The following is a 72089-nucleotide window of genomic DNA, read 5'->3' as shown; positions in this document are numbered from 1 at the left end:
GACATAATTGTTAATTTTTTTTTTTTACCTTATAGTTTGCGTAGTTTGGCATTTTGAACTCTGGTGTACTGGAAGCTTATATTTAATATGGTTTGATATTCATAATTATACAAAAAGATTGTTTGTTAACTCAAATGAATTCTTAATGAAGCCCTTGCAGTTTAGTTCTCTGTGGACATTACAAAAGGCGGAAACGAGAAGAACACAAGACCTTAAAGAGCAAGTTTCCAAGACTTTGATGCATTATTCAGTTTGTTTCAGGCAACACTGTATTCATATGCTCTGATGAACTATGCACATAGGTCTTTGATTATTAAATGTGATTAAAATAACTTAAAAATATTAAGTGTCACCGTTAGTGCTGCTTATTTGTGTGCATTTATATTAAAATCAAGCTTTCTCACCACAAGTTAATTAATAATATTAATAAAACCTTTTGAATATTAATACAAAATAAGTTAATAACGACCACATTTAGTATTAAGAACACCCAAATATTGGTAATAACTTCACAGCAACTTAATATATATGCACTGCAAAATACATTGAAGATGGAGCAGGACAACAGAGGTGGTTTGAAATATGTTTGACGTTCTTAAAAACAGCTGAAAGCCTCTTGGGAAGAGCTCTGGCTTGTGATCCCATCTCATCCCACAAACTCTATAAAAATCTATAAGCTTAAAGCCCAAAAAAGGCTCATGGCGTAAGAGTCTGAAAAACAATGTGACAGAACAGAGACGTCCTGATTGAAGTGGATTGAAAAGCAAAATTGTGTCTTATAAACTTACGCATATGTAACCTTGGTTCCCCAAATAAGGAACGTATTCTATTTGTTTTCTCGAATAGAAGAAAGTCTAGAGTCTCTACACGTGTGAATACATACATGACACGTGATAAAACATACAAGATCAAACAACAAAAAAAACAAACAGTGCCACCAAAGGCATTAAATGTTTTAAACACACATGCAAGCTGCCACAGATTAAATGGGAATATCTTGAAGTTTAGATGCACTAGGAAATATATGTGCGTGCCTTACTTTGAAGCTGATAATAAAGACATGATGGGATGTATTTATATTTTTTGGCTGAACTCTCCACGGTAGTTATTCAAAAATGATGCACACTTCTCACATGCTGTCCATTTTCAATTAATGAACCGTTTTTAACATGCAGAAAGAAACTCGAGATAAAAATGCCACTGGGTTAACAACTTCAATTGAGAAGCCTGTGGAATTACAAGCAAGCAAGAAGTAAATAAAAATGCATTTTGTCTTGCTATCTTTTATAGATATGGAATTACAAGCAAGCAAGAAGTAAATAAAAATGCATTTTGTCTTGCTATCTTTTATAGATATGGATTTGATAGACAATGGCTGTATCATAGAGTGTTATGTTTTTGAACAATCTCTCATAAACACTGTTATAAGTGGTGCTCATGCAGAATATAACACACAAATCCAGTGTCCTTTGGCAAGACACGCTTGTTTAGTTTGACTGTGCTGCTACAACAAATATTTTTCACAGTTAATACAAATCCGTTCAGGAATGTCATAAAAACAGGAAGCCCTTCGTTGAGCTGCAGCGACAAAACCCTTTATGCTTGTGTGACCTCAGAGGTTACAAAACTTAGAAAATAAAATAAGCAGCACTGGCTATATGAGACTTTTTATCTCATTCTGAGAGGGAAGAAAAGTTGCCATTGAAAGACTTAGAATGGGACACTTACGTTAACATTTTTATTGCAATCAGTTGTCAAATCACATGAAGCCTGACAGATCTCACGCTTGTGAAACAACATCTCATGTTGAAAGGCATCAGCTTTGGCTGCTGACATTTATTGTGGCACTGATTCACTGTAAGCCTTGTTTTCACAAACAATGTGCACAGACATTTGATTTATATTGTTAGGCTATTTTAACATGTATTTTACTACCACAGATCTTTTGATTTATATTGTTAGGCTATTTTAACATGTATTTTACTACCACAGATCTGACAGACTTTTGTTAGTGTTAAATATAGAAAGAGAATACACTGACTTTGGTCATCCCTTACGAAAAATAAGTTTATTCAAGTGTGCTATTAGTATACTTATTTTAAACTAAAAAATAGGAAAGTATGCTTTTAGTTTACTTTTTATATACTTCTCAGAAATGGGTTTTATGTAGTCCTCAGAAATATACTTAAAATGACATTTAAGTATACTTGACTTAAAAGTCTAAATATATTTGAGCTATACTTGTGCTCCTAGAATCCGTGTTTTCATTATTGTACGGTAGAGGGCGCTAGTACACATCTTCTGTACAGAATTTCCAAAAAAAAACACAAGTGAAGAAGAAAAAAAAAGAAACAACAGATACTAACACATGAGCTAACATGATCATCTGACATGAAACAGCATCAAAACTGTAACGTTATGGAATAAAATGTCGACGAACGATGAAGAGGTAATAATTACAGTCAAGCTTTGGGGTGTTGATCGACTCCATCTACGTTTTGATTATCATTCTGAATCCAATTCATAGTCTTTTTTCTGCTTTTTTCAAAATGTTATTTCTTTATTCTTTTTATTAAACTTACCCACATTAAAATTTAAGAAAAGTTTAAAAAAAGAATGCATGAAGCTAGAATAAAATGATTTTGTTTACAAGCAGATACCCTGTTCTTTCTTGGGGTGTTTTGTATGTTCAGATATTCATATCACAAAATATGAAAATTAAAACCTAAATAAGGACATAGTAGTATACTTAAAGTATGATGTAAAGTTCACTTAAAGAAAACTTATGAGTAGACTTGCAGTATAAAACTACTAAACTAGTAGTTTACTGAGACTATACTCAAAGTGTACAAAGTATTTAATTAGTAAACTGTCAGTATACCTGTAAGTTCACTTTCATAAGTGCAGTACACAACTACAAACATCAGAGGTTAAACTAGTTGTGTACTCAAAGTTTGCTACTGTTTTACTTAAAGTATACTTAAAAGTATACTTTTATACACTAGAAAAGTGGGCCAATTTAGTCCCAAGGAGTGTTGAAACAGTACACTTACAAGTATACTACTAGAACACTGATATTTGTATACTTGCTACATAAAGTATACTTAAAAATATACTTCAACTTTACTTAAGTATACTTAATAAAATAAACTTGAAGTATATTACTTTTTGGGAAGGGATGGAATACATTTTCACTGTGCATTTTACAAAACACACACACACACACACACACACACACAACATAGATATAGATAGATAGATAGATAGATATATAGATATAGATAGATAGGACAGAGTGATAGATCTTACCTCCTGAAAGATTTAAAACCCCTGTGGAAATATTCCAAACCTCGGTTACATGTGTACGATGTTATGAAAAATGCTGCGTATGTAGCCTACTTCAGTGTTATTATTGGCTGAATAAAGTCTTTGTTGTGGGTTTTGTCAGCTGATTTCTGCTCATTTATGTTTCTTATGTTGTACAATCACCTTTTGTGCACCTGACTGCATCACAGCTTTCAGCTGCGTGAAAGTCTCAAATCCTGTTTGAAGGAATGGCTTTTGTAGCTGGCATCTCAGGCTCTTGTACAATGGGCTTGTTGTTTAGTAAATGCTGCCACTGGCTGTAACAACAGTCAGAGTTAGTCAGAGTAAACCTGTGTAAGAGGATAGAGTATAAAAGCCCATAAACTCAGGGCTCTGCTGACAAACCGAGAAGAAGAAGCCGAGTCACAGACGTGAGAGTCCCAGCAGAGATCATGGTCAGCCGGCAAGTGACTTTCTTTTTATTCTCAAGCTTTGACATATCTGAATGAACTGTATATTTTGGATTTATGCTGACCTGTTCATGTCTATTAGTATTAAATTGTCTTGTTCCAGTGAACCAAGTATCTGTATTTTATCTCCTCTCATGAGCTGTGTATTATCACACCCCTAGAGTGTATGAGCGTATTTTACAGGCGTATGATAAAGCTTTCATTCTTCAGGTTGTATCATATGTTCATGGGAAAAAAATAAAAATTGAATAAAGCGATAACTTTGCCATAGCATCCTTTCAAAAGTTGCCACAGTCACTGCATGCTTTGCATGTGCTGCACTTTATTTGTACCATTTTGTTTATTAGTTTATTTATTAGAATTTGAAAGATAATAACGATATTGTTAGATAAGTGAGATCACTGATTTTAGTCCTTGAAAACCAAAAAAATAGTGCTTGAAAAGTCCTGGAATTGCATTTTTCTTTATCTGTACGAACCCTGTATGTAGTGTTGTTGTAAAATGGCTAAAAATCTGTGCATTGATTCTCTCAGATTTTCCATCCTTTGGATCTGAATTATTTTTTTTTTCCTCACTTTTCAGTTTTGAACACCCTGCTGGAGGCTATAAGAAAATCTTTGAGACTGTGGAGGAGCTGAACGAACCTCTTCCAGCAACCGTCACTGGTAGTTTCTTCTGTTTTCATGACACTGTTTTGCCGTTTTTATCGGTTGAAAGTATTCTATAAAAAATAAAATAAAAATAAATGGTGTGCTTGTTTAATCTGACAAAAACCCTTTCTGAGTTGAAATGTTGCAGATAATAAATAAATTTTGTTAATATGACAAAAAAACCCTTCCCAAGTGATTTTGCTGATGAATAAAAAAAAAAAAAAAAATATATAATATGATATTAAGATGTGCATTTGTTTTCTAGATTTTCAATAGTATTAGTACATTTCTGGAATTTAAACTGGAGCTGCTTATGTGATCAGTATATCTACTAATCATCATTCTCCAGTGGATGGATAATAATAGTTCTGAAGAAAGCAAAAACACTTCTGCATAATGTTTGTTTTTTTTAGGCCGCATCCCCTCGTTCATTAAAGGCAGTCTGCTCCGTCTGGGTCCCGGTTTGTTTGAGGTCGGATCAGAGCCCTTCTATCATCTCTTCGATGGCCAGGCCCTCATGCACAAGTTTGACTTCAGCAGTGGACAGGTCACGTATTTCCGCAAGTACGTGAAATAATCTTCACGTTATTGTGTTGTTTCCTGCTCCAGTTAAATCTTTAAAAGAAAATAATGCAAAACCTATCAGTCTTATTTTAGTATCATTGAGATGATTATAGTTTTTATTTATATTTTGAATCAATTTTTTTTTCTAAGAATCAAATAATCTTTTTGTTATTGTGCTGCTCCTATCAGTGTTATTATTTTTTTTTATAATAGTGAGATACTATTATATTTTTATTTTAAGATTTTGAATCAGGTTTTTAATTTTTTTAAATTTTTGTTAAAGTTTTAGTAATTTTGTTTAATAATCAAATATTCTTTAAGTTATTGTGTTGTTCTAATTAACTCTTAAAAAGAAAAGAATGCAAAACGTATCAATGCTATTTTAGTATCACTGAGATACTATTATAATTTTGTTAATACTTTGTATCATTTAAGATTTTTTTATTATAATTGTATAAGTTTTAGTAATGTTGTTTAATAATCTGTGTGTATTGTGTTGTTTCCTGCTCTGTTCAACTCTTTAAAAGTAAATAATACAAAACCTATCAGTGCTATTTTAGGATCATAATAGTATACAATTATAGTTTTTATTAAAATTATTATTTTTTTTAATTTATTTTCATTTTAGTTAGTTTCAGTTTTGTTGTGTGTTTTTGCTATTTTTATAATTTAGTATTTAGTAGTATACTTATAGTTTTTTTATATATATATTTTAATTAATTTTTTTTTTTTTTTTCATTTCTTTTCACTCAATTTTCATTCAGTTTTAGTTTTAGTTAACTATAATAACTTTTTCCCCGCAGATTTGTCAAAACAGATGCTTACGTTCGTGCTATGACAGAGAAACGTGTGGTAATTACTGAGTTTGGAACCTGTGCTTATCCTGATCCCTGCAAGAACATCTTCTCCAGGTCTGATTATTAATTAACTCAAACTTTAGCATGCGTGACATAATGCTCATGGGTTTGGTGCATTAGCATTTTTACATTTTGTCATTTTTGACAGGTTCTTCACATATTTCAAAGGAGTTGAGGTGACTGATAACTGCCTGGTGAACGTTTACCCTGTTGGAGAGGATTTTTATGCCGTCACTGAGACTAATTACATCACCAAAGTCAACGTGGAAACCTTGGAAACCTTGAAAAAGGTAAGACAAAGATTTATTGCACAGTGATTTAAATATCATGTGGTCCTTGCCAGCATTTAAGAGATATTACTTACTCATTTCAAAGTTGACCTGTGTGACTATGTGAATATAAATGGAGTAACGGCTCATCCGCACATCGAGAAAGACGGCACGGTCTACAACATCGGAAACTGCATGGGGAAGGGAGCCTCGCTGGCCTACAATATCGTCAGAATCCCTCCACAACAAAAAGGTAAGTTCTTAACCAATGCTGGTTAAATTAAAACTAATGCTCACTATACTCGTCTGGTTAAATGGCAACAAAATCTTTCAGACAAATCGGACCCCATTGAGAAATCCAAGGTGGTTGTGCAATTCCCGAGTGCTGAAAGGTTCAAGCCATCCTACGTGCACAGGTAAGGATTATTAGAGTAGTTTTTACAAGAAAAGAGTCTTTCTGCTTCAACGTTTCATGTTTAATTCAATGCATTACTTGCTGTTTCTTTGCAACTATTTGTGAAATTAACTAGCAATGCCTACACTAATGATCATTGATTCACTGAATGAGTAAAAATGTTTAGAATCATTTATTCACTAAATAATTAAAAACATTTAAAAATAACAATTTTCAAACTAATTTATTACAGTTAATAATAACAATGTTTAAATAAAATGTAGATATAGTACTACTATTATTGTGTAGCGCGTATGGTTTAATGGTCATTATCACACTAATATGTGTTGCTCTGATATGCACAACATTTTATTTTGCTTCATTTGCGAAAAATAGCATCTGAAACTGAAACCTTCTTGTTGGCGGAAGATCTGTTTTATTGCAGGATAGGTTATATTTGGAGCCCATTTGTACTGGAAGAGTTGATAAATCATATGTCTTATATGTCTTTCCCTATAGTTTTGGCATGACTGAAAACTACTTTGTCTTCGTGGAGACGCCTGTTAAAATCCACCTGCTGAAGTTCCTGAGCGCCTGGAGTATTCGAGGATCCAACTATATGGACTGCTTTGAATCTGACGAGGAGAAAGGCGTACGTTGCTGTTTCTCTATCACCTGATCAAACATGAGTTACAGAGCCTAAGCTATGTTGTGTTGGTTCGAACAGACGTGGATACACATTGCGAGGAAGCATCCAGGAGAGTACATTGACTATAAATTCAGAACCGCGGCGATGGGTCTGTTCCATCACATCAACTGCTACGAGGACTCGGGCTTCATCGTTGTGGACCTGTGTGCCTGGAAAGGGTAAACAAACACAAATTTATTTTTACTTTATTTATTTATTTATTTTTTTGACTTTGGAGCCCCCTACAGTTAAATTAAACAAAATATAAACAAAAAACAATTTCTATTACACCTATATGCAAACATAAAAAACTAATACAATATAATTCCCAAATTCAAATTTAAAAAACTAACACAATATACATATACTAAATTTATCAACTTCAAACATATAAATAATACTTTTATATTCTCATGGGTTCCATATACTAATATTATAATTAATAATTATCTTGATGTTTGTGGTGAAACTGTTGTATACAGTAATTTCAACTTTATACATATTATTTATGCTTTTGGAAACAGACTTTTGCTATTCCTAGTCATTATTTGGATTATTTAGTCACATTTTGAGTATGTATTTTCTGCAAATGTAATTGTTTCATTTATTATTTTTTTATATTATTCATTCATATCAAAGTTGTGGTGGAAAAGAAACCGAAGCCATTCTCCTTACTACATAACAAAATCTTACAAATAGTTTCAAAGCCAGTTTGCAACTGTAATAACTTTGATCAGGAACATTTATGAAGCATGAGTAATGTATCACCATTATTATCATTCACATTCAACAACTGGTTTCAGGTGAGACATTTTCATGATAAGATATTATTTTTCTCTTCAGCTTTGAATTTGTCTACAACTATCTGTGGTTAGCAAACCTGCGTGCAAACTGGGAAGAGGTGAAAAGAAATGCCATGATTGCCCCTCAGCCAGAAGTCAGGCGATACGTGCTTCCTCTGGATCCCTGCAGGGTACACAGAAACACCTGGGAGTGATATTTTACCCACCTGGCCAAAAAAAATTAAATATATATATATATATATATATATACACACACATATATATATAATATTTTTTGGCCAAAGTATATGCTAAATATATGTTAAAAGCAGTCAGGCTCAAAGAAATCTATTTTTGAAATTGATAATATATGAAGTATATCAAAATATATTTCAGGGGCAAGAAAATGAATTTCCAGTCTGACAGTAGCCTACATTTAGGATGGCATAGCTTTCTAGATATAATGTTTTATTATTTATTTTATTTATTTTTTGGAACATTGTTCCTTGCTGATTTTTATTAAAATGTGCTACATGTTCACAGCATTATAGACAACAAATATGAGAATGCATTTTCTTGGACTGAAATATATGGAGGTTATTAATATTTTTAAAATATACAAAAAATCACCAAAAAATATATTGGTAACAAATATATTGATGTAAATGGTCACACTTTATTTTAAGGTCCAGTTCTCACTATTAACAAAACATTAACTATGACTTTTGCCTCAATAAACTCATAATTTGCTGTTTATTAATAGTTAATAAGGTAGTTGTTAAATTTAAGCATTTGCCAGGATTAGGGATGTAGAATATGATCATACAGAATAAGTGCTTTATAAGTATAACAGTCAGTAAGTTATTGATAGACATGCTATAAGCAACTAGTTAATAGTGAGAATTGGTCCCAGTACTAAAGTGTTACCGTGGAAATATGTTTTTAAACAAATATTAGCTAAAATATTTTGGGCCATTTTTTATTTATTTATTTATTTAAATGTATTTATTAAAAAAGAAATATATGTATATATATATATATATTTTTTTTTTTTTTTTTTTTGCTGTATGGGTATGTGGGGAAAATCCGGATGCTTCAAGATCGATCTTTAACACTGAATTCTCACAGGAGGAGCAGGGCAAGAATCTGGTCTGTCTCCCGTACACCACTGCCACGGCCACAATGAGGGCTGATGGGACCATTTGGCTCGAGCCTGAGGTGCTTTTCTCTGGTCCACGACAAGGTACGACAAACTTTCTATTTATTCATTGTTAAGACACCTTTTTTGTCATTGATACCTTTTGGTTTAAGATGCAGCTCAAATAAAGCTGAACGGAAAAACTCAAGGTGACGTTTTATGACTCGTTTCTATCACATGTTTTAAATCTCAAAGCATTCGAGTTTCCTCAGATCAACTACAAAATGAACAACGGAAAGAATTACACTTACGCCTACGCACTGGGCCTCAACCACTTTATCCCTGACAGGGTATGAATAATAATCACGTCATCTGGTCTGTATTTTAAAACAAGCGTTAAAGAATGCGTTTTTTAGGCTGTCTTTGATGATTTGTAGATTTGCAAGCTGAATGTGAAGACTAAGGAGACCTGGGTCTGGCAGGAGCCGGACTCGTACCCTTCAGAACCGCTGTTTGTGCAGAACCCTGATGGAGTGGACGAGGATGATGGTGGGTGACACTAGACATATATCAGCCAAATATTGTCTAGCTTGTATTTTGAGTAGCACTTTATTTCGATGTTCCCCAACACACATTCTACTGAACATAAGGCAACTTTGCAATTACATGTCAACTAACACTAACAGTCTACTGTTACTCTAATGAGAGTTTGTTGACACGCAGTTGGAAAGTTGCTTTAGTAGACCTCTGTAATGCTTCACTGCTTAACAGGTGTCCTAATGACGATTGTGGTGTCGCCTGGAGCCCAGAGACCTACATGTTGCCTGATCTTGAATGCTAAGGACCTGTCTGAGGTTGCAAGAGCGGAAGTTGACATCATGTCTCCAGTCACCTTCCATGGAATGTATAAGCCATAGAGCGGCTGATCCTATACACCATGACACTGTAAACTAATAATAATAAAACCATGGTATTGCACAGTTCTGATGTTCTTTATGCATTTGCAAAAACCAGTTTAAATTTGGTCACAATTTTACGGTCCAATTCTCACTATTAACAAACTATTTACTATGACATTTGTCTCAATAAACTCCTAATTTGCTGTTTATTAATAGTTAGGTAGTTGTTTATTTCAGGGATCTAAAATATGGTCATGCAGAATAAGGCATTAATATGTGTTTTATAAGTACTAATAAACAGCCAGTATGCTAGTAATATGCATGATAATAAGCAACGAGTTAATAGTGAGAATTGGTCTCTAAACTAAAGTGTTACCCACTTATGTTGGTGCTGCATAAGTGGGTTAGAGTATGATCTTTATTCACTTAGAAAAAAAAAAATACACTTCTAATTTAACTCATTAAATGTCCTGATGAATGCATTTGTCTTTCCTGGGTTGAGATCCAGCACAAAATTCTATTGAAACATGATTGATCATGAAATGTCATTGAAGTAAACAGAAATGTTTCAAGCATTCAAGAGTGCATTTCCATGCAACTTGCTGTTTAATCACTGTGATATTAGTAGTTGTTATGTTTAGGTATTTGGTAGGATTAGGGATGCAGAATATGGTCATGCAGAATATATGCTTTATAAGTACTAATAAACAGCGAATATGTTATAGATAGGCATTCTAATAAGCAACTAGTTAATAGTGAGAATTTGTCCTTATACTAAAGTGTTACCTTAAATTCTTTTGCCACCATAATAGACTTGAAGGAATAGTTCACTCCAAAATGAAAAATTGCTGTTAAAATACACACACCCACACCACACAAAATATATATGATATTTTTTCTTCATCAGAACAAAAAAAACAATATTTTTAGCTGAAATTGTGCTCCTAAATGGCAAAATCCCCAGGGGAATAGATCAAGAGAGAAAAGGGCAGGTACTAAAACAGAACCCTGAGGCACACCGCAGGTTTAATTGCCTAAAGATGAGATAAAGCTTCATATTTTGATAGAACATCATCTTTAGCTTCCACTCTCTGCACAAACAATTGGATATGCACCTAATATTGCACCTTTTTAGGTTAAACATTTAAACTAACATTGTGATATGCTTGAAGTGTTTAATATCTATAGATTTTATTTTTGACAAGTCGTGATGATTTGAGAAATATAACCACTATGTCATTAAAAACAAAACTTGCACATATTCCCCTTTATATTAAAAGCAATTGTGATAAATGTGTTTTTCTTTCATTGCTCTTTTTGTATATTTTCCCCTTTATAGTTAAAGCAATTGTGATAAATGTGTTTCCCGTGTTGTGTGTGTTATTACTGTAAGTGAGCAGTTATTAGTTTGAGGCCAACTGAAAATACACCATGTGCATTTGATGATATGACAAAGTACAATGTTTTGTTTGTTGTGTTTGGACAAATGGTAATTAAGAAACTTTAATTAGCACTGGAGCCCATCTTAGCATATGTTGGGTGTGGATAGGTGCATGTACAGCTATGGCATTAGAAAAAATACAAATCCTGTACGAAATGTTACGTTACACATTTTATTTACACATTAGAAACTTTTATGTAATTTTGCTCGCTAGGCTGTTTCCTTGATCTTAATTATATGATATATGATTATATTGCTGTCTAGCCAATCACAGCATTGCTGATCATGGTTTTGAGGATCAGTAACCTCATTCAACCTTACCAATAAACATGTCAAAACAAAAAAATCACACACAAATCAATCAACATAATTAAAACAAAACTCATAACTTGTTTGAAGAACCAGATTATCCAGAGATCAATTATCATGATTAAAAGATCAGGCATCTGTCAACTCATCTCAGATGTATTAAGCGAGGTAAGAAAAACAGATCCCGGGTTCAACTCATCAGTTTTAGTAGAAACTTCAAGACCTCAGTTGAGAGCGACATCTGTATTGTGTAGGCCCACTGTTAGGGTTTCTCATATGTTGGGTGTGGAAAGCACTGGAGCCCATCTTAGCATATGTTGGGTGTGGATAGGTGCATGTACAGCTATGGCATTAGAAAATCCACTTGCATAACCGTGCTACTGTAGCAGGCTGAACCAAAGAGTGTTTAGCCAGTGTGGAAAAAGAAATTCAGATTCCGTTACAGAAGTGCAATCCAAAATACAAAGACTTGCCAAAACAGAGACAGACAGCGGGGTAAAACAAAAGTAAACATTGGCAGTGTTTTTACAAGATGGAGGAATTTGATGGAATGTTTGAGTTTCTTCTTGACAGGTTGGGTAATCTTCAAGTTAAAAGTATTCATAATATGTTGGAGCTTTTAATGAATGTAGCCTTCTTTTACCTGTTGAGACATGGCTTCGCTTTATAGACCTGTGAAAGTTGTGTTTGTGATGTTTGAGTTGGGAGAGACGTGATGTGCACATTTGCAAAGTTTCTCTGAAAACATGCCCTATATTACAATCTCTGCTAAAAAACACCCTACCCTATCATAAATCCACATACACTAACTTCAATTCACACAACAATATCACATGTGAAATTTTGAATTCATACTACAGAACATTCAAAAAAACTTTGTTTTATACAAAACAAAGGTAAAGTCTCTGTTTATCACACTGTAAATGGCAAAATTAGACCTTGGACTTCATTTGACAGAACAGTTCCCTGACCTCTGTCTTATGCAAAACATCTGATGAAACTGCATGTTTGATGAACTGTTTGGAGGTTAGTAATACTGAAAGCATTTTGAAGTCGTAAGTGACTTTTAATATCAATCATGCAGTGATGTTTCTTCACTTGTTTTGGGGAAAATCATCTTTTGGAGCAGTTGCTTGAGAAAAACATACCACTATCTCAGTAAAATATTCACATACTGTAACTTAAAATATTAGATCTAAGGTAAAATCTAAGCCACATAATGAACAAATTTGTTTTGTTCCACATCTGTTCATTTACTTAAAATTATTTTGTTGATAAATATTTCTTAGATGTACACACATATAAGATATACATGAACTGCATTGTAATAATATTTCTTCCAAATGCATTTAGTGAAAATAATCTCAATATTCATGTTGAATGGGCATAACTCCTTAATCCAGCAGAGGAAAATTAAAATGTTACATTTTTATTATGCTACATATCAGCAGTTAGTATTTGGTTATAATTGGCATTTGAAAATAAATTAATTAATTAATGGAAACACTACATAACTAAACAACAATTAGAAATGCAACTACAAAAGTGAGTCACATGAAGTTTAAACACTTTGACACTTACAATCGTTTACTCTTAGACACATTTTTTAGCCATATAACAATGGAAAATGCAACTGTGATTTAATGAGACCATTTAAAGCACAATGGGTGTGAACACTAACAACTGTGTTGAGGCTTTTCAAAATCCCAGGGGTAAAAGCTTGAGGTGTTTGGATCAGCGCCGAATAACATCTCAGCAACACTCTGTTGAACAAAATCAGATGAACTTGAGGATACCATTTTACTGAGCTCAGAACAGAAATAGTCAATTTCAGTCAGGTCGGAGTTTTTCAGTACTTTTCCAGCACCATGTGTATTCTCTTCAGCTTGTTGGCTTACATCGGACACAAACAAGCCAACATCCGTTGCATTAAAATCAAAAATGTTGTTTTTCATTGGGTCGAGCACTTCGGGGTTGGGGAAGCTCGTTTCAGAGGTTCCCCACACAGAACCACAGTGAAATGCTTGAGAAGAACCACTAGCATTTGACACTATAGAGCTAGGTTTGGATTCTCGTGAAGCATCAGATCCTTCTCGGATTGGTTCAATGAGTTTTTCTTCACTACTGTAAGCATAGCTCTCTTCATTAGATGGGCAAGAACCAAAGGGGTAACCATCACTGAGATGATCACTTAACACGTCACAGGACATGGATATCTGCTTCTCCTCCAGATTATTTAAATCTGTGTAAAGTGGTTGAGGACTTAAGAGTTGACACGTCGTAAACATAAAACCAGACTCACAGTTTTCTGTTTCCGAGTCAAATATCCCTGTATCGACGGATTCGGGGCTAAATGGATCAGGGACGTGGATTTCAGAATCGCTCTGCTTTCTGGCTTCCAAACCTGGGCCTTGAAGATCAATGCTAAATTTGGTTTTGTCAACAGGTTCTGGACTAAAAGGAGTAGGAGTACCAACTTCATGATAACCGGAATCTAGTCTTGGAGCTTCATGACAAAAAGAGTTAACAGGGTTAATTTCTTCTAAATCAGATATGCCTTCGACCGGCTCAGCAGGTATGGGACTAAACGGGTCAAAATACTGGAGTTCAAGTTTACTCATGACCAAGCCTTCAGAGGATGATGGTTTGTGTTGTGAACGAATGAATTCAGGGCTGAGTTGCTCATGGGCATAAAACGGATCAGTAGCTGATGTTTCTGTGTTACTGAACAGACAAGAGAGGTCTTGAGATGTAGAATTAGGCAGATTGCTTTCTGTGTCCAGGATGGATGAATCAGGAACAGGTTCAGCTACATCTGGATTTGGCGTCCATTGGTCATTCCACTCTGAATCAAGCACACTTTGGCAAGCATTCGAATCCTCAAATGTAAGACTTGGAATATCTAAAACCACCTTTTCACAATCAGGCACTAATATTTCATCATGTTTAGGAGGATCACTGCTTGTCACGATCTCCAGCTCCACTGTGTTCTGGTCATTGGTGATCTGGTTGTGTTCTTCTGCGTCTTCAAGCTTTGGACTGGAACATTCAAATTCATCTATATCATTGAATTCAGGGCTCAAAGAGGCGTCCTTCCAATGCATTTGGCCGTGGGACTCGTCTTTGGGCTCAGGACAAGCCGGACTTTGATTATGTAGTTCAGGGCTACCAGGATCTAATCTCACAGTGAAGAAGAACATATCTCCATATTTGTAGTCGTATTCGTCTAAAGCAGAAGGTTGAGAAGGAGAAATGGAAGGAGAGCTAGTGGGACTACTATTTATATCATGCAGCTGTTCACACAGAGGACCTGGACTGTTATCTGGAGATAAACTCTCAGCATTTCCGAGTTCTTTGGCATTCGCATCATTTTGTTCAGAAGTGGTAAAATGATGTTCAAAGGTCTTCTGGAAATGGCCTGGGAGCAGATCAGGGTCACAAGGACTTAGAGGAAACCCAGTATAAGACCCTGCAATGATGCTCTGTAGACCACACAGTGAGTCAGCTCTTTTAATTAAAGCGGATTCAGTCTGAACATCAACCCTGTCCTCCTCCTCTTTAGCGAATACATTGGAATCGGCATCGATGGAATTAAACACTGTAGAACTGTGACTCGAGTCTGATTCATGGACCCATTCTTCATCGAACTGAGGACTAGCAGCTTCAACTGATAGATCTGGTTTCACAGCATCACAATTTTGGTCTGGTGTGGCGTTTGTCCCACACTCAGAATCTACATCGCTGCCAGATTTGAGACTCCTGCTTTCAGTGGACATGGACACACCACTATCATGCTGTCCAGAGGACTGCTGCCTGTTGATGGGAGCGTTAAAGGTACCGTAGTCTTTAACAACAGATTGGAGAGGGTAGTGTACAGTTTCTGGAAGACTGTTCTCTGCAGGGATGAAGTCCTCCTGACAATGCTTCTCTTCTGACATGTTAACCAAGAGAGCGTCAGAAGCAAAAGGGTCTGTGCCTTTAAACGGGTCCCTGGGTAATTGCTCTGAGAGAAAACAGCACCATATTAGTAACTGTCTTACAATGGATTGACTCCCTCTTGTCCTCTGCATCTAGAGCATTTCTGTGTTGGGAATGGCTAGCTCAAAGTAGCAGCGCTATAAACTTACAGTATACACATTCATCAGCGACTAAGTTCTTGTAAATCAGTGTAACTTTTTCATTAACAAGCTGTCTAGTTTGATTTTTTTAATGTTGTATTGTGTTACCAAGCAGTTCTACAGCCGAGCAAACTGAGGTAATGATCAAACATGCTCTCATGCAGATATCCCTGTGTAGACTTTGGGATAGTTGACCCCTCACCCTCAGGCCATGCAAGATGTAGATTTAATTCTTCAGTAGAACAGTAAAGAAGATTTGTAGCCAAAACCGTGGTCCTTGGTGATTCATTAAATGCAAGTCGATGGCCTGATGTGCTTTTTCTGACTCTAAAAGTTACTGTATTCATTTTTAGAGTAAAAAAAAGCATATCAGGCAACACAAAATTAATACTCGTGGCGCCTCATGATATATTGAGGTCTTATGAAGCAAAACGATCAGAAACTGAACATTATTTACAACATTATTATCTCTAAGCCAGAGGCTCAAACAAATGGTCCACGAATGAATCATTCTTTTGAACCAGTTCACCAAATTGGACTAAAGCATCTGAAACACTTTGTGGCTCGTGCAGCACAGATCTATAAGTTATTCAATCAAAACTCACTTTCAGATGCCTGACAGTCACTCCAACTGGAAATGAGCCAAAATACCAGCACATAAACAGTTCAAGAAACAGTTTAGACTCGAACTGAAGAACTGATGAGCCGCTGATATGCACATACGTGCAATCGTTTTGCTTCATAAAACCTCAATATATCGTCAAGCGTCACAGGTATTTATTTTGTGTTGCCTGATATGCTTTTTTTTTGACACTCAAAATGCTTGTAGCCACTGACTTGCATTTTATGAATCGCCAATCACCACAGTATCAGATAAAAATCTTCTTTACTGTTCTACTGAAGAAAAAATCACCTACATCTTGGATGGCCTGAGGATAAGTAAATTAACAGCAACTTTTCATTATTAGGTGAACTCTCCCTTTAATCTGGGGTCATTATAAACCACAGGTTAACATAATCCTGGGTTATTTTTGTTTAACAATGTTCAAACTTTTCCCTTGGTTAGAAACTAATCCACACGGTAAACCCCCGGTTTTTATTTGCATATTTGCAATATTGGACAAACAAAGCATGCAACCTGTTTATACATCATTACAGGCTAAATAAGGTTTTAAACAGAAAGTTACCAACCTGTCACATCAACCTTTGGAAAATGGTCATCTCCAAATACATCACCTGGAAATTAGTGAAATAAATAAGGTGTGAGTTACATGTAAATGTACAATCCAAACACAATCATGCCATAAGTCACTCACCATCAGTGAAGGGGTTCGGATGGAAGAAGTCAAACTGTCTGTTTGTCGCCTGACTGGGTTGAATGATCTCAAAGTCTTCCTTCTCCATGTCAGAAGAGTCAGACTGTTTGAAGAAAAAGAAAAAAGCAATTGAGTGCACAGTATTTGTAGGAAACTCAACAATGGGATCACATCAGAGCTCAGGAGGTCTGAAGCCCGGTGTGTGAATGCAGACTGCAGTTTGATCAAATTAAAGGTGCAGTATGTAATACTGGCAGCTAGAGGCTGTAATTGGTACTGCAGTCCAAATGAACCATATTGGAGAGATATGTTTCTCCTGCCCCTCCTCCTTAGACTTAGACTCCTCCTTTCCATGGTCTTCTGCTAACTGGCAACCCAGGGTGTCGAAATCCCATTGAGTAGAGTGGCAGTGGGCGGAGTCACATGAACCCAAACAAAAACAGACATTCCGACAAGGAACGCACATTTTAAAGTAGAATAACAATAACTTTCTTTTAATAAAAAAAAACAAGAACTTAAAATTATCACTAAACAAAAACAACACAAGTAAAAGCATATTATGGTAATTTACAGTCATGAAATATATGGTATTTTACGCTTTAGTTCAGTCAAAAAAGTACATACAGCACCTTTAAACAAGCACTGCATTTTTTAGGCAATCGAGAGAGCTGAACATGAATAAGCACTACAGAGTCATTTAAACAGCTGTGTAAAAATTACTGAAGACATCCCACAACAATGAAAAACAGCATGTAACATGCATGTCCTACTTGTGGAGTGGTTGATCTGAACATAACATCCTCCTCTTTGACCTCTGTCAGTGTGATCTCAGTGAAAGATGACGAGCCACTGCTCTTCTGTAATCAGTGATGCATCGTCAGTTCAACAAACTAGTAACAAATTACATATTCATGTGAATGCTAACGGACATACCAAGTTCTCCATTGAACACTGCATTTTATCAAGCTGCTCTACAGTGTTCTCCCGCTCAACGTCATTCACTTCCTCTCCTTCCGGTTTGGACGTGATCTTCTCACTGAGGACATGATCACACTCGCTTTCTACAACATCCACATGTCTTTCCAACTCCTGGCTCAAAACGACACCAGGAGCTTCTTCTGTCATCTCAACCACTGAACTTTCAGCAGTTATAAGGCCAGCGACCAGCTCAGCAAGCTTCTTTTTAACCTGGTCAAAAAGGAAATAAAAAATAACAAATAAAATAAAAAAACATCACATTATATTTACACAGCGTAAGCAAGTTTGCAGATTGCACATGGAGAATCATGAGCAATATCAATGATGGGTTAATCAATCACAAGTGGCCCAATAGATTGCTTGATCATTTCTAGTTTTCCATTAAATACCTCAAAGTATTAATATTGCAAATCCACTATTTTTGTACTGTATATTACTTTGTTTCACCAAGGCGGTCTCTCGTGTCACAGAATACATATTTTGGAACAAAAGCTGACCTGGGTAAATATAGTGTCCTTTTTTAATTAGACTTGTCAGTTTTTAAGGTTTGGGACATCTCTTATTTTTTAGGATGAGAATGCATGTAATTTTTTCAAATCCCCATCATTCCCGTCAATTCAAACAAGAGAACCGATCAAAAGCATCAGAATAGCATCGCTTTACTAAACAGCCTTAAAATGGCAGGAGGCTTCGCGCACAAAAAATTGCAAAGCAGCAAATTAATATTAAACATATCCTCATTAACATTTTCATAAGTAACTTATTTATTTTAAACAATAAAAATTTCAAAAATAAAATTAATTGATTAGAAATCAATTTTTTTTCAGTAACTGTAACGGATTACAGTTACATTTATTATGTAATTAAATTATGTAACGTGCAACAAGTTACTCCACCGAACTGATTAGAAATCAATGGAATGTTTACACTTTTTCATTTAAAGCTTTCACCTCCTCACAGGATCAGAAATATTACAAAACATTTTGGGTGAACTGGTAGAGAGACAGTCAAAGGTGACTGAACTGTGACCTGTATAATCTCCTCGAATAAGTCCTGCAGCGGAGTGATGCGTAGATGCAGGTTTTCTGCGTGTGCTTTGGTGTAAGCCACTTCCCGCCGGAGGTGCAGGAGATCTTCAGCCGCGGCACACAGCTCCACATCGTACTGCTGCACGGTCTGCTCCAGCTCCTGCTGCTCCTCCTGCAGCGACTGCAGCTGCACACAAACACACACACAGATGGCATCACCCAAAAATTATACTATATGCTGTCTGCACCCTGGTGCACATAATGACGTATATAATTTATACCTCAAATATGATGCAATTAGTGGCAGACTGTATTTGTATCCCAATTTAAATACAAACATACAGTACAAGGCCATAAAATATGTTTATTTTGTTTGATTTTTTCTCAATTAAAAAGCACTTTTATAACATAATGCATTGTTTATTTTACTCTAATTTACTCTAATTTAATGTTTTACTCGATCTGCATTTCATTTTTTTTTTTTTTTGAACATTTTCTATATAATGAATTTCTATAATAAAAATCAACAACAAACTCATCCAGCCATATTACCTTTGCAAGCACATATTGTTTTAAATTAAGTCAGTCTTTCTACTTTTTATTTATATATGGCATCATACAACCAATTTATGGTAATTCTTGTTTACAGTAACAAACTACTTAAAAGATTACATATTAAAAGATTCAAAATTGTTGCACAACTGCCCAGTTATGCACTAATAAAGCAAATTAAACAGTTCAACCATTAAACAAAAGAAGAAGAAGGAAGCATGGCACACATGGTGACTGAATCCAAAATTATGCTTTATTAGTATTTTTGTGTAAAAATTATATTTTTGTGTAATGTCTTAGACAGGTCCTCTACAATCCAATATGGTTCACTCTCAGAAAAAAGGTACAAAAGTTGTCACTAGGGCAATACCTTTTAAGTACTAATATGTACATCTTAGGTACTAATATGGACTCTTTAGGTACAAAGGTGTGCCTTTTGAAAAGGTACTGCACCAGTGACAGCTTTTGTACCTTTTTTCTCTGAGAGTGTTGGTTGTTCCTCCAGGGAAGCTTTAAACATGTTGAGTCCGTTCAAAAGCCGGTGAGTCTCCTTTCTTCTACAACTCCATCAATAATGTCTTAAGCCTTAAGTACTAAGCAACTGCTTCTCTCATCTGCATTTATTTAGCCTACATTTCACCATGTGAGTTCAGTGTTTAGGCTAAATCATTTCTGTGACATTCTGTACTTTAGCATAATATGAACAATGCATTAAATAAAGGTAATCTCCTGTGAACACACTGCTGTTTCTTGTTGAGCGCACAGTGCTATAATGCTGTTTGTAAGCTACTTGAGACCCATCACATTTAGAAAAGTGTATCAGTTGTACAATCAATTATCGGCCAATCTCTAATCGCACAGCATCCGCAAACTTGGAATCTCTGTATAAGAGGAAACATTAAATATGAGGAAACATAAAAGGCACAGACTGAGCGGCTCTTTCAGCTAATTTCTTGGCATTTAATTCTAACTGCTGCAGTGCTCTTTTGGCTGGCCGTCCCGCCAGCATGACTTTGCCAATGATTCAGAACACAGCCTTGTATTCAATCAGACAGAGAGAGCTGGCAACCTGTAGCTGCCCGCATCAAGTTCAAGGCTTTGACACTGGCAATGGAAATACATCACCCTTTAATTAATCAGGAATAACAGCAGAATTGCTGCTGCAGAAATCTTTGGTATCTTCTTTAGCATTTGCTTACCACTTCCCTCTCCTGTTTCTGGAGGTCATAGATCATCTCCAGTTCTTCCTTCAGCTCTGTCTTCCTCTCTTCCAGCATCTCCACGGTCTCCTGCGTGTTACGGCGCAAAGCCTTGACCGTCTGAAGAGTCTCCCGTTCCATGTGCACCTCATCCTGCAGACCCTGAGGATATATTCAGAAGTATATGCTCACCTGACGCCCTTGTAAACTTAAATCAAATTTTCCTAAAACTTGGATGCACTCAGAGTCTTGTGCAAAACAAGCGGATATTTTCCCTCATCAGATCTGGCTAAATGGTGCTGTGCAACCCATATGAATTTGACATGACTTTATTTAATAGTTGACTAACCTTTAGACAGTTTTCAAGACAACACGACGTTCTTGTGCGACTTTAGTTTTTCAGTCTCTGTGCATATAAACAACATCAAGCGTAGAAAATAACACAGTACCTTGATTTCATTATCTTCTGAAGTGTTGACCTGAGCCTCAAGCTCCGTGTCCCTGAAACAGTATACAATGTAAAGAAAACATATCACGTAGGCTATATATCAATAGGCTATCGCATAAAGAAGCAAACCGAAATGCCCATACTTCTGAAAGATTTCAGCACGAATCTCAGTTAAGTGCATGCAAACACGAGATTACTGCAAGACGTGTACAGTAAAATTATGCAACCCATGTGTCAGATGATGTCAGGATGATGCATCACACCTCTACAGTGCATGCGAATATTATGGCATTACTTCAGTGCAATAACCCCGACGTGAAAGGTGATGATGATTTTTGAAGGATGTCTGTTAAATGGCATTTCGACGGCATGCAGCTACTTTGATGCGTAAAGATAACGCCGCGCGCATTCGTGTACCTTGTCGCGGCTGCAGCGCGCGCTCGTGCCGGCCGCAGACAGTCCAGAATAAAGCGCAGCATATTCATGCGTGACGCGTCATCTGCAGCACACGAGCGCGTTAACACACAGCTTTTGAAATTCTTTCCTCACTCTCTATGAAATGCATGCTGTCAAATAAAGATGCGCGAATGAGACGCTCTCCTCGAGTCGCTCTCCTTCGGCTGCGGCGCGAATCACGTGATCACGGACACCGCACGACACGCGACCGAATCGGAACCGGCTCAACACACCGCCAGTGGACTGCCTCTGTAATATGCACGGTCAATAACATCATACTGTAGGCTTATTAGTTGGAAAGATGCAAACTTTATTCCCATTTGCCCAAGAATACATTCAGAGTCAGTTTAATACACCGAGTTAGACACAGCATTGTGAACTGAAATATACGAGTGCCTGGACTGAGTAACGTTTCTTCTTGACAGTCACAGTGTAGCCTATTTGCTGACCACTGGGAGTCGCTCTCGGACAGCAGGGCATCTTATTGTTTTAAGCACAGGAGTGTGAGTGAGAGAGAGCATCGAGCTGCTTCTGAACCTGAAAGCATTATTATTCTCTTCGTTCTTGGTGTCATGTCATTTGCTGATGTGTTACTTCACTCTAAAAAATGCTGGGAGACTTTTTCAACCCAATCCTTGGGTTCAGGGCCGGTCCTAGCATTTCAGGGGCCCGTTTCACCCTAAGCACTCCCCCATAAAAAACTACTGTATAATACTTTTTCAAAAACCCAATCCTACATAAATATGAAGGTTTTTAATATTTGTAGGGCCGGGTTTATGAAAAAATAAAGTCCTATTTTCTAGCATTTTTACAGGGCGGGTTGTTTGAAAACATGTAAATAGTGTTCGACTTCATTTTACGTCCGTGACACAAAAAAAGCCCAATGGTCATAAAAAAACATGTAAATACCATTCAACTAGGGGTTGAAGGCCCATGTACAGAATAGGGAAACTCTGGGTTTTCTGTTTCAGAATGGGAGGTTTGTCAAACCAGCAGGGTAAGTCAAGCCCGTTTCTGAAAGAGAGGCAGTTTGTACAGAATAAAAATGAACCCATAAAACACGGAAACCCAATGTGTGTGTGTGACATGTGGGTGTTTTATCTTTCACTTGGATGTAATAAGTTGAACTGAGTAGATACAGCTGGATAAAACAAAAACTGTCTGTCTTCATTTCAGGCTGAAAAGCAACAAAATGTGATTATTTTAAAGGGGCTGATTCTTTTCTAGCCACTGTAACTGCAGAAAAAGTGCATGATAGTTATAGCATCTGCTGATTGTAGAGATAAGTAAATTTACAGGTGTTGGTGAGGAAACCTGTCTGGATGAAGAGTAACAGCAAGTCCAGGCCTTTTTTAATTTCTTCACTGTTTCACTCCAGATCCTCCAGCTTGCACAGTAAAAAAATTAAAATAAAAAAGTACTTGCACAATTTTACCACTAGATGGTATAATATTTGCAGTGTATGATGTGATAATGATACAGTTAAATAAAACACAAATGAACAGACACACTTAACAAAAATTACAAATACTTGCGGTGTGTACGTGGCCTTTGTCTCTGATAAGCTTATATTTTTATATATGGTGACTTTTAACAATAATTATGAAGGCGATGTGGGTAATATTTCTATGTTAAAATACTTACTGGCAGGTTAATGTGCATAAAGACATTTGTAGATTGATTTCCTCCAAACCAAAGGCTCGATCACTTCAGCGAAAAATACACTTACTGTTGTTTGGATCTGACAGTTTAATTTAACCACTATACTTCAGTGATACAATACAATAAACTGAAAGTCTTCCTTAAAGATTATTTTAAATATAGAAAACACAAGAGCATCCACAGTATGTAGTATACTTTTCTATTCACACATCATTATTATGGCTTTTCTGCTCCTTGTGGAAAAGCAACAGCTGAGCTCAACTGACCTTGCAACAGAAGAATGCAAAAAAGTACTACATCAATGCTTGGGGGAAAACAATGCAATTGATCATTTATACAGTTATACAGTACTCTGTCACTTTACAGTCATATACAGTTAAATATTTAGGCTTCTCATTTTTCTGTTTATTCTCATTCTGGATAAATGAGTTTGATTCCCGTTCATGCATGCCATTGGTAAATGTGTTTAAACAAATAAATGTGAACTGAAGGATATTCACAGTAAACTATTAGTTCACCAACAACGGATCATCAAAAGCAGTAATAAAAAGTCCAATCTGTGTGAATTTGATCCATATAAAAATTCTGAACATTTAGATCAAAATCTTCAGAAACATTCTGATGCCATTTGTGCAGGAGTACATTGAATGATGATCATTACAGCATTTATGTTACAACATATGTTTTTATCCAAAGTAACTTACAAATGAGCAAAAACACCAGCAACTTCAGACTTCATGAGAAATATTTAAAAAGTTATGCAATCCCAAATGTGTAAGCTAGAGAAGCACGCAGCTAAAGAAGTCATGTAAATGCAAAACAGAAAAGTACAATTTAATTACAATATAAGAAGTGTTTATTTGTGGTTATGGAACAAGAGGAGTGTGTGATGAAGGTTTGCTGCAGGCTCAGAAATCATTCCACCACACAGAGTGCAAAGTTTCTACATCTACATTTAGTCATTTAGCAAATGCGTTTATCCAAAGCGACTTACAAATGAGGACAATGGAAGCAATCAAAATCAATAAAAGAGCAATGATATGCAAGTGCTATAACAAGTCTTAGTTAGCTTAATGCAGTACACATAGCAAGGTTTTTCTTATTATTATTATATAATAAATAAAAAGGAAACAGATAGAATAGAAAAAGAATAGAGCAAGTTAGTGATAGAGGCCTTTTTTTGCTTTTATTAATTCTATAATGAATAAAAAGAAAACTAATAGATAGAATACAAAAAGTTTTTTTCTCTCTCTCTCTAGTAAGTGACTTTAAATTCTCGTTGTGCAGTTCACTGACCCCAGAGAGCCTGCTGGATGCTGCTGGCCCAGAATCAGTCCAGAACGCAAGAGTCAGAGTTGTGAATTTGATAAGGGAAGCTATAGCTATAGAACTGCTGAGGCTTATTTGCAAGAAAGGCCAATTTCTTATTATTTGAACAGGCAAGTCAAGAGCAAGTGGAGGTGGATTCACAGACATAGGAGGAAATTATCAATCTTAGATTATGACTTTATAAGACTGCTAACTAGGGATGCACCGATGTCTCTGCCAATAAATCATCCGCACTATCGGAAATCCGATTGTTTAAATCAGCCATAATCAGGTCCAAACGTGTCAGACTGCAAACACCTCTTAAGGTAGACTATAGGGCTGTCGATAATAATGCATTAACGCAATCTTATCAAAATAAAGCAAGTTCAAGCCAGGGTGGCCAGCTCCACGGTTTTTCAACATTATCTGTAGCGTCTCCCATCCAGAGCGCGAGTCTCTTCCACTTTAATACAAGTTAGAGTTAATACAATGCTACTTTTAAAGGCGACATATAAAATAATGTTTACTATTATTATTATTATTACAGCGCAAAATAAACATGAATGAACATCAGGAGGCTTGTGAACAATGTCACTTAACATTGCATTTACCTCAGGAAAGCTATCCAGTGTCCACGATTCGTTAGTTACTGTAGCTATAAAAACACTACAGGGAACTTAATAACTGTTTATTATATACGTATGTTGGATTTTTTTTTATGAACGCTACTTTATGTGTAACTAAGTTGTATGTAACATTTAAGTTTTTATTTGAGTGTGATTGTTATATTTGAAAATAAATAGCAGTTGCGATGTCTCGTTAATTGTACCCTCTGATATTATAGTTATGTATCAAATGAGAGGGTTCCCTGTGTAGTTTACAGGATTAGTTGGGAGAAATTTTGTTTTCCCTTAAAAGTCCCAATGAAATTAAAAAATAATTTTTTTTTTGGTCTTTTTTTGAATATGTTAGCCTTAAGTTTATCTATAAGCTAGTGTGCTCCAAAACAAAAATTTGCATTTAGAAGATATAAGCATTCAAAAACTTCCACTCTGTCATAAACAGAACGCTACTGGCTATTTAAAAAAGGGGGCGGAGCTGCTCAATATGTCCCACCATGTCGTCCTGTTTCAGTGAAGTTACATCAACACAAAGAATAACGCTGCACATTTTAAAGCTCTTCAGTGGACCTTTAAGAAAACCAAAGTATTGGTATCGGCAGATGTCATTCTGAATAATCGGTTATCGGTATCAGCTGAGAAATTTAGCATCGGTGCATCCCAAGTGCTTGATGCTGAGGAACCCTCATATCCAACGAAGCAAAAACTTCCGTCTCTCTGGCCGCTCCTGCCATCATCCCTCTGGCTGGATGGATCGACCGTCTAACCTCATGAGACTCCGAAGACTGCATTATTTCAGTGTTTACAATCTGGACAGATGGATGGAGAGCTGGTTTAACCCCTTGAGACTGCATTATTTCAGTGTTTACAATCTGGGCCACTCCAGAGACACTGCCTTGAGTTTGCATAGACCCTCTTGTTGGCTGCTTCTCAACCATAACTACACTCTGGTAGTGCTGCGTTTCACGTTTGGCAGTTCCATGTTGGAAAGCACCAGAGCCCTTCTGCTCCTCCACTAACATGTTCTCCTGAAGGCCTAGGACTGGGCCGGGCGTCACCAACATAGTACGCTGGGCATCCACCACATAAACGGGGGTGGTGTGGGCGTAGTACATCCCAGGTTGCTGGACTAACAGGGTTTGGTTAGGAACCACCACGTTCTCTTGGACATAGACTCCTGCTGAAGACATGCTGCTGGTCTGCTGCGCTCCTGCGGTGTGAATGATGGAGGATGACTTTGTTTTCTCTTGAGACTGTGAATGACTAACTGTCCCTTGTACGCTGACATCTTTGTGTGTGGTGGTCAGGACCGGTTTAGAGGTCACAGGGACGCTTGCACTGATTTCAGCCTTTATTGTAGAACCACTGCAGATCTCAGCCAGGGTCTTGAAATTCAAGTCAAGGTCATCAAGAAAAGAAAAGTCACCGTCTTCGTGTAAGAGATCGCAGATGTCCTCAAATGAGCCCTTGTATGATTCCTGACCCTCGTAGTTGTAGACCTTCAGACTGTCTCCCTTATCTTGCTTCTTGGCCACATGACTTGCTTTCTGTAGTAACACAGAAATAATGTTGCATTAATTGATTTATAAACCCTTGACCCATTCATATACACCAATGACCCAAAAACACATTTATAAAATGCATAGATCTAACTGAACATACTATATTAAAGAATGTTGTGTTACAATGTTTCTTAAAGTTTAAAAACCCTGTGACGTCACACGCTGTGGTATTGTTAGATGGTGGCTCCCTTGCTTCAAAAGCTATAACAAAACATAATTTTTTCTTTAAAATGGTTACATTAATCGTGTTTGTGTATATTTTTTTTTATTAAAGTGGAAATCAGTTTACTAAATAACGTCAACTTGACTGACTGCTTCACTTCCACTTTAAAGGTCAAGTTTAAACTCAAACTGGTCTTTAATCCTCACAATGCATTAAACATCTGTATGCTATTTTCACATTACAGTTCTGTTTAGAACTGAAGAATTGTTATAAATTGCTTAAATGGTTCATAACTTAATATTTTTTTCAACTAAAACCATACTGAATCTGTTCAGCAACTTTTCATTAATGAGTGAATGTGAAAACGTTATTACATGTTATTACCATGTTATTACAATGTTATTACAATGATATTATCATGTTATTATCATGTTATTATCTATTCCCAGATTATAAATTCTTGTAAACTTCATACAGTGATATATTTCCAATCAATATTGAATATATATTGATTGGAAATATATCACTGTATGTAATTTACAAGAATTTATAATCTGGGAATTACCATAATTAACCCATTGGAAAGAAAGTAATTTAGTTAAATTCTTTAGAATTAATAGCTCATGATTGCTCAAAAACCATCCAAATTCATGAAACCTACATATTTCTGACAAAACAACATTAAAAAAAGATAAATATTACTCTGAAAAGTTTCCATGCTGCAGTGATTCATCAATAGGCATACATATTCATGTTTATCAACAAAATTTAGCCCAAGAAGTGTGTGAGATTTGACACTAATGTAACTTCAAAGATAATTTTACAAAAAGTATTTTTGACACCTAATGGTACTCCATACATACCCTGGCTAAAAATGACCCGGATGCAAAACATGTAACATTTTTTAAACGGTTATATCTCTTAATAGATATTAAAAAAAAAAAAATTGGAAAAAAAAAAATTGGAAAAAATTGAAAAAATAACAGATGAGTTTCATTCCCTTACTAAAAACTAGCCCTTTTATAGACATTTTTACATCTTTTCTTATCTATCTCAGAATACACCCAAATACGTTGTGAGGGTTAAAGCTTAAAGCAAATCTTTTATTGCATGCTATGCTTAAGCATTGTTATTTTGAGTTAGGAAGACTTAAGCTGTATAAAACTGATACTTACTTGAGAATAGTAGTTGCCTAAGAAAGCATCAGACAGTGCAAGCCCGTCAAAAGTGTAGTTTTCAAATCTGCTGTGTTCATCTTTTCTCTGTCCATACTTGTACCGTCCATCAGTCTGATTCCTGTGGTGATGATGTGCACTCTCATGCTGGTCATATTGGCAGAAAGAGGTCCAGTGTGAGCTTTCTGCTCCAAATCCACCATCTTTTACTACACCCCACATCCGAGCCCCTCCTACAGCGTCCACATGTCTGTACTTGCTTTCACCCAGCTGCTGTGACATCTGTAAGAGAGCCATTGCCTGTGGGACAGAGTACAGCATGTTTATATCTCAGATTTTTATGCCAAATTTGTGTAATCTATGGCAAGTAGTTTGGTTAATTATCCTCGAGATGAAACTCAACATACAATTTTTGAATTGTTACATTTTAAATACATTCTAACTACAGAACATTTGCATAATTTTGTGCCATTCCATTAAAAAAATAAAAATAAAATAAGGGTCAAAGACGAGACATCCCGTTTTGGTGTCTGCATTGAATTAAATTTACAAAAGTAATTTTATATACAAATAAAGATTATTAAACGTTAAGTACTTTAATGTTTCAAATAACTTCTGTGAAAATACAATGTGAAACTAGGGCTGAAATAATGTTCATTGTCATTCAGCGTAACAGATATATTTTTGTAAAAAGGAAAGATACTTATTCTGTACTAATTAAAATACATATAGTGATCATACTGCATTTTATTGTATTTTAATTTATCAAAAACTTCTTGCTGACAAATGGGTAAAACCTCGTGGTTTGCAGGACAGTGGCAAAGATTCTTTTATGCCAAAAATCATTAGGATATTAAGTAAAGATCATGTTGCACGAAGATATTTTGAACATTTTATACTGTAAATATATCAAAACTTAATTTTTGATTAGTAATATGCATTGCTAAGAACTTCATTTGAACAACTTTAAAGATGATTTTCTCAATATTTAGATGTTTTTGCACCCTTAGAGTCCAGGTTTTCAAATAGTTGTATCTCAGACAAATATTGTCCTCCTAACAAACAATACATCAATGGAGAGATTATTTATTCAGCTTTTAGATGATGTAGATGATGACTGGTTTTGTGGTCTGGGGTCACATATTGTACAAAACAAGAAACTCACAAAATGTAGTGTTACAGTAGTTGTCATATGGCACCATCAAGGCTGCTTGTGACAAGCAGATTAACATGAAAGATATAATTTGTATCGCCTTTCTCCATTGTGGTACTAGTTTGGCATGTTTAACAGTCTGCCTTGTCCTGTAGTGTCACATACCTTGTCCTCCCCTTGTCCTTCAGTGTTATATGCGATAAGATACTCTTTTGCTTCAAACGGAATAATCTTGAAATCTCCGACAACTTCTACACCGCCACAAAGACAGAAGAGCAGCAGAAGTGGCACCACTGCAAAAACAGTCAACATCAGTCATCAGTGTTCATTCAGCACTGCATCTATTAACATCTTCCACAACCGCACACAATGCATTCATACAGAACAAAAAACAAAAACACAAGAAAACATATGACTATAAACAACTATATTAACATGTTCTACTTGTATGCAATAGTGTATGTATATGTATACTTTGATTTCAAAGTCTTTACATGGAGAACCAGATCTAATCAGTATTTTGAGCTTATTACTCAAAGCAAATAGTTTCAGATAGCACAGTGTCTAAGACTACAGCAAAAAAATAAAAATAAAAATAAAAATAAAAAATAAATAAAATAAAAAAAATCTCTGGTGAAATTATATTTAAAAATATATGTTGTAAACAATTAATATATATAAATAAAAATAAAAATACATTACAAATAAAAAAGTAGCCTACATTTAGTCAAAATGCAAATGTGGATGGAATAGCCTACTAGATTTTTTTTCAACTATACTAAAATATATTAATGTAAATATATTTTTTAAAACATATTTTTAGCCTTTTTCCTATATATATAGGATACCAAAAATAATTTTGAGCATCTAAATAGATCTTTTCCCGTTAAGACTTTGAAGTAAAAAACACTCAAGGGTGGATATATATTTTACAAAAATAGAGCCATGCAACAACAGCAATCAACCAGCTATACATAACAACTAAAACACTACGTAGTATTTTTTAAATAAAGTGTTTGGTATAACTTTGATTTCAAAGTCTTTAACATGGAGAACCAGATTAATCAGTATTTTATTATATTTAAAAATATATGTTGTAAACAATTAAGTAAAAAATAAAATATAAATAAAATAAAAAAAATCTCTGGTGAAATTATATTTAAAAATATATGTTGTAAACAATTAAGTTAAATTAAATATATTTTTGAAATTGGAATATATTTAGTTTCAACCTTTATATACCAAAATATATTTCAGATGTATTTCAGGGATAAGAAAGTACATTTCCAATCTTACTTTTTTTTTCAACTATACTAAAATATATTAATGTAAATATATTTTTAAACATATTTTAGCCTTTTTCCTATATATATAGGATACCGTGTGGGTAAAGCTGGAATAAAAATATCATACTCAATCATAAAAACATTATCATAAACATAACATGATGACGATTAGTTGAGAACATCAGCCAGTAACACTACTTTAAAGTAGTGAAAAAAGCATTTCTAGGAAAACATACATATTTTACTTTTATAATGCAAGCATTTCTATTTGTGACCCTGGAACACAAAACCAGTCTTGAGTCGCTGGGGTATATTTGTAGCAATAGCCAACAATAAATTGTATGGGTCAAAATGATCGATTTTTCTTTTATGCCAAAAATCATTAGTATATTAAGTAAAGATCATGTTCCATGAAGATATTTTGTAAATTTCCTACCGTAAATATATCAAAAGTTTATTCTCAACAGTAATATGCATTGCAAAGAACTTCATTTGGACAACTTTAAAGGCGATTTTCTCAATATTTGGATTTTTTTGCACCCTCAGATTCCAGATTTTCCAGATTCTCAGCCAAATATTGTCCTCCTAACAAACCATACATCAATGGAAAGCTTATTTATTCATATAAATCTCAATTTCATAAAAAATTGACCCTCATGACTGGTTTTGTGGTGCAGGGTCACATTTTGTCAAACAGCACATCCTTACAGCGAGAGAGAGATCCAGTGTTTTTTACTCACACAGCAGCAGCAGCAGTCCCAGCAGCATCAGAAGAACACCAGATGCTCCAAACGTAGAGGCGGTTTTTCTGGGCAGGCAAACTTTAGTGGCGTTACACATGCAGACATTAACCTGAAGCTCCTGACCAGCGCAGATCTTCCCCTGCTGGTCCCACACGTCCACAAACACATGGTACACGCCAGGCCACAGGGTTTGTTGAGATCTGAATATCACTGTAGAGTCTGAAAATATAACGTTAAAGAAGATGACATGATGCGTGATGAATGACCTTTCAATATCGACGTGTCTCAAGTTCTCTAATTCTTTGGAGCAGATGTTGATAGATACAACGTAGATATATGAGCTAAGCCCTAATGCACCATAAGCCGATGTCAATGCATTTCTCGGTTATTCTCTAATATCTCATGGCCGTGACATAATATCACATCCCCATGAGGTCATATATCTTGGCTTCATCAGTCTATACCATTCCCACAAGTTAATATAATGTGGCTACAAGAAGTTACAATTAATTACCATTGAGAGGTTCAATGCTCCATGACTCTTTTGTGCTTATGGTGTCCACTTTGAAACCAAAGGGTGCTCCATTGGGGAACTGATCTTCGTCCACAGCCGTGACATAAACCACGTGATCCTCATAGCACAGTGTTTGAGACTGACGGCTCAGCACGGGACAGTGGTCATTAAAGTCCTTCACTTGAATGGCAATGGTTCCTGTTGCAGTTGTAGACGGAGCTTCTGTAACAGAAGTGAAATATTCTTTCCTCAACTTTAAATCCAATTGCAATACATAAAACTATATATATATTTGTATAAGTGCTTATAATAATAAACGTTGCAAATTCTAATCATCAGTGCTGGGTAGATAACTCTACTGATTACAATTTACATGATGAAAACTGTAGTTAGTAACATAATCTGGATTACACCTATGTAGTCTAACTACTTTTTGATTACTTAACTCATTTACACAGATTTGAATGTGATTATTGTGTACCAAGTGGATTTAAAAAAAAGGTTTTAAATATTTTTGTCCAGACTTTTGATATTAATAATTAGTGAAGCTATGATGAAGACAAAGTATTTCACAGCTATGAATTGGCAGTGTTTAGTAACTTGCATAAATATTAGTCTCATGTATATAAGAGATAGATTCGTTCAGAAAGGAAAATTTTAAAGAAAAAGAACTGGGGTGAAACTGTGTGAATAATATGTAACTTATTCTAATTGAGCATTTTTAAATGTAATGTAATCTAATTACAAGTACTTAATTTTTGGATCTGATTACGTAATTCAGATTACATGTACTCAGTTAAAACCAGCACTGCATATCATAAAATGTAGTCTCACTTACCATTAGTGATGCAGATTATCTGAGCATAATATGTGCCATTGATCAGAAACTTGGACTCATAATCTGGTATTTTATTGAGTCTTATATCAGCCGTCCACTCATCTATAATCAGCCAGTTGTCAACGTCTTTTCCTTTTGCATACCTAAAAAAACAAGCAAATATGTTATTGCAAGATCTGATCAAAACCACTTTCTTGAGTATGTTCTGTTTCACAAAGTGTTTGTACAGTTTCTGTAGTCTCACCTTACGTTACGAGCAGTTAATAGCGTGTCGCTGTCTATTGCTGTGTAATTTGTTATCACTTTATTTAAAGTAGTTCTGGAGCTTTCTTCAGAGATGGTGATGACTTTGACGGCGGGTTTGAAGCGAGGGCCCTCAGGCTTGTTTATCACATTGATGCGGACGATGAACCTCTTGCTCTCTGTTGCGGTTACTGAAGGGTGATACTTTGCCGGGTTAGCGACAGACACGTGCATGTTGATTTCCTTCAGCTCTTCATGGTCCAGCTCCTGTAAAAATTAACAAAACGTGAAACGCATGAATGTAGGAGACTTCCTGCTGAGCATTTACTACTGGTCCCTGAGGTCCATTTATAAAGCACACACACACACACATCCACTATATCCACACACACACACACACACATTTACTACTGGTCCCTGAGGTCCATTTATAAAGATGTTTACATCAAAAGCAGTCATAATTTAGAAATAAATAGTCATTTCCTACCCTGTTTTGGACCGTTTGCTTTCAACACTCTATGTAAAGGGGCGTGTTTCTTTTAATCTTTAAATATAAATGCCCACTGCTATGATTGAGTAATATCTTTGCTTATGAAATAATGATATTATACACTGAACTGAAATTATTTCTGAGACTGATTAATTGTCATATAATAATTAAAAAAATATGACACGTTTGGTGTTCGGGTCATTTTGGACCCGGCTATGTATGGAGTACCATTAGGTGTCAAAATACTTTTTGTCAAATGATCTATGGAGTTACGTTAGTATCAAAAACTTTTGTAAAACATATTTAGGCTTTTCCCCATATCTCACATACTACTAGGACTAAATTTTGTTGATATACATGAATATATATATTGATGAACCACTGCAGCATGACAAACGATGACTTTTATCATCTGAAAGTGAAAATTTATGCAAGTAAAATGAATCTATCTATCTATCTATCTATCTATCTATCTATCTATCTATCTATCTATCTATCTATCAAAACACTCACTCATTAAAGAGAAGCTGTTGATCAGATACAAAATGGTTTAGTAAGTATGTTAATTTTTGGTTGCTTTGGCATGGTTTTAAAACGTGCAAATAAAAAATACAGAAAATTCAAATAAAAACATCAACACATAAGTATGTAAATTTTAAAATGTCAGTGAAAACTTGCACTGATTGGTCTGTGAATTCTCCGAACACCAGGGTTGGAAATTAACGGGGCTTGTGGCAAAAATGGCACCAATATGAACAAAAATAGTCATCAAATTGAAGATAACAAATCAAAAAAAAATTCCTAAACCACGAATTACATTTTGATTCGCTCACACTTTAATCTGCATTAATAAATTGTTATTATAATATCAAGATCAATCAATTTCTGTCAGCCGTCTAGACTAGACTTATATCACGGACCGACATGTTTGTGAAGCCAGAGCCAGAATATATGACAAGCCGTTTCCCCAAAACGCAGACACAAAACACAAAAAAGTTGTTCTCTATTAATCTGCATTAATAAATTGTTATTATAATATCAAGATCAATCAATTTCTGTCAGCCATATTAGCTTCTGCTTTTAAACATATAATTAGAAACAATTTTAAACAGTCTTTTAAAGATTGAAACTATCAGCCGTTATTGGCAACATTTCAAGTATTTTGATTGACTGAAGTAATTGGTTAAATTCCAGTATTCACTTACATTCTTCAAAATATCTCCTTTTAAATTCCACAAAGAGCCTGTCCTCCAACAAAAAACGACCATATAGTTCTTTTGTGCAAGCACCTTATTACGACCTATATTTACGTTTTAAAGTTAAGCGGCCTCTAGCGGGTGTAAAAATAATAACAGTATCGCATTGTGTCTGTCGTTATGAAATGACGTATAACGTCATTACCAATCAAAACGCACGTTTATTTAAATGCAATGTCTGGACTTTTTACACCGATCTCACAGTAATTCATACATATTTTACTAGGTGGCTTATTCGTTCGAATGACCACACCTAACCCCACCCCCTAAACCTAACCCTCACAGAAATTATGATTTATTGAGCATATACATTTTACGTGCACGTCCGTTCTCTGGGATCGAACCCATGATAGCATGATTGCATATCAAGGTATAACGCAATAATCTACCAACTGAGCTACACGAAATGCAAATCACAGTGCAAATAAAAGAGTACAAAACATTAATATGAAAACGACCTTTTGCCGATAGGGGCGCAATTGTAGTATACGCTCTGATGGGTCGTATTTCAGGGATTTGGACAAACGACCTATACGAGCGTATTAGTTGGAGCATTTTCATGTTTGGTTACTTACATTCTTCAAAATATCTCCTTTTGTGTTCAACAAACTCATATTCTTTGAAACAAGTGGAGGGCGAGAACATTTTCATTTTTGTGTGAACTGTCCCTTTAACTCCTGTGAATGCGATGTTGTTTCCCTCAAACGAACACAGACAATATTAAGTTGAGCCTCAGGGTAGTGTTTTCTGCTTGGTCAGATACCCGTAGAGTTCTTTCAGCGCCTGGTACAAAGCTGTGATAAAGACGGCTGTGAATTCCCTCGCTAGGCAGAATAGCCAACACAGTAGCATTATATATTCCAGATCAGGGGAGCAAAACGACATGACAGAATGTGCACAATGTGCATGGAGAACCACAGCAGGTTCCTCCACAAGCTTTTTTGAAACAGATTTATTTTGTGCTGGAACAAGACCAGCGTCCTCAGCTTGCAGAGATTGTTGTCCAGTGACTGAACGTTTGCCAGCAGAGTACTTGGCCTCATAAGCATATTTCAAGTCTTGCACAAGCTGAGTAACTGGCATTGAGAAAAGGAAATGCTAACAGAGCTAACTGTGCAGGTATTATAAACCCTCTTCATCTAATGTTAGAAAACAGCAGCTAAAGTTAATTTTCAACAATATCCCTGACCATTTCACTCTGATTTTAACAATCTGAGCATCCCATTTGTAAATGGGTTCAAGTGTGCGTGGCAGACAATAAATCAGATATTAAATTGAAAGATGTACAGTAGTTTCTACACACATGCAATAACAAAAATCAACAATAGTCTCTTCACATAAGATAATAGATCTGTTACTCTTTTCCCTTGAACTGTTGAACTGACTCAAGCTGAATAATGAACAACATTGCTGCCTTTTGTAGAGCTGCTTACTGCTTCAAACTGATGAAGTTCACACTGCTATTGATCTGAACTGAACCAACGCTGAACTGACTTGAGCTAAATAATGACACAATTCTTTCTGAGCTGCTTTAAAGCAGAATCTGAACTGTCTCATAACTGATTCTGTCATTTCCTGTTTTTCTCTGTGAAGGTACTACTAAAATGTAACTTTAAGGTACTAAAATACTCCCTTTAGATGTAAATAAAGTTCAAAAATGTATCTTTTGAAAAGGTACAGCCCTGGATTCATAATATTGATAATATTAATTTAAACTTCAGACCATTCCTGAAACACATTTCTCTTACTTTAACTCAGTGTAGTCTTAATCACATAAAAACTAAAAATAAAAAAAAATTCTAAATATTTGATTAAGTTCCAACATATACATTTTCATTTCCCAATTCAGATGTACTTTAGTTAAAAGGAGTCATATGATGCTGCTAAAAAGAACCTTATTTTGTGTATTTGGTGTAATGAAATGTGTTTATGCAGTTTAAGGTTAAAAAACACATTATTTTCCACATAATGTAGTTTATTGTTTCTCCTCTATGCCCCGCCTTCTGAAACTCATAGATTTTTACAAAGCTCATCGCTCTAAAAAGCAAGGTGTGCTGTGATTGGCCAGCTATCCAGCGCGTTGTGATTGGCCGAATGCCTCAAGCATGTGATGGAAATGTTACGCCTTTTAACATAATGTGATGCCTTGTTCGGCCTGAGCAACGAAACATAAACATTACAACCCATTATAAACATGATATAGACATGATTTCTAGTCGTGTTTTCTTTCGGAAGGCAAAAACAAAGTGGTTTCGCTTTCTCAATGAAACCGCATCACACACCACAGCCTAGAGTGAGCCGCGGCCGGCTTGAGAACAGAGCGGCAGGCGAATTCTACGAAGGAGCGTATCTTGTGCCAGCGGCAACCACATGTGATGACCCCGGGCTGGACTCCGCTTCGTCCACGGTGAAAGCCTATTCTGCGATCCACAGTGCAAAGTTGATGTATTTCCTCAGCGACCAGCATGGCTCAGCCCCAGGCATGATGAAGCGGATAGGCCAAACAAAGTAGCATCTATACCTCTCTTGTTCTCACACAGTGTAAAACAAAAGTTACAAAATCAAAACATCCTTCAACAATTAACACACATCATACAAGTCACAAAAAATCACGTGTGTTAAAAGGAAAACAGCTTTCGGCTATGAACACACTGCAGATCTGTCAGAATGTAATGCAGGTTTAGCAAAGACGCTGTTGAAGGATATTGCAGTCAGGCTTTTGAAGGTTTTTGAAATATGGTGCAGCTAAAACACAGCAGGTGTGCAAGAGAAAACAAAGCACTGTTTGTAAAGGCAAAAGAGAAGAAATGACAGACTGATCAGTCTACCTTTTTGAGAATCAGGATGCCTTCGTTGGTCTTGTTGTCTGTGATTATGTCAAAATATTCGGCTTCGTTTCCTGACTCGATTGTAAAGACGGCCAGCCAGTTTTCAGTATAGATCAGATCGTCGTCCTTCACTTTAATTCTCACCACTTCCTCATTTAGAGTGTTTTCCTCCACACTGCAGTTATACTAAAACCAAACACAGTGATTTCAAACTTAATTGACTATTTTCTTAAATTACAAAACATTTCATATCCATTAAATATCATTAATATCAAATATAATACACGTGTTTTACAAATATGTGCATAAAAATGTTCCCAACAACTCATAATAAACTAGAAATGCATATTTTTAAGTCCTTTGGTATTTTTGGTGTAATAAAATCTTACAAAGTATTTATCCAAAGTAGGGACGTTGTCATTGACATCAAGAATCTTGATGATAGCTGTCCCTGTTCCTGTATTTCCGTCCTTAGCTCCATTCATATCAGTCCCTTTAATAATCAACCTGTATGTCTCATGTTTCTGTGATGAGAAAAGCAGAAACATCCGTCAGAGGTGGAAGTAAATCTGCAATACAGTTAGGATTGGTAACACTTTAGTTTAGAGACCAGTTCTAACTCAGTTGCTTATTATCATGCATATTACTAGCATATTGGCTGTTTATTAGTGATTATAAGGCACATATTAATGCTTTATTCTGCATGACCATATTAGATCCGTAACACTATCCAATACCTAAACTTAACAACTACCTTACGATTAATAAGCAGCAAATTAGGAGTTTATTAAAGCTAAAGCTGTAGTTAATAGTGAGAATTGGAGCTTATAATAAAGTGACACATTAATCATAAAGTGTAAAATCTGGCAGAATCAGTCAACAATAACCTGTAAAAAATTGTGCAACATCAATTATGTTTCTGTTAAAACTAGTTTTGCATTTCCTGAAAAAAATAAAAAAGAAAAAAAATTGCAATCAATCAATCAATCAATCAATCAAAGTCAAGTCTGTGGTAAAATGATCCAGAAAAATAGAAGAAATAATGTTCAGAATGTAAGTAAATGGGAATTTTTTAATCTTTAATTGTAAATTTCTTCATGAATAAATTTGATTTTAAAAAGAAGAATAGGGCGGAATTTAAGGTAACACTTAATCACCATTAATTATGACTTTTCAATCAATAAATTCCTAATTTGCTGCTTATTAATAGTTAGTAAGGTAGTTGTTACGTTTGGGTATTGGTTAGGATTAGGATATAGAATAAAGTCATGTAGAATAAGACATTAATATGTGCTTATTTAGTACTAATAAATGGCTAATATTCTAGTAATATGCATGCTAATAAGCAACTAGTTCAGAGAACCTAAAATAAAGTGTTACCAAAATGAACCTCAAAATGCAACTGCAGCTACAGTTTAAACGTGAGTTTATTAAACCAAATGACTCGATGTTAGCGACTGCATACCTCTCTGTCGAGCGTGTTGTGCATGACGTATATCCCTCCGGTCTCTGGATTGATGTAGAACATGTCATCGGGATGCTGTTCAACAATGCTGTAGGCGATTTTTGTATGCAGAGTTCCTTCCTCATCTGCATCTGTTGCTGTGATGGTCTTTGCATACGTGTCTGAAAAATCAAGGACAAGTAGCACATCTTAAATACAAACACACTTCATGAAACATTTAACTATATAGAGTAATTCCATGTATGTGACCCTGGACCACAAAACCAGTCTTAAGTGTCAATTTTTCAAAATTGAGATTTATACATCATCTGACATCTGATAAGCTTTTCATTGATATATAGTTTGTTAGGATAATATTTGGCTGAGATACAACTATTTGAAAATCTGGAATCTGAGGGTGCAAAAACATCTTAATATTGAGAAAATCATCTTTAAAGTTATCCAAATGAAGTTCTAGCAATGCATATTACTAATCAAAATTAAGATTTTATATATTTACGGTAGGAAATTTACAAAATATCTTCATGGAACATGATCTTTACTTAATATCCTAATGATTTTTGGCATAAAATAAAAATTTATCATTTTGACCCTTACAATGTACTTTTGGCTATTGCTTCAAATATACCCCAGCGACTCAAGACTGCTTTTGTATATATATATAAGCTTGTTGGAAAACATGTCTCTACATGCAAAACTCTAAAAAAAAATACCAACACAATTCACAGCTAAAATGAACCTTAGCGGCAGTAAAACACCAATAACATTTATGTCTTTTAACATAATAATAATATGACAGATTTTTATTGGTTTATTTTTGCACAGTTAATTGCACAATGATATGTTTGGACCTCAAAACACTTTTATCTTAGTGTGTGTTTTTTAACACACGTTTACATCTGTGACGAGTCGGCTGCCTCCCCCCAGACCCCGCCCCTTACCTGGACCCTTCCTTCCTGATCACTACCTGCCCTTCACATACCCTGCAGCACGACGAGGACACCAGATTCCCTGTTTATTTGGGACACTTTTCCCCTTTGGACACTTTTATTCCCTCTTTTGGTTATCTTTTTGGTTAATAATAGCCTCTCCGAGGCCTGACGCCACCCCCACTGTCTCTGTCGTTTGCTCCTCCCGCCACAATCACATAAACAGCCCCATTTGTCTGTTTTTTATCTGTATGAATCTTGCTCTTCTTGTTCATCAGCATTGATGTGGAACGTTCAGGTACGAGTCACAATAAAATAGCTCATAGACTTGTCAAAGCAAGCTGAAGTGGCATGTTTGCTTTAGTAAAGTGGTTTTATCTCGTTTGTTTTTATTAACGTTATAGGTTTAGTGTAGGTGTATTATTTTCAGATTCGACAGAGCATTAACCTTTAAGTGCCAACATTTAATTTTCCAAAGAGCCACAACACATACAACAACCAAATAAATCGTTGCCACATTAGTTTTATCTGTTTGAGATAAAACTGAACACGCTTTTGGCACCACTGACTAGACACTAGATGAAACACGCAACTTAAAGCAACACTATGTAAATTTTGGCGCTCTATCGGTTAATAAACAGAACTGCACGCACCCCGCGGAAGAACATTCTAACCGGAGCTACTTCTCCAAGTTTATGTCTATGGCGATTCATGCAGGTGTGTATAACTATTCAGCATAAAACAAAAAAACAGGCTACAATGTATATAGTGATTTAGGATAAGACAAAAAGGCAGATTGGTAGATGAATTTATGATGTACTCGTTCATTATATACATTTAGCAAATTCTGAACGCAGAAAAAGTAACATAGTGTTGCAGAATTGTATCAGTTTGCAGAAATGTCGCCACAAGCACATTTTTACAAATGGTTTTTTGATGGAAGCAAAACTGTTTCCAACATTGATAAAAAATCAGATTCAGAATTTCAGAATGATTTCTGAAGGATCATGTGACACTGAAGACTGGAGTAATGGTGCTGAAAATTCAGCTTTGCATCACAGGAATAAATTATATTTTAAAGTATTTTGAAACAGAAAACCATTATTTTAGATGGTAATAATATTTTACAATATTACTGTATTTTTTTTGGTATGAACAGAACAGAAGAGACATCTTTAAAACACATTCAAAATCTTACTGATCCCAAACTTTCGAACAGCAGTGTAAAATGTGACAGTTTTCATGCATGCATGTCAGGTCACATTATCCTGTCTCTTTGATTTTTGAGTCTAGATTTATACATACACACTGCCAGATGAAAACCTTTAACTGAACTCACTTGTCCAGTGAAAATGCGCGGGGGACAAATTTACATTTTATTAAAAGTGCCCCACGTATTCTACGCTCATGAGACACAGTGGAAAGGCCACTGCACACTTTTAAGAACCCTCTAAAACTGTGACTGACAAAACATATTATAACATAATGATATATTTATAATTGATGTGTTGCTTGCAAAAAAATTCTTTCAGTAGACTTGAGTTCCACCTCTTTAATATGCTGTTTGTTTTGACACATCAGCACTTACACGCAGCTCTAACCTGCGATCAGATTTCAACAGGACAGTCTCTGGTTTCGTGACTGCATCCATCACGCAATAGTAGTGTGATACTGTGCATAAAGAAAATAAAGTGTGAAAAAACGGCAGCTTCTTCCAGATATATGTGTATTTTAATCCAAACCCAAACGTGACACTTTAGACAAGTTTTGTTATGACTGAACTTCAGTTATGCTTCACATGATCCGTGTACGTCTTGTAAATGTGTGTTTCTCCAGGATGGGTTTTTAAAGCTAAATGGTTAAATGCTTATATTAAGCAGTGGTTAATTGGCATGACTGTACACTATTGCAATGTGGTCAGATGCATTATGGACCACTTCCGAACGTGGTTGAAAGTTTTGGACCCTTGATTCAACCAGACTGGATCAAGCAGTGAATTTTAATGCTCTTATACGCTTTGTTTATGCATCCGTTTTGAAAAGAGCGTTAGAATGAAAGTGCCATCAGAGCATGAAAATGTGGGCTTTATCTGTGTGACTGTCCTTACATGCCCAAAGCATGACAAATCCTGCCTTTATAACCTCGAAAAATCAGTTATTCATTGTTTCGTAAATGCCAGTTTATAAATGCAATTATTGTTGAATATAGGCAGGATCTGATGTGCTTCTGTTTAACCGTCGTGTTTGGGTTTCCATCATTTTGACTCAGAGATGATTGTCTTTTTCCAGAGAATGCAAGTTATTGCCGGCACTTTGAACTTAAACTTACTGACAAAAAACACTTTTTGTTGTACTTTTTGGGGATATTTCCCACCTTATAGCACTTCTAGTGTTCCTGGTCACAAATTACACAAACATAGCTTCTACATTTCTTGTTTTGCTCTACTGGATTCAATCTTTTCAACTTGTTTTCTTTTTTTAATGAACACAGGTTTAAAATGTCTTTTTGTAACTGGCCTCACTGATCTGAACTTGTACACCTCAGTTATGAAGTGAACATTGCCAAAATTCACAAATAATTCACTAATAAATAATGCTTTTTGCACTATTGCACAACTGAAGTGCGTAAGCTCAGATCTATGAGACCTATGATTAATCAGTTTAAAAAGTACAATATTTGATAATAATACAGCATAATAAGAGATTTACAAGCAATATTTTACCCAAATTAGCACAAGGGTAAATTACTTTTAGAGTTGTTTTAGTGGTTGATCTGTCAATATTTATTCATCATATTTATCTATCATATGTGGTGTTGTTTACCATTTTGCAATAGCTGTCTTGTCACATAGCCCTGATTACACACATAATTGTGGTTTGTCAGAATTGCTAAAAGTGTAAGAAAAGTACTACTTCTCTGGCTGAACATGTCCTGACATTACTAACATTTATTATTACCGTCAAATTCTTTGGCCCCACTAAAAGCCTGGCAGCTTTTCAAGCCTTGTTACTGTTATGTATGTGTGTGTCTGGATGATATCTTCATTTTTTTTCTTTTTTCCAGAGCAGAGGCTGAACAATCAACATGTGAAAAGAGTGCTACCATGTTTCCTAGCAATCGATTTGTGTTGTTAGAGTGAGTTTCACATCTCGTCTGTTTCATTACTTGGCTTTGTCACCTCAATAAAGACAATGGCTTATGCATCAGTGTCCAGAATATCCACTTCTGAGTGAAATTAAGCAGGTGCAACCATCAGGGTGCACTCAAATTTCAAATGTCTTCTTAAAGGTCATGTCTAATCAATGCTTTTCTCTACTAACACAATCGTGACTTTAAATTGCCTTTTGGGGAGGAATTTCTGCAATGAATGTGATTAATTAATAGGCACATCAAGTAATTAGATTAGATCTTTTATTTATGTTTTTGTTGTTGTCCAAAACAACAAAATGTCCAAAAATGACAAATCATTAAAGCATTTAGCAGAAACATCTGTAAACTGCACAGCCCAGTTGTTTGGTCTTTTAAAAACAATAGTCTTTACGATTATGACTGCATAAAAAACGCATGGCAAGAGTTTATCAGCAAAGAAGAGGAGTAGGCGAAAACCAAAATATTTACTTTGAAGAACCTGTTTGCACAAAAACCGACCACAGAACAAAATCAACATCCATGAAAGAGCTACAACTGCTAAAGCTGTAAACACAGACACAAAGTTAATGCCTAATGATTAAAGTTAATGATTGTAGAAAATATAGTGTCATGTTTATGAAACCTGGACAGCTGGAGCACAAAGATGAACTTTAACATCTGCCCTGATCAGCTCAGTCACCTGACTTGTATGCCGTATCGTGGAGAGTTTTAGAGAGAAGAAGAGAGAGCAGATTTTGTGTTGTCAGTTGTTGTGTTTGTGAGTTGTGAGTTATGTGTGTGAAAGTCAGTTAAATAAATAAATAAATAAATAAATAACATCAAATCCTTCTGAACAGAATGTGTATAAGTGTGTGTACATGTTTGGCTACAGTAGCAGTGGGGGTTTCTTCAGCTGTAGGTTCAGACAAATTAAACTACTGTATTGGTTCGGTCTGACTATACATTTACGACTGCTTGATATGTCTTTTTATATGTTTTAAACTTTGTATGACAGGCTACATATTTTTCTGTCCTACTCTCCCTCAGAGACGGCATTTATGCAAGTATATTCTTTATAATTTGTTCACATTTGCATTTGTATGCATCGTAAAAATGTTTTTCTTTTTTAATTTTTTCAACCTCCATGTTCCCTAATCAGCTATTTATAGTGTCAGCCTCTTTGACTTATTATATATTCCTCTTATTTGACTTATAACATTTATTATTACTGTTTTAATTAGGACTTTTTAATCATGAAAGGTCCCAAACTGGGATTCGAACTCGGGTCACCCGAAGCACAACACCTCAAAGCAATGTCTATACGAGGCTATAATCATAATGAAAAATATTATTGTATCAATTACACAAGGCATATTTGTTCAGTGATAATTATGAAGAAAAAAGATAGGCTGTAAAAGCATAGACATAATGGTTTTCAGTTTTCTCAAGTAATTGTATATGAATATAATAAACTAATAACCCAAAATGCACAGGCTCCGCTGCAGACCCCTAATCTCGAATAAACTAATAACCCAAAATGCAAGACATTAATAATCATTCACAGTGAAGTCTGGAGAAAGTAAGCGAACCACAGTGTAAACAAATTCTCTAAAAGTGAAACAAATAAAAGGAAATGAGGGTGGAATTGCAGGTTTGACAGGTCCGCAGCCATTTAAATCAAATTCAAAAATGCATTAAGACTTTTTACTGAAAAATGTTCGAAGAACAGTCCACAGCCTCAACTTTAGGAGCAGCTGGGAGAGACAACAAGACAATGACCCAAAGCACACAAGCAAATCGACTAAAAAATAATTTTACCAAAAGATTACCAATCCAGAGTCTTGATTTTACCCTGGTTGGAATGCTTAACATGACCTGAAGAGAGCTATACTCCTAAAAATACATAACTGAAACAATGTTTTGTTAAAACTACATAATACTGTTCCATCATTAATGAAAAACTACAAACGAACAAAGGAGTAAAACAATACTAATATTCTAGTTAATACTATTAACTAACAAGAAATTTTTAATTATTAGTTATTTAGTCATTAGAAAGTAATATCACACAGTTGAATGCGATAGTTAACTATTAAGAAACTATACAGTTTCATAATTAAACTAATTTATAACTATAACAGGTTAAATAAACTTAACCACTACTTTAACATTTAACTACTTACTTAATCCAGTAATATCAGACTTATGATTTTGGTAAGCTTCACATTATTGTTAAACATTTCTAGTCATCAGCCATCCCAAATTCTAAAGAAATTACTACGGAAAATCTTACGCAAACCTCAAAAGCTTACAGGAACTCTAGTCAACGCTAGCACGTATTATCTTTGTTCCACATAATTACCAGTTTCTTCTGAAGGATTTCGTAACACTTGAGTCACCTCTAGGGGGTAACCAGTCCCTTTAAAATGAATTATGCATTTATCCAAAATGCTAGAAAAGGTCACTTTAAGCCAATTGCAGGTTTTTCTAAATTTCAGTCATGGTTTAAAGCAAATCACAGCACAGAAATGGCATTGTTGAAGGTTTTAAATGACATTTTGATTTTGATTGATTCAGGCAGCTCAGTCATTTTAGTTTTATTAGACCTCAGCACAGCGTTTAACACCATTGATCATGATATTCTTGTCTCTCTCCTATAAAAGACAGTGGGATTATTAAAGGCACGGCACTTGAATCCTTTCTTTTTAATAGGACTTTCTCAGTTTATTTTGGTAAACATTACTCTATAACAGCCCTATAGTCTAGCGGGGTTCCACAAGGATCCATTCTTAGCCCAATCATGTTTTTATTACATATGGTATCCTTAGGTTCTGAATTTTTTAAACATGGAGTGTCTTTTCATTGCTATGCAGATGACACTCAGGTGTACCCTACCTTTGCGAAAAGAAGATAATTAGCTGATGAGGTGATTACATAAAGTTAAAACTTGCATGTTACACATTTTTCTGAATTTGAATGGAAGCAAAACTGAAATAATCTGGTTTGGGCATCCCAACACCCAGAATATGTTTTGGCTTGGGCAATTTGGCCCGCTTCTATAAATCGGTAGTAAAGAATCTTGGTGTAAAATCAGATAATTGTCTGAAATTTGATAAAAGATTTGATAGAAAGAAAATTTAGCGGTCAAATCTGAAAGCAATAGCAAAGGTTAAACCGTTTTTGTCTTCTAGTGATTTTGAAAAGATTTATTCATGCTTTAATTTCAGTCAAATTGGATTACTGTAATTCACTGTATGTGGCTGTTAGCCAATCATTGTTAAATCTTTTCAACTGGACCACAATGCGCCTGACAGAAGTTTGACAGGTACTCGTAAGAAACAGCATGTGACTACATGCCAGTTTGATTTTTAATTATTATTTTATAGAAAGCATTATATAACTTGGCACCTTCAAATTTGTCAGTCATTGACAGTCATTGATTGTCTGTTTTAAGCTATGGTGTTATTATATTATGTTATGGTATGGTACTATCATTTAAAAAAAAATAAAAAAAAAAAAAAAAAAAAAAATATATATATATATATATATATATATATATATATATATATATATATATATATATATATATATATATATTTGTATATTTATTGTGTAACTGTACAGCACATTGGTGAACTTTGTTATTTAACTGTGCTTTATAAATAAACTAACAGAAACAAAAACAATTATTAAACTGTTTATAGTTTCTTGGAAGTTCTCTTAGAGAAATTAAAAAAATATTTTTTATTGATTAGCTAACAGTGAACTACCACATTCGTTTACTACACACATACTGAAGCACACGTGATGCTCACAGTGTTTTCAGCCTCTGCCGCCTCAGTATGTGAGTACATGAAGACATGAATATAATCTCTAGAACTGCTCTGATAGTCGCTTCATGAGCATTTTACCGTTTCTTTTGAGAAAAAATGATCTTCATATCATATACAAACAGAAACTTAAAGGTCTTCACAGCAACCCGCCAAAATAAAAGTTCTGTTTAACTTGAAGAAACTGTGACAGGAATATATTACTTAATGTGATTATACTACTACTACTACTACTGTACTACTACTTCTAATAAAACTATTATTAAAATATACTTTGTTAAGGAATATTTACCTGAATTTACCAGAAAAATTAAAAATGTAAATACACAACACAGTATTTAAAAAGAATAATAATAATAAAAGAAGAAAATAAGAAAAGAAAATAATAATAAATAATTTTTAAAAAATCAACTAATTAGATATGCTTTTGATTTTATTAAAATTGAATTAAACCATTAATATCGAATCCAAAAAATTAATGGAAAGCACGGAATTTGGTAAAAAATAAAACGTATAAATTGTGTACGTTTCATGATTTCAATTAACTAGACATGTTTATTGATTAATATTTTAGATTCTTAATTAACTAGACATGTTTATTGATTAATATTTTAGATTCTTAAAAAAATTAAAATGAAAAAAAAAAATTAACAAATAAACGGAATTTGGAAAAAATTTAATGAAATTTGAGGGGTGGGGAAACGGATTTCATAGGGCCCTATACTTACTAATTGGTTAATCGTAGTTTCTTGTTAGTTAGGGAATGGTCCAAAATTCCTACTCAGTATTGTGCAAGTCTTATTTTTCTCACACACACACTTAGTTTCACGTTAGAAGATTAGGGCTGTTTTTCAATTCTAAGAATGCAAAGAACGGACTTGTTTTGAAAGGACAGAGTGACTGCGGTTCCACCCACTGAGTGGCAAAATGACTGAATGGAAGCATTGGTTTTCAGCATGAATGCTTTGAAAAAACACACAAAACACATCTAAAACACAAAAGAGCTTTGCGATTGACTGTAAAAATAGATTTAACAAGAAATCAGAGGTACACTTTTACAGACTGCCGAAAGCTACAGAAGAGAGAAGCAAGTGAATCACTGCAGTTCAATAGAAACAAATGGACCCCAGGCAGCGAAACACAGATTTGCAGTTATAATTTTATGTCAATATGTTGAATTTTGTGGTAAAATCTAGGGTTGCCCACGAATAGTTGAATAATCATTAGTCGACCAGAAGACTTGGTCGACCAAAATTTCATTAGTCGCTTAGTCACAGATAAAAATAAATCTACGGGCAAAGTCACATAGTCCGTGACGGACAGATCATTAACGGCTAGTCTATGGTAATACAGTACATCGAGGGGCGGGTCATCCAAATGCTCGACTATCATTCATCGACCTCTCAAATATGGTTTATCATCTAAAATATGTAAGTATCAGCAACTTTACATGGCCGCTCAATCTAATGTTAACCTAAAGAAATGTGTGCTATTCAAGCGTCTGTGTGGAAGCTGAACAGTAGTTCACTGCAGGACAGATGGAGGTGCCGGTGCGCTCACTTGCTCTTAAACTACTCCCTCATTTTTGATCAAACAGATAAGAGTATTACTCAAATCTGTAAAGACTCTTCGTTTAGTTGTGTGCACTCACAATACCATGCTTTTGTAAAATAATGAAAGCAAACATAATGCGCTTTCTGCCGTCTCGGTCTCTGTGAACTTGAGCGTGAAACTCCGTGTGTATCTTTGCCTTACAGACATTAAAAATATATCTATAGAGAGTGAAATGTCTACTTTCAAATTAACCAATTCAAATGGAAAACAAATTATCAGATTATGTAATCCATATGAAACATGAATACAGTAGTCAGTGTTGCCGACTTCATCTCTTATTCTGAAAACAAAGAAAGCACTAGTTTATCAAATTATTAAAATGTTAATGCAGTCTCCTTAATGTTTTTTTCTGAAACATTCACAATCATTACTTCTGCTGGTGCACTGTGATAAGCTTTATGCATGTACTTGTGCGCTTATCAGGCTATGTATGCAATTAAAGGCTCACTATAATTAATCAAATGGGTTATTAATAAATGTGTGATTAGTCGACTTATGCTTCAAATGAACGACTTCTAGTCGACCAGTAAAATCCTAAATCGAGGGCAGCCCTAATCATACCCTATATACAACTCATCAATAAAATATTTACACAACACATCAATCAAAAATTTACCATCTTAAAAACAACAAAACACAATGCTTTTATATAGACACTAACAAAATACTATATACGTTTTTGTGCTGGATGGTTTTGTATATACAGTATATACACACACACTACCGGTCAAAAGTTTGGGATCAGACTTGTAATGTTTTTTTAAAGAAGTCTCTTATGCTCATCAAAGCTGCATTTATTTGATCAAAAGTACAGAAAAAAAAACAGTAATCTTGCAAAATGTTCTTACAATATAAAATAATGTTTTCTATTTTAATATCCTTTAAAATATAATTTATTTCTTGTGATGCAACACTGAATTTCTACCAGCCATTACTCCAGAATAAAGTGTCACATGATGTTTAAGAAATCATTCTAATATGCTGATTTATTATTAGAATTATCAATGGTGGTAACAGTTGTGCTGCCAAATGTTTTTTTTGTTGTTGTTGTTGTTGTTGTTTTGGAAACTGCGTTTGTACTTAGTTGTGTTATTCAGCAGCGATGCACCAGAACCGCTTAAAATAGAAATCATGTTACGTTTCTTCCTGTTCTTTCAAAGATTAAAGGCACAATCACTTTCTTAAATAGTCTGCAGTAACGTGGTAAATGCTAAAATCTGAGGTTTTAATAATGTTAGTGTTCTGACACTTGGAATTATAAGATTTAGGCTAGAATAGTAAACACTTGTTTGTATTGAATAAACAAACGTTTTAGCATGGTAGTCTTATTTTTATTTATTTATTTTTTTTTTAAATGTCCAAGAGCAGCTTCACATTTAAATGATTTCATCTTTAATCAGATGAGAATATGGCTATTAAATATACTATTTGTGTAATATTGATGATTAAGTTAGAGGTTTGTTTATTTTTAGGCAGAATTTTGTAGAAAAAAATGAAAAGGGTACAAAGTCAGATACAGCAGCGATACATTCAATGTTTCCTCAAGAAGAAACCATGCAACTTTAATCAACTGATTTTGTGTGAACACCCACATCACCCAGTGCAGTACCTTTTTCGCTCAGCTCATAAACAGCTCCGGTTGTCAGGTTAAACACTGGAGCATTATCGTTCTCATCCTCCACCCTGATCCTCAAATCAATATCTTTCTCAGCTTTACTGCCATTCTGAAACTTGGCCACCCCTTGGAGCTGCAGGAAAATCACCAGACATATCACAAATTACATAAAACTTTAAATCAATGGAAACCTCTTTGATTTTTTTTTTTTTTTTAGGGGTGTGACGAGACACTTAGCTCACGAGACGAGACACGATTATTACACAGTATTTTTAAGAAATCCTCAATGACAAAATTCAGTACATGACTGGAAAAGTAGCCTGCAGGTGCATTTTGAAACGTTTTAACTAATCATCTTGTAATGAATGTCATTCCAGTTCTGAGTATGAATTATCACATGCAGTAAAAGACAACAATATACAAGCGCTGTAAAAGTTTTTGCCACAAACTCAGACCTTCAGTCCTTAGAACTCTACATGAATTATGAGCTTCTAGAACTTCTGACCTCCTGACTGAACTCCTTTCCACAAGCCGAACATAAAAACAGTACATGTCTATAACATGTCTATACATATGTCAGATGCTTAGCTCTGTTGCACAACGAGTTTAGAATTGAAGCGAACGTTGTCCAGCTGAATTTCTTTGGTTTATTTATTTCTCTAAAAAAAGCATAATGGCAGTGGAGCCTGTAATGTAAACACAGCGGTGGCATCTTCTTATACTAATTTCACCGTCACACTCGTCATGGTGATATCGCGAGAAAACTCGACGAGAAAATCGTCACATTGTAAAATCGCAAGATCTCGTGGCATGAGCTCTCGTCACACCCCTACTGTTAAATACTTAATAATGTTTATGGTGACAAAAATGTAAGTTGGCAAATTGGATATATTCTCACCATTAACTTTTTATGTCACCAGCCATTTCAATAGAAATTCTCAGTCACAGCATAGATTTAAATATGTATTAGGCTATTTATACTGTATTTAATGACAGACATTCATAATTCCCCTCCCTTACCCTTTCATTCTCCTCTCATAACCCTTCATTTTCTCCTTATCCTGTTTTCTAAAAAAAGTACATGAAACACCCGTTCAGCTAAACACAATTGAGATATGATAAGTATTCCTGATAAGTGAGAATAAGCAAATATCATTCATATAACCATGTGAGAAATCCTGAGAAAACGTTGCTCAACAAGCACAAACTCTCACAATCCATTATATTAGCTTGCTACACTCTTTTTAAAGTATTAGTTACTTGTTGCCTAATGATGGTCATGTTCATGCAAGCCTGATCTGTGCAGATGATAAGCAAATCAACCCACATTTTTTCTCACAGCTTACGAAACATTCTGGCTAAAACCACCATTTATCATTCCCTCAGTGTCTAGATGACTAGATCACTAAATGCTGTGCAGCTCATACTAAAAACCCCAAACACTGTCTCAGCAGTGGATGCTCTGCAGTGAATGGGTGCCGTCAGAATGAGAGTCCAAACAGCTGATAAAAACATCACAATAATCCACAGCACTCCAGTCCATCAGTTAACATCTGGAGAAGACAAAAGCTGAAACAAATCCAGCATTAAGACGTTTTAACTGCAAACCGTAGCTTCTGGCTAAAATACAGAACCATTGCTGAGACACTGTTTTGGGTTTTTAGTTTGAGCTGCACTGCATTTAGTGATCGAGTCATTCAGGCAGAGAAGGACAGACACCCATGCGATACATGTTTATAATCGTGTGTAAAAGATGAAAGCACTGCTCACATTATAAAAAGCAGTTTTCTCTCTGTCTAACACTCCGTGGATCTTGACCAAGCCGGTGTCTCTGTCAACGGTGAACAAGTTGACGGGCGGCTGGTCAGCTCCATATCCAGTCAGTGAATATTTTATGCTCGTCCTGGTCTCCGCATCTGAACGGATCTGAAAACAAATCCATTTCACATTTTAGTATGGTTTAAAAAGAAGCATCTGTTAAATGACAATGTTACTTTGCCTTTTTTTTTTTTTTTACCATGCACTGATACATAACTAGAGTTTATTCATCTTAATCATTGTAACTGATCATTCATGGCAGAACATTGGGAACTTTTTTCTATAATTTTTCATTCTGGAGAGTTTTTACCAACTTGTTTCTTGTTGCTCTATTTAGTTTACAGTGCAACTGTTCATCAAAACATCAGTGATGTTTGGAAAGCTACTGTTCTGTATATAAAAAAAAAAAAAAAAAACACTGCAGAGAAAAAGAAAAAAAAATACTGAAGATCTTACTTTGGCTATAGACTCCTGATTCATATAATTCTGATTTTCCTTCAGTTTGTGTGCTGGGATAATCCAATCTCTCTTCTGTCTGATTTTCCTCTGCTGTCCTTCAGGAGCAGAAGTGTTCAGGATCTACACAAACACAAAAGCACAAGTGTATGTTTCACCTAATAGTGTGAGAAACTCAACTAGAGACCAGGTGTAAGAATCTATCCAAAATACACACGATTAAATCATACTTTAACAATGTTTTCATAACACATCTGTACACCTGTACATACAAATTTTGTTATTTTGTCTATTTTACACGTGTATTTTGCTCGCATATCTTTATTTTAATTTTTTTTATGATCTGTGAGTTGTTATTGTCTCTGTTTACTGGAAGTTTCTGTCACCAAAATAAATTCCTTGTATTCTGATTCTGATTCTGATAAATAAGAAAAACTCGATTGCATCATGCAAAATACAAATATTCTGTGCACAAGATGATATTTACGATAAATCCCGTTTTACATTCATCTCAAGCACGCCCTCGAAAGATTCTATTGTCTTCTTGTAAACAAGTATGTTTATTTTTGAAAAAAATCTTTTTTTAGAGGCTACATTGTTTGGGAAGGTGAAAATAAAGCCACCCAAGACATTTGAAAGAACCAGGTTTAAAAAAAGAACAACAGAATAATAGTGTTAATAAAGCTTGTGTTAGTTTAAATGAAAATAATTCTCTGCTAAATGCAGTAATTTGAAGAATCACCAACAAACTGTATATGTGAAAAGAACTTTTAAGGCCGTCGACCTTTTGTTTTGACTTCCTCTGTAATTCGCACACATGCTCTCTTCCTCTGGCAAACTGGTAATGCAATAATTTAACTGATTACATCTACCTCTATGAAAAAAGTCAGTATTAGGTGACATCTAGCCTGTAGCCTATACAGTTCTTTAATTAATATCTTCCCATAGTTTATTAATAAACTCATAAATCTCTCGCTGACTATCACACATCTGTGGGAGAATGAGCAGCAGCGCAAAGACACACACACACACACCCACACACACCCACACACACACACACACACACACACACACACACAAAACACACACACACACACACACACACACACACACACACACACACACACACACACACACACACACACACACACAAACGGGGACTCTTCGTGGTCGTAATGGTTTTTATTCTGTACAAACTGTATTTTCTATTGCCATACCTACCCCTCACAGGAAACTGTGCATTTTTGGATTTAAAAAAAAAAAAAACTAATTCTGAATGATTTATAAGCCTTTTGAATTACGGGGACACTAAAAATGTCCTCATAAATCACCTCCTCATTGTAATACCTGTGTCATAATCATGTCATTATACAAATTTGTGTCCTCATAAACCACATAAACATGCTCACTCTCACACACACACAATCCTGGCTGAGAAGATTAAAGGAAAACCGCAGTTTACACACATAAATCATTAAATTATTTATACACATACTCAAAAAAAAAAAAAAATAAAAAAAAAAAATGCTGGGTTGTTTCATTGCATTTCATTGCATTGGTTCACATAGGCTATGGACTAACTCAGCTGTTGGGTTAAATGGTTAAATACTATTTTTAATCACATAGTTGGGTTAGTCGATATATTTGACAAAGTTAGGTTGAAACAGCCCAGCATTTTTTAGTGTTCATGAAGAAGTGTTTAGGGGGAAAAAAATCAAATGAAAGAATCGAAACTTTGAGAATGCAGACAGAAGAGTTAATATTATTTTCAAATCAACATGAACACAGGAAACTATTCAATATGTCGCTCACCGCCAGGATCAGCGCTATGAAGAGTGAGGTGCCGCAGATGTTCGCCATTGTGCGCCGCTGCTGCTGCTGCTGCTGTTACTGGCGGAACTCTGAGCGGACTGAAGAGCGGTCAGCTGCGGGCGGAGCTTCAGCACAGCGCCGGAGCACGCGTGCACCTGCACACGCTCTCAACACTGATGACACCACAAACCACAGTGCGCCCACACACTCAGTCTACACAACAGCATGCTAGAAATATCAAACATTTTAGTAGTATCGGACAAAAAAAAGCACCCTGCATTGTTTTGTCGCCTAATAAAGTAGATTTAACTGCATCACCCATGCAGTTACGATGAACGTTCTCAGTAGGCTAGCTAACGTTCTGGCGAAGTTCTCCTAAAGTTATGAATAGTGTTTTTTTTTTTTTTTTTTTTTTTTTTTAAATAGAATATTCAGTCAGTGGCTTTGCCAATATTTGCTATTATTTAGAATTCTCGGAAAACATTCAAAAGTATCATTCCCATAAAATATCAAATGTAATGTTCACTTAATGTTCACAGAACGTAAACATTCACATAACGCATTTTTGTTTGCTGGGCATGCCGCGTTGATTTTGAATAACTTCAAGGACTTTGCAAACTGGACAGATCTTTTCATTTTTACAGTTCGTCGTTGTAGTAATGCATTGCTCTTTGCTGACATTGTTAAGCGCTTGGTAACCAAACCACTGACTTTAGACAAAACAGTGACTAACTGTAGGCATTAGAGTGAAATAGCGGCTGAGAAGTGGACAGAGTCGGTTCCCCGCTTGTCTTCAAATAGATTTTGAAATCATTTGTCTGTCCTGCAGGATAAACAACTCTCACCAATAAATTATGCTCCTAATAAGACATGTTCGGTTCACTTAGCTTTGTCGTGGCCACACGAGATATTAATTTGAGAGAACGTCATATTAACTCATGAGAACGTGATATTATGTCGTGGTCTCGAGATGTTATGTTGAGGGAAGAAATTTTTCTCGCGGTCATGAGTTTAATGCGTAAACAAACCTGCGTGATCATAGAAACCCCGGATTATCAAAAATAGATAATTTTATTATCATCATCATCATCATTATTATTATTATTATTATTATTATTATTAACATTAAACATTTAATTTAATATTTGTATATTATTATTATTATTACATTAACTTAATAGGGCTATATTTTTATATTTATGCTTATTTCCTTTCAATTTGTGTATGGCTTTACCTAGTTAACGTTTTGTATAATTATGCTAGTATTTGCTAGCCTATCATATATTTTGTAAATAAACGCCTGACAATTATGTCAATAAAGTTTTGACTTTATGATTGTATTTATGAACATGTGTGATGATAAAGGAGCGTGTTGTGTTTTCATTTACAAATGAAACTATGTGAATGATTAATTTCTCAGCGAAATACTAAGTATTTATAATTATGGTCCATTAATTAGTCCAAATAAAATGAAATATATGTTAAATTTAAACTGCATTCCAGCTAAAAATTCCAGTCAGCATAGTCAAAGCTTTATTGGCATGTCGATCATTTACAGTCGGCTATTATTTACAAAAGTACTCAAGAGATCGAAATGAAGGGGGAAAATGAATATAAACGAATATAAAAATTTAACCAATGATAATAGGCTAATAATAATAATAATAATATACAATCAGTTAATGGACTTACAAGACTGTAGGATGGATACAATTGTTTTCTTGTAGGCCCATTTTATTTTATGCACTTTATGTAACATTTAATCATGATAAATCTGAATGCTGACTGACGCACGTACAGTCCGATAGCCAAGACCTATGGTTAATATAATAATTTCTATAATAATAGTATAATAATTTATAAATTCCAAACAAAATATTAATGGATCAATCTCTGATAATCCCGCAGGTTTGTTTACATTAAACTCGTGGCCACGAGAAATGGATGTCGTTCTCACACACACACACACACACACACACACACACACACACACACACACACACACACACACACACACACACACACACACACACACACACACACACACACACACACACACACACACACACACTACCGGTCCAAAGTCTGGGATCAGAATGATTTTAAAGTTTTTTTAGAGGAGTGTCTTCTGCTCATCAAAAATACAGGGGGAAAAAATATTGTGAAATATTATTATGATGTAAAATTATTTTTTTCTATTTTAATATACATTAAAATCTAATTTATTTCTGTGATGTGCAGCTGTATTTTCAGCATCATTACTCCAGTCTTCAGTGTCACATGATCTTCAGAAATCATTCTAATATGATGATTTATTATCAGAGCTGAAACTGTTGTGCTGCTTCATATTTTTTTTAGAACTTGTGATACTTCTTTTCAGTATACTTTGATGAATAAAAAGTTTAAAAGAGGAACATTTATTTAAAATAGAAATCTTTTCTAATAATATATACTACAGGTCAAAAGTTTGGGGTCAGTAAATATTTATTCTTTCTTTTTTTTGAAAGAAACAAAGAAATTAAAACTTTTATTCAGCAAGGATGTGTTGAATAGATAAGAAGCGATAGCAAAGATTTATATTGTTTGAAAAGATTTATATTTTGAATAAAAGCTTTTCTTTTTAACTTTTTATTCATCAAAGAATCCTGAAAAAGGCAGCACAACTGTTACCAACATTGATAATTCTAATAATAAATCATCATAATAGAATGATTTCTGAAGATCCTGTGACACTTTATACTGGAGTAATGATGATGGAAATTCAGCTTTGCATCACAGAATTAAATTATATTTAAAAGATATTAATGTAGCCATTAATATAAACCATTATTTTATATTGTAATAACATTTTACGAGATTAATGTTTTTTTTTCTGTATTTTTGATCGAATAAATGCAGCCTTGATGAGCAGAAGAGACTTCTAAAAAACATAATGTACTAAAAAAGTCTTACTAATCCCAAACTTTTGACCAGTAGTGTGTGTGTGTGTGTGTGTGTGTGTGTGTGTGTGTGTGTGTGTGTGTGTGTGTGTATAGGTCAGTCCCAGACATTCTGAATTACACCGCAAATTTGAAATTGAAAAAGTAACTCACACAGACTTAAAATAAACATTTCCCCAGTGTTTACATGAGAATCAGCATTAATGTATCAGTTTGCTTGTTTTGACATCAACACTCAAATCGTGTAACAGGTGTGATAACAGAAGCTTTGACATGGATAAAAAATAAATAAATAAAAATAAAATTCTTTCATCATTTACTCACCCTCATGTTTTTCCAAACCTGACTGAATTTCTTTCTTCTGTTGAACGCAAAAGTTACGGGGGAAAAAAATACAATGGAAGTCAATCGCTACCGTCAACTGTTTGGCTACCAACATTTTTCAAAGTAACTTCTTTTGGACCAATTCTCGCTAAGTTGCTTGTTTGGCTGTTTTTTAGTACTTATAAAGCACATATTCTGCATGACCATATTCTACATCCCTAATACCTAAACTTAACAACTACCTTACTAAATATTAATAAGCAGCAAATTAGGAGTATATTGAGGCATAAGTCTTAGTTAATGGTTTGTTAAAAGCGGGAACTGGACCTTAAAATAAAGTGTGACCAGAAACTCACACATTTTTAAAAAAACAATAGTAAAAAAAAAATAACACAAAATTCTTCCTTTTTTAGTGAGCTATCTCTTTAACTACTCGATGAAAAAGCGTTAATCACAACACTATGTTCCACTTTAGACATTCTACAAAGTATCTTTGCAACGGCATGTGACCTAGCAGTCATTAGAGTTTAGTAACACACATTCTATTCACTAGGTAACTTAACAAGTACATGTCAATTTATTCTACTAACCCTGACCTAACAGATATTAGTGAGAGTTAGTTAACATGTAGTTGCTAAGTCACTTACAGTTAGTAGAAAAAGTCTAAAGTGGACTATCAAAACAAACTACAATAATTCTTTACTGCTCATTCAAAAATACTGAACCTCTCAAATGTGGAGCATTAATGATACACATGCCACAGGTTTCTCTTTGTTCAAACCCCCTGCTTTGAATTAAACTTGGCATGAAATGGAAATTGTGAAAATAAGAATTGTCCATTTTGACTTCACTTTAAAAGAAGAAAGAAATTAACAATACCAGACTATGTTTTTGTAAAAGAGTCGCTCACGAAAATTCACTGTGTTTCTTCTCTCTTTAAACAACAAGTGAATAATTCACTCAGTCAGCTGAAGATAAGAGCTGATGACACTGAGGCTTTCAACATCAGCTCTGTTTCTACTCGTCTTGATATTTACTTTATTTTTATACTGTTAAAAGTTGACAAAAGTATCATTTATTCATGAAGATTAGCAGATTGAATACTTAATCTTCACTGAGCAACTAGCAAGCAGATAAATCCTAGTCAGTTATTCATGGATCGAGAGGTTTTAGTGCAGGGTGGGTGAGACGACAGCAGGCAGATCGCATGATGATAAGACAGTTGTACAGCTGTGTTCTGTGGAAAGGTGGGAACTCTGCTTGTAAATAATTTGACCTTTTCGTCTCTATGCATGACTGCGACTGTAATGTATGAGTCAGTGCATGAGAAGCCAGTTCACTCTTGTCAATGTCAAAAACAGAAAAGGTTTGCTGGTCACATGGCTGTGTTCTGTGTATTAATTTAGTTTGTAACCATTAAGGAAGAATGAAAGAAAACTGCTTCTATAAACCTGCCAGAAAAAAAAAAAAGCTGTTTCCACTTCAAAGAAAAAATAATAATAAACAATAAAGAGTTGTGAAATTTTAATTATAAAATAACTGTGAGATATAAAGTTACATTTTTAAGATATAAAGCTGTAATCGCAAGAAATTAAATCACATTGCTTGTATTGTGTCTATTTTCTCATAACTGCAGCTTTGTGTGCAAGAAGGTCAGAAGACATACGCGTGTGTGGAAGCTGTATGAAACATGCAGATACAGCTTCTGTGTGTCATGAGGAGGTTTACACACTGTCCCAAACCCCTAAACACAAAACTCCAGCGAAAGCAAACACTGCATTCAAAACTATTTACTGTAACACTGACAATCACTGAGTAACACCGCGTTACTGATTTGTGTGACTGCAGGATACTACAGTATACACACACACATATAGAGCACAGTGTAGATGGGAGGTAACTCAATTCTGGATGTACAGGTGATGTGTATTGCGAAACAAAATTCCTGAAGTGCATTATCGCCACCTGCTGCCAGGTTGTGCAGAAACACTATATTTATCTGTCAGGGCTCATGGCATCAGTTGAGATACTCCATGTTCAGCTTCACTAGGGCTACAAGGGCTAAGGGCTATTATCAGTGTTGTGAAGTGCATTATAATATCATCAAAACATGTAATATGTAAGTCGCATATCCATGCCATAGCAGCCGGGCTCTCCTGTCAAATCAAACCCGGGTGTGGTGGGAGGTTCACTCAGAATGAGATTCTTCACAGATGTTACCACACTTTACAGAATGAAACCAATGAAAGACTATTTGTGTTGGAAATGCCATTTAAATTAAACGCGAGTAAATACTGTCTCAGTAAAATGGCTAATTGAGTTAGAGTTTTCATTTTGCACCAAATGTTACACATATGGATCTGCGGAATGTAAATTCAAGGATTAATATATTGCACTTGACACGTGAGTGCTGCGCAAACTGCGTTAGGATTATTCCCCCTCCGCGACCCTGTGGAACAAACCATTATTGTTGAACAGAGGGGTGGAGGTGCCAATCTAGCGCGAACATTTTGTGTTAATAGTGACATTCTGATTCACATACCAAGATTTGTATGAAGTATAGAAATTAATTATATTTCAAACGTCTTGATTCTTGATTCAGTCTTGTCGGTTTTTCTGTTTTGCGTGCGCTGGAATGACGCGACGCCCCCATCTGTTTCAGTAGCATTGGGTGGTTCTGGTGGCGCAGCTCCGTTCGCGGTCAGTGTGTTTGTATTGACTGCAGCGGTAACGGTGATCTCAAATCACGGGGAACTAACATGTCTGTGGCTTTCGCTCCGCACCGGCAGCGCGCCAAGGGCGATATAACGCCCGCCGGGATACAGAAGGTAATACACTGAATCATTGAATGAGAGCGAGGGTGAGTGCGCTTGCGTTAGTGGGCTCGGCTAGTTAGCGTTAACATCTCTCCCGCCGGCGCGCTCAAAACACCACAAACGAACAATTTAGAGCGGTGTTCTTCACAGTATTCATCAGCTCCTACCGAATAAACCCCGAGCAGGACGCGGAGCTGAGTTCGAGTCGTGTCCAGCGTTTAAAAGCCGCTGAAATCTGCTGGGCTCCGCTTTGTCTTTGTTAGCCGCTAACGCTAACGCTCGGCTCTGAATCACGATAACGTTAGAGGACTGTGTGAAAGCATCGCAGTGTTAACCGTTTAAACGTAAAGAACGGTTCCAGGAATTACTTATTACTAATATCGTTACTGCACGTTACACCTGATTTTATTGTTATGTTACAGGCACGTACGCTGATTGCCGACTTCTCCTTATCGATTACACGGGTCTGATTTGACCAGCCCACCTCTATCTATGCCTTTTTGTTACTTGTGTCTGATTTGATCTTTTTAAAAAAATTGGTAACGTTAGATGTTTTATTTTTTCCGGTTTTTATTCCTCAGTCGAGCGTCATGCTTCAGTTTTAATGACTCGCGTCTGATTTGGTCAGTGAAGCTTTATACTTCGGTTTTCTGTTACTCATGTCTGTTGATGTGTTAGCCCTTAGAGCTGTATTATAATTATTATTTACCTGTTTATTAAATTTAAAATCGTCTTTACTCATAGATACGATCACAACATGACTGTTAGACGATGACTTGTGTCACATTATCAAAAGTAAGAGTGAAGAGGACAATCATAAATCCTCCTGAGAAACAGAAAGAAAAAGAAAAAAAAAATTAAAAATTAAATTTTTTTTTTTAAGTGCATTGGTTGGAGGCTTGGAGCATAAGACACAAATGATGAAAAAAAATATTTTAGTTATATTTTACTCTATGTCCGAACGCCAGGACTAAGTTATTAAAAAAACATTGAAAAGGCATGTATAGGAAAAAACAATGTTTTATTTTTTCATTCACCATCAGTTTGTAGATTTCAGGCTATATTTATTTGATATACTACTGTACTTTAAGAAATATGTGCGTAAAATGTCCATAAATTGGTATTCTCCATCTATACACTGCATCTGATTTGCATATTAATGTCTTCTTGGGGCAAACCCTAATGAATAAAGAAGTGTAATAATGGGAGTAATACCTTGGCAAAACGTTCATAAGAATATCTCATATTTCATAGGAATATCGATCAGTAATTTCTTTCCCTGTGTCTGATTAACATGCAGTGTGTCCTGCTGTCCTCTACAGAAGACGTGCGTGAACTGATGCTTTGTTTCGTAACAAAACAAAAGTCATTTCCAAAACATTTTTCTGAGATGTTTATTTACGACAAGCCATTTGAAAATTAGTTGGATTTAAATGATAATTACAGAACATTATCATATTTCCCTCAGCGTGCTCAATCTGATCATTTGGTCAATATCAGTCATATTTAAAGACTGAGGAGAAGGTGTGTTTATGATCTAATCTCGTAAAAGCCCTGAATGTGCTCTGAACAGGACACCCAGACTCTGAGGCACGTAGAGTCTCTGAGAAACTCACTGAAATACAGTGTCCTCTACAGAGGACAGACGTCTGTGTCTGGGTCCCGGGAGGACATAAACGTAGCCAAACAAGCGTTTCATTGCTTCTGGTTGTCTGTGTTAGCTGCTCTCTCTAAATGACTGTTTTTCAGTCCTGGTCCAGGACACCACACATTTTGTGTGTCTCTTATCTGAAATAATGTGTTCAGTTCATGGAGCTGATTCTGAATCAGTATTTGTGATATTTACACATGCATGCATAAGTTTTTTTTTTTTTTTTTGGTCTTGATGAAAAATTGTCAGTGTTTCACTGTTTTACTCTAAAACTGAAATGGCATGTAATTTTGTTTTTTTTTCTGAGGAAATGTTTTAGTTGATAAGATCAACTCGCTGCTGCTGAGCACTGCACACATCAGCTGTTTTTCTCATATCCAGAGTAGTCTGTGGATTCTGACGGCAGCGATCGAGCTGCTTATGGCTGGGCGAGATGGCCAAAAAAATCACGAAAGTTGTAGAAACCAGACCATTAATTTTCCTTAAAATAAATATCAAAATATAAATATTAGTTTCTTAGTTTCTGCATGTTCTAATGAGTGATCAAATCAAGAAACAGGTTTGGGTTGCCTGATAATAATATCACTTCTTTGTCTCTTAGAAATGCACATTTGATAGTAGCTCGAGTTAGGATGCAGAGGCAAATATTTCTTCAGTATTAAAATCAACAACATCAAAAAAAATAGCAACAACAGTCATATACATTTTTTTTTTTTTTTTTTAGCATTGGTCTCCCATAGTAGCATACATTTAAATCATGATAAACACCGTTAAAACCACACACACAGCACCTCAATATCATGGTGAAAATATAACTATATGGTTTCTAAGAAGCCTGTTTGTTTGAAAAACACTAGTCTAAAAACATTCAGTATAAATGCACACATGCTTGATCCCAAACACATACTATAATTACATACTATTACTCCTGTAATGAAATTCGACGTGGATATCCCACATTTCTGCCACAATACCGTGGTGCAGTGAGTGTTACTACAGTAAATCCATGGTAAATGATGGCGATGTGTAGATTGAAAAGCCTTCTGACCGTCTCCTAGTTTAAATCAGCGACTCGTTTGTGTTCATCGCTGAATTCAAGCGCTTCACACCGGATCTCACCGCGCTGTTTAGTGCTCGCGTGACTCGCGAAGTAAACGCATCTGCTCGAGTGAGCTCGCGCCAAAATTTCAAATGAGTCGCTTTTGGCGCATAAACATTATATCGAACATTTATCGAACTCTTCGTATTGTTTTATTGAGGAAAATTTTATTGGGATAATTATCGAATTATCGCCCAGCCCTAATGCTACTTGAATTAAAGTTTCGTTTTTAATTTAATATTTAGTATTGTAAGTTAATTTAGGTGTCATTCAGCAGCATGTAGCACTGATTTTCTTGCACTCATTGACCAAAACACTATCGCTTGCTGAATTTGCACATGCTTGTTTCATAAATCAGTCCCAAAATTGTGATGATTTGTATAATGACCCTACGCCACTGTCCTGACTGATGCATAAAACAGCAATTCGATTTTTCAGTTCAGTTTGATTCAAGTTCAGACTGATTGACACTGTTAACTCCTCTTTTTGAACTTCATTTAAAGAATCCACTGCATTGAGTTCATGCAGGAACAGCTCAGCTGAAAGACCTTTCTTGCCACACAGTACTTTTATTGCATTACATTCAGTACAGACTTGGTACAGACAGTAATTACATGCTTGATCTTGGATATGATATCAGTATTGTTTAAATCACATTCACCATGTATTTATTATATAGACCTCTTTGGTTGTGTTTCGATGCGCTGTGCTTCTTTTACCAGTTTTCCACTACTTGGGTCTGATTTAATCAGCTAAGCTTTTAATTAATTAAATTAAATGTAGGATTTTTACTCATTTTTCCCGCATTATCTTGTTCTTTTTCTATCTTCATGTTTAACCAACTTTGACATTTCATCTGCAGTTATTGGATGAAAACAATCAGTTGATTCAGTGCATCATGGACTTCCAGAGTAAAGGAAAAACAGCTGAATGTTCACAGTAAGTTCTGTTACATCAGTCTTTGATGTTTGAGTCCTAACCCTTGTGCATCAGTTTTTTAAAAAAACAAAACAGTACAAGAGGACAAATGAAAGGAAATAAAAAAATACACATTTGGGCAAAATTTATGATGTTTGCATTAATAGGTTAAATGTTAATTGGGCAAAATTTATGATGTTTGCATTAATAGGTTAAATGTTAAAAGGAAATGTCCCTAAGGGATGCACAAGGGTTAATGCAAGTCTTTAAAGGTAGTGTTTACATTGCACATGTACATTCTCAACTATTGTAGGATGCTGCATTATTCTTTCCTAATTCAGTCGGTGATCAAAGCACGTTTCTCATTGATGTCTTGCAGCTACCAGCAGATGCTACACAGAAATCTAGTGTATCTGGCCACAATAGCAGACTCCAATCAGAACATGCAGTCTCTGCTGCCCGCGGTCAGTATTTATTCCCAGTTTCCCATCTGACACGGGCTGAATGGCTTTAGCTATGGTATATTAAAATGGTTACGAACAAATATATATTTATTTTGCATAGTTGATGTGTGCTGTGGCACAGCCCGGTTTGAACTGAATTTGAAGTAGGTGTCTCTCTGTGTTTGTCAATAGCCACCCACTCAGAACATGGCCATGAATCAGAGCGGAGCGACTCCGCAGCTCCCCCACGGTCACAGTATGCCGTCAGACGGGCCGCCCGCAGCACACATGCAGAGCCAGATGAACGGACAGATGCCAGGTACATTCACAGCAGTGCACTCACCATCAGAACCAGCGACTGAAGAAACACTTGTGAACACTTGTGGAAAAATGCTGTCAAGTGTGAATGTTTCAAAAATAAAAACCATGTAGTTTTTATTTATCAGTTAATTTAACAAACAAAATTAACAATCAAATCAGTATTTGGCTTTAAAACAGCTTATTTCCAGGTAGACTTGCTCACAGTTTGCAGGTAGTTTGTTCCAAGCATCTTGGAGGTGGTGCCTTTTTTAGACTTGGGCTGATTATGGTGAGAAAAAAATCAGTTCTCTGATGTATCGCTATTCTGTTTTTAAAAATTAAATGCATTTAAAAATAGAAAAATGGTGCAAAGGTCAAAAGTTAAAATTAAAAAAAAAAAACATTTAAATTTTTTTGACAAAGATATATTATTATACCGTTGCAATGAAAAACATGAACAATTTTTTAAATATTTAATTTAATACATTTACTGACATATGATGTAAGTAATGTCTGTCCTATATTACAGACAGGAGACATAAAGTGGTTGTGCTAGGCTTTCGTACACACTTTGAGAAGATATATTTTTAACATTTAAAGCAGTTTAGTGCAGTGTCTTGATAATATCATGAGCTGACGTTGAATTAATACACACAAGTTATTGTAGTTGGGCCTAACCTGAAACACAAAAATCTACTTTCACATCTGAGTTGTACTTTTATAACTTGTATTAAGTACATAATTGTACCCTGAGGATCTATTGTGGACCTTTAAAGGTTTAGTTATGTTTTGTTCCCCTAGGAACAGAATTGTACCTTCACGGTACCTTATTTTCTGACAATGTAAACTCTTTAATTAATAAGAAAAAAAAAAATGTAGTTCACACATCGTTTTGGAATCAGATTGGATTGTGAGGTGTCTAAAGATTCCCACCGCTATAAAATGTATTTTCTTACTAAAGCAAAATATATAAATGACCGTTTTAAATCAAATGTTTTTGTGAAGCATCTAACATGTTTACATTTTCTCATTGTTTGCTTTTGGTCATGTGCTGCTTTTGGTTTTTGAAAGCTTGAAGGATTTTGTTCTTGTGAAGGGTTTTGTGTTGTTGATCACCGTCTGCTTCTGCAGGTCCAAACCACATGTCCATGCAGGGCCCGGGGCCCAACCAGACGCCCAGCATACCCAGCGGCTCCATGAACATGACTCCCAGCAGCCACGGCTCCATGGGGGCGTATAACCACACAGTGCCCTCCTCGCAGGGAATACAGTCACAGGGGCAGATGAACATGAGCCAGGGGCAGCCCATGGCCAGTTACGGCCCTCGGCCCAACATGAACATGCAGCCCAATCAGGGTACTGCTGCCCTCTCGTCTCAAAGCAACGTTTTATCAATAATATCAACCACATAGAAAAAAACAGGACTCTTATGAATGCTTGTGTTTTGCTCTAGGGCCTATGATGCACCAGCAGGCTCCTTCCCAACAGTACAACATGCCCCCTTCTGGCGGCAGTGGGCAGCATTACCAGGGGCAGCAGAACCCCATGGGCATGATTGGTCAAGGCAATCACGTGATTGCACAGAGGCCCATGCCCCCCTACAGGCCGCCACATCAAGGTACGCTGAAATCTCTTGATAAAACGTTGATTCGCTCAGTTTTGGTTGTTTTAATGTCATTTTGTGTGTTTTTAGGACCTCCTCAGCAATATCCTGGTCAAGAGGAATACTACACGGAGCAATACAGCCATGGAGCACAGGGAGCGTCAGAGGGTAGAGAACATGCTTTTGACTGATTTAGTATAGCACTAATAATCTTTACCAAATTGGAAAATAACCTGTCCAGTTTGAGACCACATGATCTGCACCCACTGCCAGACTAAGGCTGCATTTACACTGCAGGTCTTGATGCCCAAATCCGATTTTCTGACTACATCCGATTTTTTTGACGACCCGCTTACATCATCTTTTAAAAGTGACCCGTATCCGATTTTTGCATTTACACTATACACTGCTGAAACTACCAACTTAGACGTTCTGACTCGGAAAAGGAAGTAAAACAGCACGAAATACAATGGATGCAGATGCCATTAAAATTATACAGTGTTTTGCTTTCCGTAATATATGGAAAAGTCAACAAAAAAAAAAAAATCAGCAAAACATTGGTCTCGTACGGCGGAGAAAAAAGCGCTTAAACCGTGCCTCCCCATATCTCGTGAAATGTCTTCAAACTTATTTATTTCTGTAACAACCCTGCATTTTTGCCTGCACTGTCTCTTCGCCCCAAAGACTTAAAAGACATGAAACCTCCGCATTGCTCCACTGTGTGTATCCTTCGTCCTCCATCGCGCCTAATAATAAGTCATGTGATCTCAGTTGGTGGTGTCCACCTGAGTTGACGTCACTTTTTTAATGACATACGACTCGCAATAACTGTCTAATTACAGATTTGTCTGCTTACATGGCACACGCAAATGCACGTATCCGATTCATATCCGATTTATTACCACATATGAATGAGGCCTGAATCCGATCTGAGAAAATCGGAATCCATGCGGTTTTTTTCCTGCTTACACGTTCACCGGTCATATCCGATCTGTGCCACATGAGAGGAAAAAATTGGAATTGGGTCACTTGAACCATGCAGTGTAAATGGGGCCTAAGTGTTTGTTAATGGTTCAAGACCATCTTTTCTCCCTTATGCCAGAGTACATTATCTCTGAAGCATATTTTAATGGACTGTGATTAAACTAGAGTTGATTCTTATAAAAAGATTTTTAATGAAGTGAGACCAGATTTAGTTTTAGATTTCTTAATTAAAGAAAAACGATCAAAAACCTTTTATTTACCAAGTTTTTATTTACTTTGTTGTTTTATATAGTTTGTTTTTTATTTACCTTTTCTGTTTTTCTCTTGTTTCTCGCAATAAATACAGCTGCATGGTGCTAAATTGTAAAAAATCAATCACTCATTTTTAATGTGTGCCCCAATTCAGATAAATCTGTATTCATTTCTTAAAAACCATTCCTCGAAGCCCCGCTTCATAACTGTTGTAAAAAGTCTCAAAATCAAACTTTTATTCTTTGCTATTTTCTATTGATGTGTGCACAACGCATTACTAAACATTATCTGTAGCGCACCTGCCATCCATTCATTGCGATAAGGTTTGTGATTTTTGTTTTTGAAGTCTTAGCTTTCAGGTTTTGTCAGTTTTATCACAAAATTCTAATAAAGCGAAAGTCCGTTGGCTCCATACCCGCAGCAGAAGCTCAGATGGTCGTTAAAATTCAGACGGTTTCTCTGCACAGTCGATAGCTAAACTGCTTCAGCGTTACTCTCCCGTCTCCGTCCTCTCAGCGTGAACGTGTTAGTGCGGGAGGACACCAGGCAGGCTGTAGCATGAGGATAAAAGGTTTGACGCAGACACTCTTAGCAGGAGTTCCTGTTTACTCAGCGGGGAGCGTTGCTGATGTTTCATGAATCGTTTGGTCCTCTTCCTGTAGGAAATGCACAGTATGGTCAGCAGCAAGAGGCGTATCAGCAGGCTCCGCCGCAGCAGCAGGCTTACCCACCGCAGCAGCAGTACACGGGACAGCAGGCTTACCCCGGACAGCAGCAGGCCTATGGTATGAATCATACCCGCAGATTCATGTCTGAGACATCAAAAGACTCTAATGGTTAATGTGGATCCAGAAATGTTAATGTTTGCAGACAGCCTTATCTTTAACACGCTGGTCAGATCATGTAATGGAGATGCACAGATGTAGTTGTTGATAAACCTGACAAATATTAAGGTTTCTTTTTATAGAAAAAAAAAAAATATTCAGAATTATTGCATTTTCACAGAAGCACAAATCAAGAAAAACATCAACTTGCATGGTTTGCTCGCAGGTTTAGTCGCAGCAAATGGCACAATCGACCACATGAAAGAATACAGACTGACTCGATTAAACTTTTATTTGAGCAAAAAATCTCAATAAAGACTTTTACTCCAACTTACATGGTGTTTTCATCTCATCAGAGCTGTTTCAATTGAAATGAAATGTTTTCAGGATGAATAACCAGTTGATGCTTAATAAATCAAGAGAAGCAGAAGCCTTGATCACTTTTAATTTTTTTTATCTGTTAACCTTGGATCTTTGTTTTCCTGGTCATTGTGTAGTGCTAAACACAGACTTCAGCTGGAAGTTAAATTAATGCAGAATAGAGAGTAATGAAGAATGGACGGCATACCATGCTTAACTTGTCTTAAGAAAGGACATTTGTCTGCACATGCTGTGAATAATAAAGAAACAATTGGAAAAAGGACACAAGACATGACATAACATGAAATTTTCTGAACAAATTGTAAAGGTCAGCGGTTTGCTTCATCAGTTAACAGTCTACATTCATAGTAAGAATACGGAGGAAAAAACCCCACCCTTTCTTTTATACCAACAGCTCCGTCTCAGGGTGCACCCAGTCAGTACCCGAACTATCCCCAGAGTCAAGGGCAGCAGTATTCAGCCTACAGACCGCCTCAGCCCGGACCCCCGCAGGGACAGCCGCAGCGCCCCTATGCTTTTGACCAGGTCAGAAACCCTCCCGTCACAGCAGAGCATTGCTGAAAGATCAGATCTTTCTTTAGAAATACTTCAGTTAATAACCTTCAGTTAAGGTGTTCACAGTGTCTCTGACAGGGTTTCTGCGGGTCTTAAAAAGTCTTAATTCGCCCTTCCAAAAATTAAATCAGTTAAATTAAGGCATTACATGTTGCATTACTCTTCCTCTTGTTTTCCAATACAATATCTAAACATCCTTAAATCCAAGATACATTTACTTGAGATTCAAACATACAAAGTTTTTTTTTTTTTTGAGAAATTAAACAAAATTGAGTGAGTTTATGCTTGAAACAAGAAAGAACATCTGTCAGTGGAGAATAAAAACTTGGTTTCCCTTTAAATCAAGTTGATTTGAGTCCATTGGCAGATGTTTGATCTTGTTTTAATCACACTCACTTTATTTTGATCAATCTCTCATACAGTAAAACAAGACTTCTGGCATTTTGCTTCCCAAGAAAATGTACGTTTAAGAATCTTTAGATATTTGCTGTGGATAAAGTTTTTTTTTTTTTTTTGGTAAAATTAATGAAAAACTAAGATTTTCGAAAATTCAATTTTCAAACTTTGAAACATTTATTTTACAAGACATTTACAGGCCATATTGTTACATTTAATTTATTCCTTACACTTTCTTTACTTAAAAAGGTCTTAAAAAGTCTTAAATTTGACTTTATAAAACCTGCAGAAATCATTCTGACTGCTCCTTTTCAAACATGTCTTTCTCACGGTCTTGGAATCTTTAAATGTCACTTTTAATCCATAATATTTCCATCTTTAAAGAAACCAGTGTCTCCGAGTGTGACCCAACACTCAACTCTTTAACGTTCAGTAATCCAATGTCAGACTAGCTGTGTTGAAGCACAGGCCTACGGTCACATCGTATCTTTCTTCACAGGGGCAGTATGCCAACTACCAGCAGTAGATGACGAGCTTTTGACTTCCCGACCAAGCATTTCCAGTTTGGAGCTGTGTGTGATCTGATGAAGGGCTCCTGTGCTCTCAAAATCTCTACACGTCACCTATGAAGAGATGATCTTCCCCGCTAATGTAGACTGAACATTCGGCCACAAGCATTTGAACAAACCGATCAACGATTGGCTCGATTCTCAGCACAGGTGATCTAATCGTGAAACGACTATAAAACTCACTTGACAAAAATGAGAAAGCGTACACATTTGAAGAATTTCCTGTCAACTCATACGAGCATTTTTGAGTTTAACAGAGAAGCAATTTCACAGCAGCAATGCCTTACGTGAAACAGCTGCCTTATTCACAGCGACTTAATGAAATCGGTGAAAATACAGAAACACACACAGCAGTGGAACGAGTTTTGTTTTTCTAATAAAGTTCATTGTGCGTTGTTGTTGTTGTTTTTGTTTTTTTCTCCTCTCCTGCAAATGTCAGAGAAGCAATAATGCTGAGGTGCGAATGAAGGCTAGTGGAGAGGTGGAAAATAGTTTTAAATTTCAGGTTCAAAACTATGCTATGATGTATAAATGTATTTTATGCTTTATCAAATAGAGCTCAGATTGAGCCCAGGTGTTGAACGGTAGCTCAAAGTGTCGTCCCGTGTGCTTATTGACTGTATTGAATCTTTGTTTTCTATTGTAAGGTGGGACATTCCATTTTAAAATGACATGTATGTCTTGCTGAAATTTGATTAAACTGATCTGGTACTGTAGTGGTTTGTATTGAATCATGGACTGAAGCGTCTTATTGAAGTTCTCAACCTTTGTATCAAAGAAGTAAGTATCTTGTAGAGGGACTGGGGATGCTCTACCTTCCTGCAAAGTTCAGCTCCAACCCTGATCAAACACAACTGAACCAACTAATTAAGTAGGTAGGTAGATCTGCAGGAACGTGATTGGACAGCCCTGCTTTGCACAGCCAACAACACCTTATCTCCATCACATGCCTTCTGAGAAATATCAGTTTACACTAAAAGTACTTTGATGCTAATAACTCAAGTCAAAGTTGCAACGGCTGATGCAAAATTTGGACAAAACCCACAATAGTGTTCAGCCATTCCGTGGACTCCCTGCAATTGGTAAGAACTGGAAACACACAAATGAACTACATTTTTGATTCATTCGGACAAAGCTGTTCATTTTCCACTATGCCCAAGGTAGGTGACCATAGCCTTAAACTCACACTTGGCCAGATTTCTAGTTAAAGAGGCCTTTGCCAGACTCAGACTCAAAAGCTGCATCCTTCGTAGGGCGATTGCGTCACTGCGGTGCGACCGAAGGCTGTCCCAATGTGGTCTTGAAATGCACCCTTCGTCTCCCGGGCAATGAAGGTTACAACAGATAGACCCTTCGCGCCCTACCTACCCCAGAATTCATTGCACACCAGTAATGACAGGATTTATTGGAGAGCAATTGCCAAATTACACTTTTAAATGGAAGTACTAGATGCAATTTTATATAGTTCATACCCTTAATTTTTTCTTGCATAAATGGACCATGATGAATATATTTAGGCAGTCCTTGATATATAACGTTTAAAAAAGTCCAGTCCAAACGTTACTGCCATTTAACAACACTTGGTCCAACCTTTAAAGAGAAATCATGCACACACAGAAGGAAAGGGTTGATAAACTTTTTAGGCATCATTTCTTACTGTCTCT

General features: G+C 35.7%; 5 protein-coding genes across 7 annotated transcripts in view; 3 read left to right on the top strand and 2 right to left on the bottom strand.

The window, feature by feature from the left end:
• The window catches only part of LOC109054726 (glycosylphosphatidylinositol anchor attachment 1 protein-like), a 9128-nt gene extending 8786 nt beyond the window's left edge, over positions 1–342 (top strand). For all 3 annotated transcript variants that reach the window (XM_042769318.1, XM_042769335.1, XM_042769326.1), the window contains one exon: positions 1–342. This exon is cut by the window's left edge and continues 500 nt beyond it. The gene's annotated coding sequence lies outside the window, so the exon portion shown is untranslated.
• Positions 343–3419: 3077 nt separating this feature from the next.
• On the top strand, positions 3420–10096 carry LOC109054721 (retinoid isomerohydrolase-like). The gene is made up of 14 exons (XM_042769308.1): positions 3420–3769; positions 4359–4441; positions 4840–4990; positions 5794–5901; positions 5996–6137; positions 6222–6369; positions 6451–6532; positions 7030–7162; positions 7238–7377; positions 8042–8171; positions 9109–9223; positions 9374–9468; positions 9556–9667; positions 9890–10096. Exons 1-14 carry the CDS (start codon positions 3759–3761, stop codon positions 10033–10035), a joined length of 1596 nt encoding a protein of 531 aa, XP_042625242.1. The 5' UTR covers positions 3420–3758; the 3' UTR covers positions 10036–10096.
• A 2650-nt stretch (positions 10097–12746) lies between these two features.
• Positions 12747–22067, bottom strand: LOC109054719. Its single transcript, XM_019071956.2, has 9 exons — positions 21824–22067; positions 21408–21459; positions 20959–21120; positions 19209–19394; positions 18135–18389; positions 17972–18058; positions 17202–17304; positions 17077–17121; positions 12747–15770 (listed from the first exon to the last, which is right to left on the bottom strand). Exons 1-9 carry the CDS (start codon positions 21889–21891, stop codon positions 13444–13446), a joined length of 3285 nt encoding a protein of 1094 aa, XP_018927501.2. The 5' UTR covers positions 21892–22067; the 3' UTR covers positions 12747–13443.
• Positions 22068–24659: 2592 nt separating this feature from the next.
• On the bottom strand, positions 24660–54724 carry LOC109054716 (desmoglein-2-like). Its single transcript, XM_042769283.1, has 14 exons — positions 54372–54724; positions 52560–52682; positions 52056–52211; positions 50280–50418; positions 39169–39329; positions 38093–38227; positions 37704–37889; positions 33131–33396; positions 32887–33029; positions 32049–32270; positions 31532–31753; positions 29671–29798; positions 28353–28652; positions 24660–26999 (listed from the first exon to the last, which is right to left on the bottom strand). Exons 1-14 carry the CDS (start codon positions 54417–54419, stop codon positions 26097–26099), a joined length of 3132 nt encoding a protein of 1043 aa, XP_042625217.1. The 5' UTR covers positions 54420–54724; the 3' UTR covers positions 24660–26096.
• Positions 54725–60303: 5579 nt separating this feature from the next.
• LOC109054781 (protein SSXT-like) lies at positions 60304–71141 on the top strand. The gene is made up of 10 exons (XM_042769274.1): positions 60304–60462; positions 64063–64139; positions 64498–64582; positions 64754–64880; positions 65993–66217; positions 66315–66479; positions 66555–66632; positions 68363–68485; positions 69300–69430; positions 70356–71141. The coding sequence occupies exons 1-10, from the start codon at positions 60394–60396 to the stop codon at positions 70380–70382; spliced, it is 1107 nt and encodes a 368-aa protein (XP_042625208.1). The 5' UTR covers positions 60304–60393; the 3' UTR covers positions 70383–71141.
• The last annotated feature ends 948 nt before the right edge of the window (positions 71142–72089 follow it).

The sequence above is a fragment of the Cyprinus carpio genome, chromosome A2 (assembly GCF_018340385.1).
Source record: "Cyprinus carpio isolate SPL01 chromosome A2, ASM1834038v1, whole genome shotgun sequence".
Classification (NCBI taxonomy): domain Eukaryota; kingdom Metazoa; phylum Chordata; class Actinopteri; order Cypriniformes; family Cyprinidae; genus Cyprinus; species Cyprinus carpio.
Note: the sequence above shows the minus strand (reverse complement) of the source record. Positions and strands in the feature narration are given on the sequence as shown.

Bases quoted from the DNA above. Each gene is read 5' to 3' on its own strand.
- LOC109054716 (XM_042769283.1), bottom strand. From the start codon at position 54,419: ATGGCGAACATCTGCGGCACCTCACTCTTCATAGCGCTGATCCTGGCG. The intron at 52,683-54,371 runs GTGAGCGACATA...GTGTTTGTGTAG, and splicing joins TCATAGCGCTGATCCTGGCG to ATCCTGAACACTTCTGCTCC. The intron at 32,271-32,886 runs GTAAGTGAGACT...CTTCTGTTACAG, and splicing joins GATAATCTGCATCACTAATG to AAGCTCCGTCTACAACTGCA.
- LOC109054721 (XM_042769308.1), top strand. The intron at 7,163-7,237 runs GTACGTTGCTGT...TGGTTCGAACAG, and splicing joins AATCTGACGAGGAGAAAGGC to ACGTGGATACACATTGCGAG. The intron at 9,469-9,555 runs GTATGAATAATA...GATGATTTGTAG, and splicing joins ACCACTTTATCCCTGACAGG to ATTTGCAAGCTGAATGTGAA.
- LOC109054719 (XM_019071956.2), bottom strand. From the start codon at position 21,891: ATGAATATGCTGCGCTTTATTCTGGACTGTCTGCGGCCGGCACGAGCG. The intron at 21,460-21,823 runs GTACACGAATGC...ATACTGTTTCAG, and splicing joins CGCGCTGCAGCCGCGACAAG to GGACACGGAGCTTGAGGCTC. The intron at 15,771-17,076 runs GTTGGTAACTTT...GTTTTCTCTCAG, and splicing joins TCCAAAGGTTGATGTGACAG to AGCAATTACCCAGGGACCCG.
- LOC109054781 (XM_042769274.1), top strand. From the start codon at position 60,394: ATGTCTGTGGCTTTCGCTCCGCACCGGCAGCGCGCCAAGGGCGATATA. The intron at 66,633-68,362 runs GTAGAGAACATG...CTCTTCCTGTAG, and splicing joins AGCACAGGGAGCGTCAGAGG to GAAATGCACAGTATGGTCAG. The intron at 68,486-69,299 runs GTATGAATCATA...TTATACCAACAG, and splicing joins CGGACAGCAGCAGGCCTATG to CTCCGTCTCAGGGTGCACCC.